The 61,930-nt window shown below is 33.7% G+C and overlaps 1 protein-coding gene, 1 long non-coding RNA gene and 1 pseudogene across 3 annotated transcripts; 1 reads left to right on the forward strand and 2 right to left on the reverse strand.

Moving 5' to 3' along the window:
- Positions 1-111: 111 nt before the first annotated feature.
- LOC127900418 (zinc finger CCCH domain-containing protein 16-like) lies at positions 112-2,043 on the reverse strand. Of its 2 annotated transcripts, XM_052435447.1 has the most exons (3): positions 1,263-2,013; positions 902-1,110; positions 119-397 (listed from the first exon to the last, which is right to left on the reverse strand). In XM_052435447.1, exons 1-3 carry the CDS (start codon positions 1,278-1,280, stop codon positions 211-213), a joined length of 414 nt encoding a protein of 137 aa, XP_052291407.1. In that variant the 5' UTR covers positions 1,281-2,013; the 3' UTR covers positions 119-210. The 2 variants fall into 2 exon arrangements, 1 of the variants encoding a protein (XP_052291407.1); XR_008052521.1 differs by lacking the exon at positions 902-1,110 and having other exon boundaries at positions 112-397; positions 1,263-2,043.
- Positions 2,044-35,243: 33,200 nt separating this feature from the next.
- LOC102624183 (pre-mRNA-splicing factor ATP-dependent RNA helicase DEAH1-like) lies at positions 35,244-50,637 on the forward strand (annotated as a pseudogene).
- Positions 41,993-42,919, reverse strand: LOC127900419 (uncharacterized). The gene is made up of 2 exons (XR_008052523.1): positions 42,650-42,919; positions 41,993-42,526 (listed from the first exon to the last, which is right to left on the reverse strand). It is a non-coding gene; the product is annotated as an uncharacterized LOC127900419 (long non-coding RNA).
- Positions 50,638-61,930: the final 11,293 nt, after the last annotated feature.

Below are 61,930 nucleotides of genomic sequence, written 5' to 3' on the forward strand. Positions count from 1 at the left end.
AAAAATAAAAAATTAAATTGGATCATTGCCTATTGATTTATTTGTAAAATTAAAAGCACCACAAAATAATAAAAAGAAATTGATTTATATCACAAAATCTTTCATTTCACATTTAAATATTATTAGTATATATTACAAATTGAACTTCAATAGCCAAAATATGAGATATCCTACTCTCATAACTAAATAATCCAAATTCAATACATAAAATTAGTCTCTGTCCCTATCTGACCAACTTCCATCAGAATTAGCCTCATCACTTCTGCTTTCACTGTGATAATTGGAGCGCCTCCGACTCCAAGTTGTTTCATGAACTTGACGTTCATCATCATGGCTTCTGCCAGAACCACTTTTCACACGATCAGCCTCCCTTGATCTAGACCTTCTATAATGATGCCTATATAAGAAATTACAAAACCATAAATAACCAGAAGATTTCTAACATCAGCAGTAAATACATTAAATAATGAAAATTTGATCATAGTTTGGATCATCATCCCTTGTACATAAGTTTGCAATGCTACATCACCAAAGGCTTCTTGTTGAATCTAATTATTTTCTTGCCATGCTTGGAACATGGTCATTACGCCACATACTAATCATACATTTTTGCGTTTTAAACTCGAACAATAGACCAAAAAACCAACAGAAGAGCTTTCTTTAAATCTTGCATTGTGAGAACATCTTTTCATTATTCATTGCTTCTAAGAAAACCGAGTTAGGAGACTTGAAGAAAACACAAATGAAGAGAACGATACTATGAAGAAACCTCTCAAAATCATCGGTCAAACATGGAAGTTTAAACTAAAAAATTCAAATAACAGAAAGTGAATTAAATAAACAAGAGTTCATATATACCAAGTACAGTTTTTAGTGTCTATGACTAGTAATAAAAGCATACCTGTCGGCATTAGTTGAATCTATCTTGTTGCTCGTTTGTCCTGAGCGTTCTTGATTCCAGGTCCCAGATTCATCAGAATAACCAAATAAAGCAGCCATCTTTTTCACCCAATATCTCGGAGGTGGTTTATCCCAATCAGCCCATTCATAGTCTCCGCCAGGGTTGCAGAAACAGTGGATAAAATTGCAAGCCATTCCACGAGAGCATGTCTGTTAAAATATGCTCAACGAATATAATAAGAGTGTAAAGAAAAGAAGAAAATAAACAAACTCATTTCATATCAAAAGAAAAATGGCAAAGAAAAAAGCAAGTGTGTAAGCCGCACAATTATAACTCTGAAAAATGAGACAATTGGCTGTACCTTTAGTCTTGACTTCATATATTCGCCACATATGGCAATCTTCCATCTAGTCACATTAATAAATTCACATGTGATCTGTCAAGAAACACACAAATAAATAAACCATCACCATCCAGAAAATGACAAGCTGTAAAATTCAGTAAACAATAATGTGTCGATTACAATTTAAGCATGGAGAAAAATTTCAGATTAGACTATGTCAACAGTGTCCACAGATAGTTAAAAGATGGGAGAATGTGCTGGCGTTCACTAAGCATATAATTTTTCACAGCTTAACCCATTGCAATTTTTCCAGTGTCAAGTCTAAAGGAAACTAGTCAGGAATCTTCTGTAAAGTAAATAAATAGTGAAACAACTATTCTCATAGCAATAAAATGAAATTATTTTAATACTTTTCTTCAACTTTCAGACCAATCAAACAAGTAAAGCAATTTTAGTACAATGCACAGCAATTTAAGCTGAATGGACAATTGGAACAATTGTGGAACTACTAGACCCCAACGAATACTGCAAAAACAACCCTTAAACAATGGCTTAAGAAAGTAGAAGCTTCTCTTAAGAAAGTAGAAGCTTCTCCTAGATCATGCCTTTTCAATCTCCCTTTGCTAAGAAAGCTGCCCTGGTATTTAAGACTATCCAAATCCTATCAACATGTTGGGACATTCAAATACAGCCTCCAAGAAGACATGCTGTAAGCTTTACAACTGAAGTCTATCGGATAAACCAAATCTTATACCAAATGCCAAGAGCTTTAATTCAACCCATTTTAACAGGCACCAATTACCAGGAATTGGTAATCCGACAGGGAAAGGAAGAAAAAGGAACAAAAAATTAAATTTGAGAAGAAAAAGGAACAAAAAATAGGGAAAGGAAGTCAAGACTACGAAATAATTATTCAATAAGCTGAAAAATTATCATATATCATGCACGTTTTATTGAAATTGATGATCATATATACACTCACTCACGCAACACACTCACTACTACACACATGTCCATAAGAGACAACCAATAAAGTTAGAAAAGAACATACAATGCAAGCCAAGACCACCGCAAACAGGACATGCTGTGATGTTTGATAAAAAGCCAAGACAAAAGTAGAGGGCACGACAAACTTTTTTTTCCTTCTTAAATATTGATGTTGATAAATGGCTGGTTGAATTTGACAGACGAGCAAGTACTTCTCAGATCTTTGGAAAAAAAAATGCTTTTGATTATTCCAGCAAACACCATAGTCCATAATCACCCAAAAAAAAAAAAGCATTTGAACCTGATAAGAAAAAGGAACAAAAAAAAAGCATTGTCCTTGCTTTGAGATTCTTTCATCATCTATAAGAAAATTAAGACAGTAAGATGCTGCACGATATTCAATATAGTAAAAAGCAGTTGAAGAATATCCTGTAGAGCATTTTAATGAGCAAACAATCCAAAGGTTCCAGAGGCATACTTTATCATAGTTAGCTTCAAGCTTGATAAGTGATGCAAAAACATTTTGATACTGCATGAAATAAGAGAGAAAACAACAACTACAATTAGCAGCCATAAGACAGACTGTAACTTTCCGCAAAATTCTCATGAAAAAATACCGAATCTAATTTTTGCATCAAACACAGAACCCGATATGCATCTTCATACTTCAAAGCTACAGGCCGAGGCTCATCATCAACACCAGGCTTCTCAAGATCCTCAAGTGTTGCATCAGGATTTGTCTTCCATAGTTCTTCTACCTTGTTTATTTGTTGAGCACTAATCTGGCGTGCTCTCAACTGCTCCTGTTCAGATGGGATCTGTGAAGTGCAATACATCATTAACAGGTTGAAAAAACAAAGCATCACATCCTAAAAAATCAATAATACAACATTTACATACTACATTTATAAAATGACATTACACATATGTTCCCAAAGACAAAATAAAAAATTATACAATTTGTAAGTAATCCCGTTCAAATGGGATCTGTTAAGCACAACATGTTGTTAGCAGGTTGAAAAAACAATGAATCACATCATAACAAAAACAACATCTACCTACTGTACACACAGATCGGACACATAAGTTCTTAGAAAATGAAAATATTCAGCAAATTATAAGTGATGATGCGGTAGCGAATCAACAGTACCATGTCATGTTATATGCAAAAGTTTGTATAGATTGCTCATAAGCTGAGTCTTCTCGTAACAAAAAGAAGAAATACCAACCTTAACAAGCCATTGCAAGAAACATCTATCATCAATTAGAGAACACCACTGACTTAAATCCCAATTCATGTCCTTCAATGCATTAACATTCAGGCAAGGTTCCACACACAGAAGAACAACTACACTTTCTGTCTTGGCTGATATAAAGCCAAGAAGGAACACATTTCGGCATCCGCAGTTGTAGCATTCAAAGAATACGAATAATTTCAACAAGTATAGAATAAACCCATCTATAGAATCAATAGTTCAAGCTCAAAATTGACATCAATTTCAATTTCACCAAATCAAAACCTCATTCAAGTTCGCAAACCCTAGAACACCCAAATCCAAACACACCCTCCCTCAAAACTTCCTGATTACAAAATCACTAAATTCTCTAACAAAATAAAATCTCTAAGATAACCAATAAAACTCAAACAAGCTCAATTCATAACCAAATTACAAAATGAAGAATGAACCAAACGATAACAAACATATCACAAGAAGTGATCTTAGTTTCAAAATCACTCATAATTTTTTTAAAAAAATTCTTGCCTGATTAATTCGACCGAGAACCTCTTCTTTCTTCGCTGCTTCTTCTTTGCTTTCATAAAGCCCAGCTTCAACCAAAAACATCAACCCCAAAGGAAATCAAAATCAGGGTTTCAGATATATATATATATAAAGTAATTATAGATAAAGACGAAACAAAACCTTTTCTAAGTCACAGGTTCTTTGTATATCAGCCTCTGTGGATTCTATAACTGATATTGGTTTCGTCGACGGCGACAAACTCATTCTCTCTGATCTCAACATTAAAAACAATAAAATACCCTCAACAAAAAAAGCCCTAATTTTTTGAATCTGACTTTCGAACCCTAACTTTGGCTAAGCTCTTCACAACACTTTCTATTTTAGCTCAAGGATGGCAACTTTGAAGGTTTACAGCAGCGGCTTGTGAGGTAGATCGTTATTAGAGAGAGAGGTAGAGAGAGGGAGAGGGGGGAAGAGAGAGAGAAGAGAGCTTCGGTTCAAAGAAGAAAATGGCGGTGGGGATAGATTTTTTGCTCGTCAAAATTTTTAGATTTTAGGTTTTCATGTACACCTCATTAAGACATAGTTTCTAGATAATTTAATTTAATTTTTCAAAATTAAATACAACTTGTGGTCTAGTGGCTTACCGTTTAAAATTAAAAATCTAAAGTTTAGAAGTCTGCGGTTCGACTCCTAGTGGAGACAAAATTAAAATTTTATTATTTTAATTACTGATACCTTAATGTCATATATCTCTGATACTTAATTTACGGACGCTATAGTATTAGAAATTTGTGATACTTATCTGTTAAACACGGAAAATGCCCCAATCACATGTAATTACTGATACTTGTTAATAAAGTGTCACAAGACAAGTGTCAGTAAAGACCATTTTTCTAGTAGTGAAGTATTGTAGTATTTTAGCTCACTTTTCAAAACCCCAATACACCCAAACTCTCAAATCACTATAACAAGAGCTTATAATTTCAAGCTCTCTAAACTCTCTCTCAAAAATGCTAAATTGCTCTTTCTCTTAATGTAATGAATTTGCTCATTCTCTTCATTTCTATTTATAGAGAAAGCTTTGGCTACTGTTCATTTAATATTTAATTATTATTTTTTTCTTTTCCTTCTTCGGCCCGGCATCTCTTTTTTTTCCTTCTTTTTTTTTCTCTTCTTTGGGCGGCACAAAATCCTTCTTCTTGTTTCAATAACGGTGGGCACCACCTTCGAGAAAAGGTGGTGTTTGGCTATCATTTTTCCACATTTCTCCCACTTGGAGATTAGATTGAAAAACAATCAATCTCCACACCATCCTTTCTGCTTCGCCATAATCATGTTGCCTACGTTTCTGCTAGGCCATAAAATGATCTACTCCAGATAAACTTGTCAGCATTGATCGGCTTGGTCAAAACATCTGCTAGTTTATCTTTGGTATAGATTTTCTGCAAATCCACACTTCCATCTTCCACTACTTCACGAACGAAGTGATACTGAACTCCTATGTGCTTTGTCCTGGAATAAAAGGTTGGATTCCTTGCAATGTGCAAGGTACTCTGACTGTTACAAAACACAGAAATTTTCTCTTGTTTGTGCCCGAGCTCCTTCAATAACCTTTGTATCCAAATAGCTTTCTTGCAAGCTTGTGTAGCTGCCATGTATTCTGCTTCTGTTGTAGATAAAGCCATAACGGTCTGCAGTTTCGAAACCCAGCTTACAGCTGCTCCCGCAAGTGTAAACACATAGCCAGTAGTAGATTTCCTTTTATCAAGGTCTCCTGCAAAATCTGAATCCACATAGCCCCTGACAGTAAATTCTGATCCTCCATAACATAATGCAACATTTGAGGTTCCTCTGATGTATCTCAGAATCCTCTTCACAGCTATCCAATGCTCTCCACTAGGATTCGTCATGTATCGATTGACTGCTCCCACTGCTTGTGCAATGTTTGGTCTAGTACATATCATGGCGAACATCAAACTTCCCACTGCTGATGCATACGGTACTCGAGACATCTCCTTCCTCTCTGCTTCATTGCTAGGACACATACTTGAGGATAATTTGAAATTAACAGGAAGTGGGGTAGAGATTGACTTGCAATCTTGCATGTTGAAGCGCCGCAAGATTTTCTTCAAGTAATTCTTTTGTGAAAGCCAAATCTTCCTGTTATTTCTGTCTCGGTGAATTTGCATCTCTAGAATCTTGTTTGCTGGTCCCAAGTCCTTCATTTCAAACTCCCTAGCCAACTGTGCCTTCAATTCTTGGATTCGATCTTTGTTGGGGCCTGCTACCAACATGTCATCCACATATAACAGCAAAATAATGAAATCATTATCTTCAAACCTTTTGTAGTATGCACAATGGTCTTAACTGAGTCTGTTGTGACCAAGGCTCATGATGAAGGAATCAAATCTCTTATACCAACACCTCGGCGCCTGTTTGAGACCGTATAGAGATTTGTTCAACCTGCAAACCAAGTTTTCCTTTCCTGTTTCTGCAAAAGCTTCTGGTTGGAGTATATAAATTTCTTCTTCAAGTTCTCCATGAAGAAATGTAGTTTTCACATCCAACTGCTCAAGATGTAAGTCAAATGTAGCACACATCGCCAAGACTACTCCGACTGTCGTGAGTCGAACCACTGGAGAAAATATCTCGTTGAAGTCAATACCTTCTTTCTGAGCATATCCTTTCACCACCAGTCTTGCACGATATCGCTCCACTTGGTCATTACCATCACGTTTGATCTTGTAGACCCATTTGTTTCTAATGGCTTTTCTTCCATGTGGTAGTGGTACAAGTTCCCATGTCTTGTTCTTGTGTAGAGCTTCAATTTCTTCCTGCATTGTTGTCATCCACAAAGCAACATCTGAGCTGTTTAAAGCTTCATGGAAAGTTGAATGCTCTCCATCCTCTGTTAGAAGATAGTATGCAACGTTGATCTCTGTGACATACTCCGAGTGCCACATTGGCGGTCGTCTCTCACGAGTTGACCGACGAACTTCTGGAGCCTCAGACTCGACTGGTTCTTACTCTTCGTGCTCTGGTGCTGCTTCGAAAGAATCTGAATCTTCTGGATTATTTTCCATATATACCGGCACAGTCTCTGACTTTTCTTTTATAGTGCCATCATCTCAATCTTTCCTTTATAGTTGATCTTATATAAAAATAACATCTCTGCTGATGACGATCTTGTGGGCAGTGGGGTCCCACAGATGATACCCTTTTACTCCATCAGCATACCCTAAGAAGATACATATTCTAGATTTTGGATCCAGTTTTGTTCTTTCTTGGGCATTGTACATCACGTACGCAGGACATCCAAATGCATGTAGATAGGAATAATCAGCTGGCTTTCCAGTCCACATCTCTATCGCTGTCTTCAGCCCAATAGCTGTAGATGACGATCAATTTACTATATAACAGGCAGTTTTGGCTGCTTCTGCCCAGAATGAATTGGGTAGACCTGCAGTCTTCAACATAACTCTTATTCTTTCTGTAAGAGTTCTGTTCATCCGCTCCGCCACTCCGTTTTGTTGAGGAGTGTATGCTACCGTGAACTGTCTCTGAATACGTTCTTGCTTACAGAAAGCAAGAAACTCACCGTCTGTATACTCTCCACCGTTATCCGTCCTCAAGCACTTGATTTTTTTACCAGATTCAAGTTCCACCCGCACTTTGTATTCTTTAAACACTGGAAATATATGTGACTTTTTCTTAATTGGATACACCCAACATCTTCTAGAATAATCATCAATGAAAGTCACCATGTACTTTGCACCTCCCATAGATATATCCGATGATTCCCAAACATCAGAATGAATCAAGTCTAAAATGTATTTACTTCTAGCAATAGATCTACTGAATTTTAATCTATATTGCTTACTTGTAACACAATGCTTGTAAAATGGTAAACTTACCAATTTAAGTTGTGGAAGCAATTTTCACTGAGAGAGAATCTTCAAAACTTGTTCTGACATGTGGCCAAGTTTGAGATGCCACATCATCGTTGATTCTTTTCCATTTGATGCGACATACGCATCAGCCTCCTGTAGTATTTCTCCTTTAAGAATAAATAGATTAGCACCGATCTTTTCTGCTTTCAACAATACAAGCGCACCTTTAACAATCTTCATAATTTCATTCTCCACATGAGTTTTATACCCATGACTATCCATTTGTCCCAAAGATAATAGATTTTTCTTCAGACCATTGACATGTCGTACCTCCTCAATTGTGCAAATTATACCATCAAACATTTTTATTTTGATAGTACCAATATCAGCGATCTCCAAGGCATGATCATTACCCATATATACAGATCCTCCTAAGATAGGTTCATATGTGTGGAACCATTCTCTCTGAGAGGTCATGTGCCAGGTAGCTCCTGAGTCTATAAGCCAGACATCAGACAGTCATTTTCTGCCTTCTGAAACAGTTGTTGCCTCGCTGTAAAGAATTTCGCCATCATTCGAGGTACTTGCTACACTACCCTGAGCATTTGATGACTCAGGTTCTTTGCCCTCTCTTCTCTTCTGGTTACTCCAACACTCTTTCTTGACGTGTCCTTTCTTGCCACAGTTGTAGCATTTAACATTCTTCTTACTTCTGGATTTTGATCTACCATGATTGTGACTCCCACTGGGGCCACGTTATTTTGATAGCGCCTCCGCTTGCTGCGAACTTGCTTGTTTCTTTTCCTTATTTTTCCGCCTGCTCTCCTCATTTAATACGGAGGCTGCAACATCATCAAAAACTAGAGTGTCCGCTAGATTATTTTTCATCAGGTTGATGATGAGTTGATCATACGAATTTGGTAGACTTTGAAATAGAAGCTCTGCAAGTTCATTTTCCTCTACATTATGACCCAACGTTGTGAGTTGTGAAAATAGAGTCTTCAATGTGTTGATGTGGTCGGTCACCATTGTAGAATCCGCCATTCGAAGAGTATAAAGTTTCCTCTTCAAGAAGATTTTGTTGTGTAGTGACTTGGCCTCGTACAATTTTGTGAGAGTATCCCATATTTCATTCGTTGTATTTTTCTCTGCCACACTGGATAATACTCCATCTGCAAGTGTCAAGTGTAGATCAGAAATGGCGTTGCCATCTATCTCGTTCCACTTGTCATCAGTTATCTCCATGAGCCTTTCTCCAATTGCTGCCAAGCAATTATTTTTCCTCAATACAGCTTTCATCTTCATTTTCCACAACGAAAAATTATTTCCGTTAAACTTCTCGATTTTATACTTTACCACCATTTTGTTGATAAATACCGCACACAAGCTAGTGTACCACCTTGAATAGTTGTGAGTATGTGTGAGAATGCACACCAAGAAAGTTCCCAGGAAAGACTGGAGGGGTCATAATGGTCCCACTTAAAACCCAGACTCCTTAAGTTTTTATCGCCTTTGTGACAGAACTTCCTTAGACATGTACAAAACCACACAGTTGTTTTACTCACACCACTATTCCCTGCTTTGCACCACAAAATTATTGGATCGCTCCCACCGTTTCACGTGAATAGTACCGTACACGTGAATAGCATGAATAGTACCGTATACGTGAACAGTGCCATATACATGAATAGTACCCCTTATGTGAAAAGTACCCGACTCCAAAAAATACAACCAATAGTTCTGATACCACTGTTAGGAAATTAGTGGGTGAAGCAGACACGCAGCTAAAATAAAATTGGAAGAAAAATAAAGAACAAGCACAAAAGAGAACACAAGAAATTACTTGGTTCGGCTTTTAGCCTACGTCCACGGGCGAAAACAGAATGAAATATTTTACTAGTAAAAAAGAATTACAAGTATTGTAGTATTTTAGCTCACTTCCCAAAACCCCAATACACCCAAACCCTCAAATCACTATAACAAGAGTTTATAATTTCAAGCTCTCTAAACTCTCTCTCAAAAATGCTAAATTGCTATTTCTCTTAATAGAATGAATTTGCTTATTCTCTTCGTTTCTATTTATAGAGAAAGCTTTGGCTACTGTTCATTTAATATTTAATTTTTTTTTTCTTTTCCTTCTTCGGCCCGGCATCTCTTTTTTTTCCTTCTCTCTTTTTTCTCTTCTTTGGGCAGCACCAAATCCTTCGTCTTTTTTCAATAACGGTGGGCACCACCTTCTAGAAAAGGTGGTGCTTGTCTATCATTTTTCCACATAATACAATGAAGACGGAGCTACAAATTCATTTTAAATTTATTATATATAAACTTAATTAAATAACTCTTGATTTTTGTGTTAATTGTTTGAATATTTAATTTCTCGCATATAAATAATCCCGAACCGAGCTACAGTCTTATGATTTCAGCTTTTCTGCCGTTATTGGCTTAATTAAATTACAGGCGTGCACGAAGCGAACTTTGAAAATTTTGATTTCAGCCCAAAACGACCGTCAGGCCAGTCAACAAAAGCAGTCAAAGACAGTGGGATTCGGAATTGATCCACACCACTGGCTCCAGACAACCTAAAAAATTTCCGGAGATGGGGACCGTTCCTAATAAATCATAAATCCGCGAAACGCATCCAGATTGAGCAACTAAATTAACTTTCTTTTGAGAGAACTGAAAGCTCCATTATTATTTTTAATACATACATACATATATAAATACATACACACATAAATCATGCGGTTTAAGCGTTTTAAATTTTAAAGATTTAAAACCCTGCGGTTTTAAAATTTTTTCGGACTTTTCCTGCACTTTATTTCGGACCAGAAAACTACTATATATATCCTAAATTAAATTAAATTAAATTTTTTTGAACTCAGGCGGCGGAACATTTTGCCTGCCTATCCCATTGGTTGTCAGAGGAAAACCTGCTCCAGGAACTTCTCTCATTCGTCTCCGATGGTGTAATCCTTCTTCTTACTTTGATGAACTAAACTTCCTGTCGTATATAATTAGAAATTCGAAGCAAAGACTAATTAATAAATAAAATTACTATACAAATGATTCAATGGTGATTAATATTTACAAGAAATTAATTGAAGTTGTGAAGATTGACTTGCACCTTGGATGGCTGAGAAATTTTGAATTCTGGCTTCTATAAGCAAGGGACATGAACAAACTGACAAAACTATATAGGCAATAAGCAAAGTGGAGACAGCCGCATTTATTCTTCCATGGCACCTCGACATAATTATTATTCCAATAAGAGATGGAGAAAGTATTTGGTTGCAGCTAAAACAATTAAACTACCTATCCTGTTATACAATCACTGAGAAGGAAAGAAAATCAGAAGTCATGCTTCGAATTAATTGTACTCGGAATTGGAAATGTTCAAGCTTTGAAATTGAAGTTGTCAAAGGAGCATTTAGATACTTGGAATAACGAAAACTATTGAATCTACATTGAAAGTGGTAGTCATATTATTTTTTTTCTCTAATATGTAGGTTTATGATAGTTTTATACAATTAATTTATTCATATCATATCATTTTATATACATCTATTTATGTCGTTACTCATCAAACATACACTACTAGTACGGGCACACATAGAGACAAATTAGTATGTATACGAAAAAATCTCAAGTAAAACGATATTCGATAGAATTAATTAAAATAGATACTAAATTAATATTAATTCATTAATTTCAATCATTTCAGTAGAGAAATGATAATATTCAACAAAGAGGAGGTAGAAAAATCATCCTAGTTAATGCGGTAGGTCCTATCTAGTGAGAAGGGTATGATCACTGTAGATACTGATCTTTCGCGGCCATTTCAGATAAATGTTCCCGAAGGCAAGCTTTTTAAAGAAAATAATTAAGGGAATTTGAGGTTTATTTATTTATTTATTTTTAAATCAAGCATCATTTGAGGTTTATTTATTTTTTAAAAGAAAATAATTAAGGAAATTAGGAATTAATTAGATCGAATCTCTTACCAATAATTATAAAAATGTAAAAGGCTCTTGCCGATAACATCAATTTCAGAGCCTAAAACATAAAAGACCAGCAAGTTTGAAAAGGTTGCTTTGCTTCCATGGCCGATTGCTGAAATTGCTTTTTTGATACATTTTGCATGCTTTTAACAAGAGAAAAATAAGAAAAGAAAGTTAGAGAGGTTGAGCAATTAGCAACAGACAAAATGCTGAGCAATTATGCGTTTCCAAATCTAGCAAGATGTTTTCCTTTACAGCTTCACTTGTCTTGGTGAAATAGCTTATCTGAAACTATATTAATATTCAGTTTTGAGCAGGCAGAGAAGATAATATGCCCAGCTTAGACTAGACTTAACGAAAATGAATCGATTCTTGTAGTTTCAAATGATGGGTCATACGCAATGATTCAAGTGAAAATAAGGATAAATTTGGAATTACATGGTGTGTGCTGACAAAGATAAGTTATTTTTACCTTTTTAAAGGTTTTATTAAGAAATAGGGTCTAGTGAGATAAAATAGAGTTAAATATTACCATTCATTAATTATTTCCCAAGATTTTCTTTAAACAAGATCCAAAAGCTTACCTTGGGCCTGCAAAGATAAAATCATGAGAGGTGATATTTGATCTCTTCAACCTATTTATTAATCCTCACTTTCAAATTTATCCATCGCCGTTATTAAACCCCCGGTTGTCAATGATAACAGGTCTATTCCAAGTTTCCCATTTCTTTTGCTAATGCATTCCCAGACCATGCAACTGAAATCAAGGACATAGTTTTGTCAATAGAACCTGCAATGGATTTTATTGTTAGGCAACTTTCTAAAGATGGAAAATTGTCTCTTACTTTGGAAGCTTGTTTTCTGGCTAAATTTTCTTTTCACGTCTGGAAAATTGTTTATCTGGTATTGTATTTCGGACCCCGGGCAATTTGGAATTTCTTCGTGGAGCTGTCCTTTATCCTGCATTATTCCACCATTCTTTACATCTCTGGAGGTTCGCATGCTTTATAGACCTTTATAATATCTAGAAGTGCAAATTTTTATTGTGATCATTTGAGGATACATGTATGTCTTTATCATCCTCAGTGTAAAATATATACTGATTGGTGGTGGTGATAGACTAGGTTTAACCGTTTAATTATGATGCTGAGAGCGCAGATGAGAGAGGGTAAAAATACATTTATCGTTTCCACGTCACTGAATTAGATTTACATATGCATGTTGCATTCAATCAAAGTTTAATTTGCAGAACAATGCTGTTTGGTTACTGAGAAATTTGAAAAGAAAGTGTTGACTTGAAAGAGAGAATTTGATGAGCTTAACGTATATTTCATACTTCTTGAATCTGATTTTACTTGCCGATTTATACATACATCCGGAACTTTCTATACACACAAATGGCATGTGCTTGAATTAAGCTCAAGTAAACAAACTGTCTAACAGAATGAGAAATATAGCTCTGCTTAATTCTAACTAACTTGCTGACTCAGCAGCCACATCATCAAAGTTTGTTATTCTGAGCTAACGTAGAGCTGATGCGAATGCTGAGCTACTGCTGACTCTGAGCTGACGTTGAGCTGATGCTAATGCTGACTCTGCTGACTCTTATATTCTTAACACATTCAATCAACCTGCACTTTGGAATAACACTTTGACACCGCAACTTCTAGGAAATTTCTCGCATTAATTCCAAACTCATCGTTTTTTCCGCAGCTTACTTTTCTTTTTTCTTTTCCCTATGCCTGTCTCCTCAGTAATTTGAAAGAGAAATTCTAAACAAAAACAAACAAAATTCAAGTTGCATGAAAAGCGTTTTGAATGATATATGTATGTGTCCATATCCCGAATTCACACGATTTTGACCCACCAAGAAGAAAACACATGAACCACACATACTTTAATGATACAATAAATTAAAATGGTTGAAACTGCAAAGTGAGGGGTGGTCAGAGCTGGGGCATTTATTCGTCATTTGTTTAATGAACGAAAGGGAGATCGTGAAGAAACAAGAAGACAATGTAGAGATGAAAGCATATACTTCTGACTAAGGTTACAGTTCTTTCACATTCTTGACTTACATGTTGCATTCATTCAAAGTCCCGGTACCAGCTCCATTTAAACGCAATGACCTATGACGTACCATCCAATATTTCAGTATTATGACAATAAACATGTTTTAATAAACCATTTATTAATGTTACCATATATTATGTATGCTCTGCAATTCTTTTTTTTTTGTAAGTTATAATAGTATGGAAACAACAAATCGCATTCCATCAACGCATATATACCAGTAAGTAATGGCTCTTTCAAATCTGCTGAGTATTCTGGTGACTGCGTATGCTGAAACCAGAATTTTCATTCGATGGGGGCGTATGGAAGCAACAAACTTTATTAACGCAGCTGGCAATATGTGCGAACTATGAAACTGAGGGGTAAAGAATAAAATTACCTAGATAAAGGTCATTTTTAAAGTTTGGGGGTCCAGGACTTCCCCTAATTCCACTCCTCTGTACATGTATTGGTCATGGAGCGAGATATTAATTATTAGTATATAATTTAAATTATTCTTATGGATTGGAGTTTAGAATTTATCCTTTAGGGGCTTGATAGTTTCTTTGGCTGGCTAGTTGAGTTTGAATCCTTAAGAGACAGGGGCTGAAAATTTGATTGAGCTTTGCCCAACATCTTACTTACTTGTTTATTTATTTATTTAAAAAAACAAGTACCCAAAGTTATAACAATGAAAATGTGTTCCATCATGATCAAAATCAAATGGTGTTGATGCTCTTTCTGATCATTGAGCAGACAAGTGGACACTTAGTCGTTTAATTGATAAATCCATTTACGCTTACATAAGTAGTTTATGGTTTAAACTGCTCGTGTAAATCAAAATAGTTTATTTTTCATAAAAATAGTTTTTTTTTTCATTTATCTGCTACATTATAAATTATTAAGTAGACATAAAAAAAAATAGAAATACATAAATTCTCAAAGAAAAATGTGAAACTGGGGCATATATACTTCTGAGGAAGGGAAATTGACCAACCAGTTATTCGGCAAAATTAATGATTTTTCCAAAAACTGAAAACCCACTACAACACCCTCATAATTGTAATGTTAATCAGTACACTTTTTGAAGGTCAAGCAATTCGATCTTTTTATGATCAATGATAGTCGAAAATGTTGAAGATATTATCATGTTAGTTACTGGGTTAATAATATAAGTTTTAGACAATGTTTAACTCTTGAACTAGCTTTTAGGTATAAATTAAGTCTAGGAGCTTTATTGAAAAAATGCATACATTTTGATGCTAAATTTGCTGGGAAAGGGAGCTGCAAATTAAGCGGAAATAAAATTCTTTCTCTTTTTGTGTGATTAAAATAAGATGTGCATCATGAATAAATAGGCAGAAAAATAAATCAATAAGTCCAAAATAATAAAATCAAACACAAGAGACAGATTTTTACGTGGAAAACCCAAAGCGGGAAAAACCACGAGATTATTGTCCGATATAATCTTCCACTATATTAATGAGATTATGGCACAATTTCTTCTCTATATAATACTAGAGACTAGTAATATTAAGAATCTCAATATTCTAGACTTACAGTAACAACCTAATAATCGTCTCTCTAATAAGTGGGCATCTCAAATAATAGCCAATAAGAGGATAAAATAAAAATCTAAGACTAGTAGGATTGTAAAGGGCGATACCAAGAACTTACCTTCAAAATTTGAGAGAAAATGAAGTTAATTTTGCCGTTTGATCGTCCAATCAAAAATTAAAAATTTTATCCCCAAATTGTAATAGCCTCTATTTTCCCATCGTCTTTTTGCGATCTGACAAATTACGGCTGCCGCTTGCTTTTAGAAAAATTTTCATCTAACTCCAAAACTTAATATTAATTGCACATTAAGTAAATCTTTTTGGACTTTAGACTTTTAAACCCAAATGAGATGGACCCAACAAAATTGAATATAATGTTGGAAAAAAATTAGTTTTTTAAAATTTTTATAAAAACTTTTAGGACCGATCTCATACAATATATAGGAATTCGAAATCTAGAAAATCATATCTTGACAATCCGATTTTGCTTTTTCGCTGGATTAATTTAGGCTCTTAGATCACGATATGTCACTACCAATCTTATTAGATAACGATCAATCACCAATGATCTTCTAGGTTATGACTCAGGTCTTATCTGCACTTAATGTGTGGGCGCCTTTATCACCACTAGAAGCAACTAGTAAGAGAAAATATTCCTCTCAATATTAGAGAGAAAAAATATTTTTCTCTGATATGTATAATGTGGCTCTCTCTTCTTTTTGAGAAAACAAACCCTCTTATATCTTTTTTTGGTGGAAACCCTAAACTCCATATTTTTATATTTTTTATTAAATCAAATTTGATTTAAATTAAAAATAATAAAACCAAAAGTAACATTGCTTCTTCTTGTTATTAGGGCCCACCTTGTAAAATAACACAATACTCCTTATACACAAACATATTTTATGGAGCCTCCCACTAGATAATATATTTAGACTTTTAACCCAAATATGTAGTTATCTTTTTTATTAATTCAGTAGCGGCGCAGTCAATTAAATGAGCTAACCTGGAGATCATTTGGGTATATACAATAGTGGCTACAATAATTAGGTCTGTAATTAAACTAGCCCAATTATTTAATTTCAAATCTACTCCACTAAAAGATCGGAATCGACCTCTATAATTGTATGCTATCCAGGATAGTATTTTCGAATAATAATTCGACCCATGCCACATTGATTTCTTCACTACATAATTCTTTATACCACATCGTCAATTAAATCGATATCTCAACTGTCCAATCAATTTAATTACATCTTGTTTCTTGATACTTATTTGTTTTCTCTAATGATCATTTTCAACATACTAAATATGTTGGCACACTCTGGCTAGAGAATTCTATGATCAAGTACCGAAAACTCATTAAGAGATGTGTTGTACAAATTATATATTGTTAATCTATAACTCCAATACTCATAATTGCTCCCACCAAGATACCGGGTAATCTTGACTATAAGTGTATGTTGTGCCCATTAGTAACTCAAATGGAATAACAATTACAATCATGAAATCATAACTAACTCGTGCCCATTAGTAACTCAAATGGAATAACAATTACAATCATGAAATCATAACTAACTCAAAATTAAGATTACACTATGCCGATGAGATTTAATAAGTCTGATAATTATTAAATTAATTAAATCTCATATGTGATCATGTTTAATGTAGTCGTAGTATATCAATAAATTCATACATAATTAATACAAATCATTCAATAAATTTATTACAGTTTATACCTAAATAAAGTGCTCAATTTTATTTATTAATTACGAACTTAATTTATTTAATCATAAGATAACTTGTATTTATGTCTTCTGTGAATCCACTTGGTGTTCACATAAATTCATATGATATGATTAAATGGACTTTACTCAAAATATTAATGCAATTAAGATACTTGAATAAAATACCTCATTTATTTTATTAATCAGAAAAATTGTTTATTACAATTAAATAAACACACGCTTTAAAGAGCATATTTTCCGAACATATAATCCTATTAACCTTAGGGGAGTTCTGAATTTTGCCAAGATATAGATTTGGTTGTTGAGAAAAGAGAAATCCTTGCTTAATATCAAGAAAAAGCACCACTTCACGGTAATTAATACAAACGCTGAATATAAAACATAAACTACGCATTCTAAGGAATTTTCCCATTTTGTACCATCAACAATAAAATCAAGCCTCTGTATAGAGATTCATTCTTTATATTTGCTTGAGGAGTCCTATTTCCTCATCGTCAAACAATTAATTTGCACAGGATTTGTGATTACAAACAAACATCCTGTAAAGTCTTTTGGGTCCAGCTTTTTTCGTGTTTTACCATTCAATTAATTAAATGACACCACGATTTTAACTTTGAACTGATAATAAAAATCTTATCATATTGAAAATCTGGTCATATGCAAATTAAATTCACAGGGGGAAAAAAAAAAGCACTTATTGAGAGTCAAAGCCATTGACTATTGGAAGGCAATTGCCGTGACAGTTGGACTATAAACGTAATTAACAGACACTAAGGTGGCTTTTGGTTAGGAGGAGAGAATAGAAGAGAGGAAAATAATTTAAATTTTTTTTTTATTTCTATTATTTAGTTTAACAAAATATAGAAGAATTTAATTTCCACTAGAATTTAATATTTATTATAATGTAGAATTTGAATTTCACACTAAGTAGAGAAGAATTTAAATTTCTCTTATGTTAGAAACTAAAATTTCCAAAATTACCCATAAACTTTTTAACTTGTTTAGTGCCATTAATAATTATTATTTATAATTTTATTTTATTGATTTAATATTATAAATGGACCTCCACTGGAATGTCACGGGACTTCGCCGGATGTCGCCGGACATTCGCCGGAAAGTCGCCGGACCTTTGCCGCCGGCCACCAGACCACCATTTTAATATATATATATATATATATATTACTAATATAAATAGTTTAATATTTTTTTAATATTTTTTAAGGTAAAAGATAAATTTGTCTAAAGAAAAATAATTATAATTCTTTTCCTTATCAAATTTTATATCAAACCAAACAACAAAATCTAATTTCACTACTCTTCTCCATTCATTTCTTCTCTCTGCCTCTCCATTCCACTCTTTTCCTCTCCTCCCTTTTCTTCAAACCAAACATAGCCTAAAAGTTGCTTGACTTAAAATACCTAAACTTCTCATTTCATAAATGTATGTATTGAAACCATTTTAATTAGTTTGATTTTAAGCGTCTACAATCAATCTGAAATATCAAGTCATCGTATGGAAGGAATGGGATCCAGTCATGAGGAGGAGGATGAAGCTAGCTAGAACTTTCTGTGGCAGCCCTGATTATAATTATTGTTATTTTTTTTGCAATAAACTGCACACTCAAAACCTTTTGAGCAAAGTATCCCAATGCACAAACACAAATTAAAGAATCTCTATCTCCATGCTTGGTGTGTAAGCGTGCGCTGCTCCCCATGTAGTATTCTAGGGGAATATTCCCTAGAATATAGGGTCGAGAGCAGCTGTCCCAAACACACCCTAAGTGGAACCGATTCATTGACCTCTTGATTTTACTTTAAGAGTTATAACCAACTGGATTATCCTATTCAAATGACTAAAATGCCATTACTCATATATACATCATAAATGATATATAACGGTTAAAAATTCAATATTATGAAGGTAGAGAAGTCGACGACCTGTGTGATAGAAATGTTAAAGCTAGGATATTGCTAATGTAGAACATTAATTTGGGATTAGGGAACATTTAACAATTGATAATCGGGGAGAAAACTTCACAAGTGCTGATGGAGATGGTTGGGGTCTTGTTCAAAGCCTTCAAATTAAAATTAGAAATTTTCTTTTTTTGTTTTTGTTTTTGAAGAGAATTTACTAGCAATTAATAATTTTGACTTATACAATTCAAAGCTTGAATTTTTGAAGTCTTTCTGATGAGCATAATTTATATACATATTTTACCCTTTATTGTATATTTGCTAGTTAATTTTATTTGTTATTTTTAATTAATTGAATTGTTTTATTGAATAGGGAATTAATTGGAGATTGGAAATAAAAAGTGCAAAAAAAATAATAATTTGGGGAAATATTAGTTGAAGCTGTGATAGAATTAAGAGCTAAGAGCAATTTGCATTGAAAAAGAATTTCAATTCTCCAATTGAGTTGCACGTCCATAGCATTGCAAAAGGGGAAAGCAATTTAAATGGGGCCCACACTTGACTTTCAAAAGTGGAATTAATGGCTGGCGTTATTATGGAAGCTTTGTTTCATAATTGGAAAAGGATTTTAATTAGTAGACAAAGAGGATTCGGTGGCTAAGCATTATAAAAGAGAGTTTTGGCTTTTGAATGAGGGTGGCCACCAGAGGAGGAGAAAAAGGCTGGAAGAGAGCAGTTGCAGCAGCAATATTTCGGCTTCCCATGGCTGATTTTATTTCTTTTATTGCTCCCAATTCAAGTATGTCCAGCTAATTTTCTTATACTGAGGTTAAAGATGAAACCCTATTCAATAAAATAATTATCTTTTTATTTAATTAATTCCCTATATATGTTTTTTGATGATTATGGTTTTTATTTCACATGATTAATTGGATGTTAATAAAATCTTTTCATCAATTCTGTCATGCATTATTGATTGTTAGGATTAATATTCGATTAATTCTATGCTTGGATCTATAAAGTTTATACATGATTATCTTTGATTTTATGTCTTTCATTAAATTGTTTACATGGAGTGCTTAGGAAACTTTGACTCTTTGTTATTCAATATGTTTACATGAGATTCTTAGATGTCATATTATTAAGCAGAAAAAGAACCTACATTAGATTTAATTACTTGGGCTTAATTGTTATATCCATGAGATGACATAGATTGATTTCGAGTTGTCACTCTAAAATTGGGGATTAATTAATAATTAGATAATTACTAGTTGAATAGTGGTAGATTCTGAAACCTTGGTAATTCTTATCTTATTGAATTCTCCTTTATTTTAATTGCTTCCTTAGTTTAATTAGTTTGATTTCTCTTAAAACTCAATTTGCTCAACTAGGTTAGGATTAATATTAATTTTGGATTTAAATTAGACTTTTTCAATTTATAACAATCCCTGTGGGATCGACCTCGTTACCACTATTCTATCTCTAGATTCGTGCGCTTGCGAGTACATTAAAATTTTCACAACACTTTCCTTCAAAGTGATTGTATAAAAGGATTGATAGAATTGAATAATCCCCATTCATTTTTTTTCTTTTTTCAAATAAGTAAAATGTTTGATGGACATAATTTATCGACATATTTTATCCTTAATTATATAATTGCCAGTTATTTTTATTTGTTATTTTTAATTAATTGAGGGCATAAAAAAGTTTAATTTAGGAAGCAATAGAGATTAAATTGAGAATCAATTGAAGGACAAAGAATTAAAAGAATTAATTTATTAAGATTTAATTCAAGTTGAGACGGGATGCATCAAATTTACGTGTGAAGCAATTGCCATTTTAATGCATGGCATTAAAAAGGAATGAAAATCCTAATGTGATTCTAAGTGGAGAGCACGTGCAAGATCAAATCAAAGCTTAGAAAGCCAAGCCTTTTAGCCTTTGGATGAAATAGGTCGATCAGTAACATTATATAAGTCGAAACTTTTGGCTTTTTCAGGAGCAGTAGCCGCAAGACAGAGAAGAAAAGGACGAGAGCCATATCAGAGCTCCAATATTCCCATGGATGGTTTTTATTAATTTTGTTGCTCTCAATTCAAGTATGTCTAGCTAATTTTCTTATATTGAGCTTAAGGATGAAATACTATTCAATGAAATAATTATCTTTTTATTTAATTAATTCCCTACATATGTGTTGTAATGTTTATAGTTCTTATTTCACATAATTAGTTGGATGTTATTAAATTTTTTTCACTAATTCTGTCATGCATTATTGATTGTTAAGATTAATATTTGACTAAATCTATACTTGGATCTATAAAGTTTATACATGATTATCTTTGATTCTGTATCTTTCATTTAATTGTTTACACAGAGTACTTATGAAACTTTGACTCTTTATTATTCAATATGTTTATATAGGATGCTCAAATATCATAATATTAAGCATAAAAATAACCTATACATAAGATTACTTTTGATTAGGCTTAATTATTATATCCATGAGATGACATATATTAATTTTGAGTAGTAACTCTAAAATTGGGGATTAATTAACAATTAGATAATTACTAGTTGAATGCTGGTGCATTCTGAAACCTTAGTAATTTTTGTCTTATTGAATTGTCATTTTTTTAAAAATTATTTTCTTATTCTCTTAAAAACTCAATTTGCTCAACTAGGTTAGGATTAATATCAATATTAGATTTAAATTAGACTTTTCAATTTATAACAATCCATGTGGTTCGACCTCGTTACCACTATTCTAATTTTAGATTCATGCGCTTGCGAGTATATTAAAATTTTTCACAACAATGTCAAAGTGTTATAGGAATAACGTTCCAGTCCGCACTTTGCTTGTTGCCTATATAGTTATTATATCAATGAGTTCATGTCCCTTGGTAATAGAAGCAAGAATTCTGAATTTCTCAACTATCCGAGGTGTGAAACTAATTAAGAACATGAAATTTTTTTATCCAATTAATTGAAGAACATTAATTTTATATATCCTTCCACTATTTTTGTATTTTTGTTTTTGTTTTTATTGCATTTTTAATTTTCTTAACCTTTGTCTTGAACTCTAAATGAAAGAAAGTTTAGTTCATAAAAGTAGGACTGAAGGGTTACTCCATCAGAGGAGTCTGAGGATTGTTCCTGCAGATGGAAATAATCCGGCACAAAATATACTCCCACACAATGAATAAGAATTTGCAAGGAGGGGGTGGTCAGAGATTGGTCATAAAAATAGCTAGTAACAAGCATTTATTTGTAATTTGTTTAATTGAACCAAAATGAGATTGTGAAGAAGCAAGAAGACAAGGTCGAAATGAAAGCATATACTTCATGACTTAATAACATTCACTTGCTGGTTTTTATCCACGTTGATGAGAATTTAAGACATAAAAGCGTACGTATAACTGATTGAAATTTTTAAAATACAAGTAACATATACATCTCATCATTTTATTGATTGTTGTACGAATAAAGTCATTCAACGAAGATAGTCCAAATTTTTTCGAGAAACGAAATGCTACGACATGGGGTAACCTAATTAATTTAATATTGTAAAACTTCAATAGACAAACAATAATGATAGATGAGATTCAATCAAGTAATATATATATGTTTAATTGATCAGATTTTATCAGATTTCGTATGTCTCTAATTAATCAAATTAATATTGTTTACGCTCACTATAGGAGACCAAATGGATTATTGATGACTTCTTCTATTTATTTTAGTTAAACGAATCGGGGTATATATATTCTTTACAATATTACCAAAAACTAACAAATATTGATTTTGTATGTAAAATTGGTGTGACCATGAGTCGGATCTATCGCGATCGAAATTTCTTGTTTATGCTGCAAGAGGCCAAATTAACCCAACTGAGCTCATCCCATTGGAATGACAAATGAAGTGATACACATGATCCCTTGAATTGATTGGAACTACAAATGATGTGACACATATGATCCTATGAATTTATTGGAATAACAGATGATGGGATACACATGATCCCTTGAATATCATTGAATAAGATTAAAATGCAGTGCCAATGCCGTCGACCCGTTACTATTTTGTGTGGACCCTTAGACTACACAAAATTTTTCCTTGGAATTGATGATTCCGCAGTTACATGGAAAATGTAACAATAAGTCAAGGAGACTAAGATGGCAGTTCTTGCACGTTCTTGACTTACATGTTGCATTCATTCCAAGTCCCGGTACCAGCTCCATATTTCGCCTTCTTGACTTGTTTCATTCATTGAATGTCCCGGTACAGCCCCATTTAAACGCAATAACCCATGAAGTACTACCAAATATTTCAGTTTTATGACAAGCACCATGTTTTAATAAACCAATTATTCATGTTACCATATAATATATATGCTCCGCAATTCTTTTTTTTTAGTTATAGTAGTCTGGAAACAACAAATCTCATTCCATCAACGCATGTTATATACTAGTAAGTAATGGCTCTTTCAAATCCGCTGAGTGTTCCGGTGACTGTGTATGGTGAAACCAGAATTTTCATTCGGGGGCATATGGAAACAACAAACTATATTAACGCAGCTGGCAATATGTGAGAACTATGAAACTGAGGGGCTAAAGAATATAGTTTGCCTAAATAAAGGTCACTTACTCATTTTCAAAGCTTGGGGTCCAAGACATCCCATAATTCCGATCTTCTGTACATGTGCATTGCTCATGGAGATATCAATTATCAGCATATAATTTGAATTATTCTTGTGGACTGGAAGCTTGTGTAGACTTTTTGGAGGCAGTTGATTTCTCAATTCGAGCCCGAGCCATTTTCTCTGGATTAGCACCTTTTAGTAGGGATAACTTATAAGATAAGTCAACATTCTGAGATTTTTTTTTCACTGGGTTGGCACCTTTTGATGAGGGCAACTTTTTTGGTGAATCAACAACCCCGAGATTGTGCTTTCTTACTACTTCATGCAACACACCTCAGGCGCATCGACATTGGCTCTATATCAGAATCAGACATTTCATTTCTCAAAGTTCTGGGGTCTACATTCTCTTCTTCTTGCTTTTCTTCCCTCAATTTTTCAGTGTCAGGTATATCCCCTTTCCATAAATTAAGTAAAATATCCACAATATTTTCTTCTCCAACACAATAAAGCTGTGTAAGGCTCTTCTTGCAGTTGGTTTTAAACAATCTTCTCATGTCTACTGTCATCGACATGTCCTAAATCTTCCACTGGTATCATTTCTCCATCTTCTAAAAGTTAAAGCTCATATGTTTCACAGACATTTTCCTCACTGGGCCTTTCTTTACTAGTATAATTCACAAGTGATCCAATCCCAGGTGTTTTATCTCGACTATTATTTATTTTGTCTCCAGGATGAGAATGAACAGCCAGAGGGTCACTCTGACTTTCAAGTGCCCTCTTAAATCTGTCACAAGAATCAGCTGTCTTTGCATTGTCCCCATCATTCTCTAGCTCGAACTCCACTTCCACAATTAGATCCTCAACTTGAACATCATCCATTCGATCCTCACAACCACCATAACCGTAATTTCTCTCTTCATGAAGAGATGATATACTCAGCTCATTTGCTTTATCTGTTCTACAATTCTCCTTCTTTTTATCACCACTAAAACTTTTAGAATCAATAAAACATGCCAACTTTTTCTTTGTTTCCATAGCCTTCTTCCTCAACTCCTTTGTCCTCATCAATTCACATTTATACCAACAATAGGGACGGTAAAAGTTTCCCACATCATCAAATTCAACTCCACAGCTCAGGCAGTTTTCATGTACAGAAATTAGGCATCCAGATTGACTACAAACCAACAGGTTCTCATCACGTCTATTACACTTAATACAAGGCTCTTCCTCCAACAAATCAACATCCATAAAATCTCCACTCCGGCCTGAACCACTATGATTTTCTATGTGAATACCATTCTCATGATCATTATATGCAGAAGCCATGGCTACATCGCCATTCATTTTGCTTAATGTTTCTCCATTTGCTTCATCCTTTGTAAAGCTCCAACTATTTCAGGAGTTGACAATTCAAAAGTTTCTTAATTAAAAGTTAAAATTAACATATAATATCATCGACTAATATTTTCTTTTTTCAAAAAACAATGTAAAATTATAGTAATGATACAACCACAAACTCTTATACAAACTGACGTGACATTAATTCATTAGTTGAATAAAAATATAAAATAATAAAAATAAATCATGTGAGTCAAGAGATATTTAATTCAACTAATGAATTAACGACACATCAGTTTGTACAAAATAAGTTTATACAAGAGTTTGTATCTATATCATTACTCGTAAACTTAATATATAATATCATCAACTAATATTTTATTTTCAAAAAGCAATGTATCACTTCAGACTTCAGAGACTTCCCCTGATCTTTGAAAATCACACACACACATTTTTCAAACTGTAACAAAAGAGAATAATCACGAAAAGAAAATCATCATATTAAATCATTAAAAAAAATCACATTTGCATGAGCAATTGCAAGCGAGCATCTTTACTTAACCATTTTGTTCAAAAAAAAGAAATGGTTAACTAGGCAGAAGGAAAAGCTCTCGAGAAGCAAACAGAGAAAGATGAAGGGACAGAGACAAAATAACAACCAATTTATGTTCGTGATTGAAGAAACGAAGTGACGGACTTGTTGAAATTCAACCTAGTGAAGCAAATTTATGGACTCGGGCCCTGCCACCGCGCATTTTTGTTCTCATTTCCTTCAAAGGTGCTACGATTCTCCGAGTGGCACTGCGGGTTTTATACTTTTATTACAATGAAAACGCTGCATTTTAGTATATACCAGCCGCAGGGACGATTAGGGGCTTGCATGCATTCTACCTCGGCTTCGTGCACATTTACCCGTTTCACTTACTAATTACACCGCAAGTTTAGTCATCATCCAAAACGACACTGCATAGACGGAGAATCGATTCAATTTTCAGCTTCTGATCAAACTGAGAACAGAACAGCAGATCAAGCATGTGTGTTTACTTGAGGGTTTGGGGAATGGAAATGAAGGAATGTAAATAAAACTCATATTTATTTGGTAAACTAGGAAATAGACCCGCGCTTCGTGCAGTTTTAAAAAAAAATTAGTATTATCTTTTTTTTTTTTACTTTGCACTTAATGAAACTGATAAAAAATATAAATTGATTTTTTTTAAAGATGACGCAATCTTATAAAACTAATGTTATTTATGAAAGTTAATTATTTTTTTGTTAACTTTAAAAATATATATTAATGTGTATAATTAAGTGTACACAACCTTTTCATTAATAAAAATTATATTCACACTAATCAATTCTCCATTCTTCTTGATATTCAACTCATGAAAAAAAAATATTTCATGAAGCACACAATACTAAAAATTTAAATAAGTCAAAAAATAAAAACACAAGAACATTTCTAAAGAGTATGTTAGTTAAATAATAATAAAAAACCCAAACATAACAAATCTTAAATACTTAATGTTTATAGAGTTTGAAGAAACCAAAAGATACTAAACAAAAGGTTGCATAATTAAATATGAGATTATGTCATTAAAATTAGGCCCTAGTGGCATTGGTGAGGGAAAATAAAGGAACATTCCTTCCTATATTAATTAGTTTATGTATTTTAAACCATTAAAGTTTAGTTGTTGGCTTAATAAAATAAATGAATGTTTCAAAACTTATAATTAATTATTATTAATGGTTACATATTGTTGAATTTAAATAGAAAGAGGAAGAGATATGTAATCTTTTGTAATCTAATAATTATTTTCTATTTTTAATATTTTGTAATGTAATTATTTTTTAATCTCAACCAATATATTAGATAATAGAGAATATAAAAAGATGAGAAATAATGATGCCACAAATCTTAACTACTTAATATTTATAGAGTTTGAAAAAGCCAAAAGGCACTAAATAAAAGATTGCATAATTAAATATGAGATTATGGCATTAAAATTAGGCCCTAATGACATTGTTGAGGGAAGATGAAAAACCCTTCCTTCCTATATTGATTAATTGATGTATTTAAGCCACTAAAGTTTAATTATTGGCATAATAAAATAAATGAATGTTTCAAGACTTATAATTAATTATTATTAATAGTTACACATTATTAAATTTAAATAGAAAGAGGAAGAGACATGTAATCTTTTGTAATCTAATAATTATTTTTTATTTTTAATATTTTATAATATAATTATTTTTTAATCTCAACCAATATATTAGATAATAGAGAATATAAAAAGATGAGAAATAATGATGCCACAAATCTTAACTACTTAATATTTATAGAGTTTGAAAAAGCCAAAAGGTACTAAATAAAAGGTTGCATAATTAAATATGCGATTATGACATTAAAATTAGGCCCTAATGACATTGTTGAGGGAAGATGAAAAAACCTTCCTTCTTATATTAATTAATTGATGTATTTAAGCCATTAAAGTTTAATTATTGGCATAATAAAATAAATGAATGTTTCAAGACTTATAATTAATTATTATTAATAGTTACACATTATTGAAATTAAATAGAAAGAGGAAGAGATATGTAATCTTTTGTAATCTAATAATTATTTTTTATTTTTTATTTTTAATATTTTATTACCAAAGAACGGTGTCACGTTTAAAGTTAATGGTCAAAGATTAAAGCCATATCTAGAGTACCAACCACATGGAGAGGACATCGAAATAAATTTGAGTGACCCACCAAATTTGAATTAGGTTTTTCTTTCTTTCTTTTCAGTGATTTGATTTTTTTCTTTCTTTTTATTATTCTTTTGCTAATTGAAATTATTTTTGCATAAGTGTGTTTGTTTAACCATTAAGTTTTTTTTCTTATCATTGTTAATTATGAGTACCATACTTAAACCGTTCCTCCTGAACATTCTTAAACCACTTCAACGTGTAAAATCTAATCCCAAAAGGCAGATTCGATTTTGTAAGACACATCGTATTTGGGCTCTGCAACCACCAAAGTTAGTATCCTATATTGAGGGTTTAGAAAGCCAACTTAAAGACATTGAGAGAAGTGTTTACGACATCCAGTTGGAGCTTGAGGTAAATTCAATAAGAGGACGATTTTAATTTTTTTTTGTGTTTTAATTTGTTTTTCTATTTGTGTGCTTTAGTTTGTTACCCCGGTGAAGTGGCGGATAACGGTACTCCGTGACAATCAAGTTGGTTACTTCAGTTTCCCATAATAACTGATATTCTGAGGCGAAGGTATGGACAGAAATGAGATTCTAGCAAAGCTTCACAATCGATTCCCTTCACTTCCTCAGGCCTCCTTACAATCTATAAAGCTCGGTCCGAACGCATGCGTTTACTCATGAGGAATAACATATCTGCTGACATCTGTTGGTTAATCGAAGCTAAAGTACGATTGGCAAGTGAGTTGCCTCCAAAATTTATTGCATACATGCCTGGTTGTGGTAAAGGAAATTATGCAAGAAAACGAAGAGCTCAAAGAATTTTTGTTGCTTGTCATAAGTGTGCTAGAATGAGATGCAATAAAAACCCATGTTCTTTAGGAATGGTGTCTGATAATAGGGAAGATAAGATTCAATTCATTAGGGATGGCTCGAATAAGGAGTCATTGAATGATATTCTTTTGTCTCTTGAAACGCATCCCAGTGGATATGTGCAAGGAGCGATTCTCCAGTTATGGCCACTATTCCAGAAAGAGCATGCATGATATAGTCGCGGGAATCTGACTATAAACGACCATATTTGCCAGTTTAAAAGAAAACTGGATGGGAAGCCTATCCTCGACCCATAGAGGGCGTTCAAGCTGTTTCTGGACGTAAAACCAGAGGAAGATATGAGCCACAGTCGCAACTACCTGTAAATATCCTTTACTTCACTGTTATTTTATTTCACCGTTGTTTTACCATTTGCATTATTGTCTTTAATAATTTTATTTTATCATTGTTTCTTTTTCGTTTTACTATTTCCTTTTTGACTCCCGAGCCATGTGTTTTACGCGTTATTTGACACTGACATGCCACCTCATACATAGTTGTGATCCACTGTCACCAAGATTCTTAAATAAGACTTTTTTTTAAGCACTCACAAATTATTTTTGAGAAATATTCCAATGGCAGCTACTCCCAATAGATAATTCAAGAACATTTGTGTGCTTTCTGGATTTAACTATGGCAAACATAAAGAGTTCGTTGAGGCAGCCGTAGATCTTGGTCGAAGCATAGCAGAGAGAAAATTACACTTGGTGTATGGAGGAGGTAACCGAGGGTTATCAAAATTGGTCTCAGAAGCTGCTTTTGTCAGAGGAAGCCAAGTGTTAGGCATCATCCCAAGAGTCCTAAAACCTTTGGGCAGCTTGTCTGACTCACCAACTGGAGAAGAGTTAGTCGTCTCAGGTATGTAAAAAAGAATAACTGAAATGCTTAATCATGCTGTTGCTTTTATTTTCCTTCCAGGAGATCTTACAACACTAGAGGCACTTATCACACTAGCATCTTGGGCCCATCTGCACATTCACCAGAAACCCATTGGTTTGTTAAATGTCAATAATTTTTATGATGGCTTTATCGCATTTCTTAACCATGCAATAAAAAATTATTTCGTTCCTTCCAATGCCAAAAAGCTTTTTATTCGTGCTCACACTGCTAATGAGCTACTTGATCTGTTACAAGCTTATAGACCGGAGCCAGACCCTTGGACCTTTGTGTTGGAGCGTCCAAATAATGATGGTAACAGTAACTGCAGTAAGAAGTACAAATTAGATTTAACTCTCTGCTTGTAAATATTTTCTTCTGTGTTGCACCACCCAGGTGATGTCTTCTAAACTCTACTTCTTTCCTTTAAAATATTAAGGACAATATTTCGTTCTGGTTGGGGGGAGGGAATAGTCGATAATTGTGGAATCTTGGTTAAGTTTTTACTGATTTTGTTTTGCTGTAAAAACTAACTGTTGCTAACTTTTTGTATTGAAGATGGCTGAATATGGAGTGTAGTGACTCTAGAACGCATCTTCATCCTTTGAAAAAAAAAAAAAATTCAGACATTTTCTTTTTCTTTATTATGTTTTTATGTTCATTTTTCATATTCTTTTTAATTTCTCCTTTATAAATATACATTTTTAATTTTTTTTTTGAGTCGAAGATGGCTGAATATGGAGTGTAGTGCCTCTAGAAACACATCTTCTTAAGTTAAAAAAAAAAACCATTTTTGTTTTCTATCATTCTCTATTTAGTTTTTCGGCATCATTTTCACATCTCTGCCTGTATATTTTCCTTTCATGTTTAGAATAGGTTAGGGGGTAGGATGTTGTTTAAAAAAAAAATTGTGTGATTTGTTTTAACATTGGATGACATGATGAATTTCAAATTTTAGTATTTGTATTATCTTTGGTCTGAAGTGATGTTACGCTATGTTTGCTGCTCTACACGTTGATGTCAGAGACAAATATGAGTTGCTTGAAGGAATAAACATGTCATAATAAGTACCAAGTGAGTTTTTTAGCCTATTATTTTTCTTGGAGAGTAACCCTTTTGCCCATTCTTTATACATCTTAGCAGTTTATTATTTTATACACGATCTTTAGATTTCTTTTGAGTTAACCCTTAAAAAAATTTGTAAAAAAAAAAAAGAGAAAAAATGTGTGTTGCTACATTTGGAGGCCCATCTAACTAGTAGATATGGAAGATTATTTAGACCCCTAAAAGATGGTGGAAAGGCCATCTTTGATCCGTTTGAGCCTTTCTAGCCATCCCTTTTATGAAATATCCATAGTTAACCCTTTTGAGCCTTTAAAAAAAATATTTTCTTTGTCAAACTTATCATCTTAACCCACTCCGATTTGGAGTATTACCCAATATTTTACATGTTTCATCACCTATTTATGTTTGAGAAAAATGTAAATAATTATTTTGTTCAGTGAAGTTGTGCCAAACAAAAAAAAAGAGAAAAAAAATTATTGTTTAAAAAAAACAATAATAGGTGAAACCCACCTTGCAACTTCAAAAAAAAATCTCTATATATTTATCAAATATACACTTTGTTTTCCTTATTTTCCTTCCTTTGTTAGCCATGTCCCTAACCTACGTTACGTCCTAATAAAAGTCCTTCTTGATTTTAGGGAACTATAATATGAAGTAAAAGCTAGTTATATGGGCTAAAAAAATGTAGTGGTGCATAAAAAATAAATAAATAAATAAATTGGGTTGACTAGCATTTTTATTTGACTTGAGATCGTATTATTTCTAAACTGAGGGCATATTTCTTTTATTTTGGTGAGAGCATGTGATATCACTTCTTTATTATTTTCTCTTAATTACCATTCATTGGAGTGACTATTTTTATTGGGTTTAATTTCTTTGTGAGAGTGTCACTATTTCCAGTGAGATTTTGGAGTTTAACATGTCATTCTTAAAAGTAGCTGTGACAAAGTCTACTGGGCTGATTCATGTGGATGGTTGATGTGGGTGTGATGTTTCTTTAGACTGGAGATAATGCTTATACTTTTATTTGATTACTATCATTAGTCTGATTGAATAAACATGATTGTTAAAAAAAAATCATTTTGGATTTGAATTTTGTTTTCGCTTTATTTGCTAGGGACTAGCAATAAGTTGGTTGGGGGGTGTGTTGAGTGTTAGAAAATGCATATTTATAAAGGAGAAAATTATCATTTTACATTTCAAGCCTTACTAACAACCCTTATTTTTATGTATTTAAGTTTCTTGTAATTTAATTATGTGTGTTTTATTTTAATTAAGTATTTTATGTATTTTAGGGGCATCATAGTCATTTCACAATAAACGAGAGATCAGACGGCAAAATAGACATCACTTTTGAACTCAGGACGGTCGAAAACTTTAGGAGGAGCATAAAAGGAAAAATGGCATTGTTCACATGTACGGTACTATTCACATGTACATTACTATCTACGTTACTGTTCACTACACTGTTCACATAGACGGATCGATGACGTGGCATTGACAAATGATGTGGCATTGACTGATGAGGTGTCACGATCCTGTTGGACTAAAATTCTTATACACTGTTGATCGATGACGTGGCAGCATATTAGTGGACCAAAAATCTAGCGTACGGTACATGCATTACACAAGATTATTTTCAACCAAACCGCGTCACAGTTCAACCCGGGTCAAACCGTGTTATTATTCACCCGCGTGGTCAAACCGTGTACTGTTGACTGATGACGTGGCGCAATCCTGAGTGTCCAAACTGTTTTTAATCCGATCGCCACGATTTACTCAATGTATCTATAAAAAGGGGGCCTCCCCCCCTCCCCCTAATTTGATAGCTCTAAATCTATTTTTGGACTCCATTTTCTGTAATTCCTTCTCCATATTGTATTTTCTATATATTTTAATAAATTCCCATTTTACCCCTAGTTCAATCATGAGTAGCTAATTTTCTTTCAAGATTGGGTTGAAGGTGAAATCTCAACATGTGTCATGGGCTTTATTTAGTAAATTTATTTTCTTTTCCCCTCTAATTTTTGTGGATGATTTGACTTTTCGTCGACAAATAATAATAATCTTATCTAGATACCCCCTGGTTACATCGGCTCCCTAGTACAAGGTTATTATTATTTGGCACGATAAGCCCTTAGCATCATATTGATTAGAGTGTGGTTCATGAGGTGTGGATTCCCCCCTCATGATTTAATTGGTATTAATAAGGAGTATTTAGCCCATGGTGCATGTTGATACGGATCCAGATACCCAAGTACGTCAATTTAATAGATTTTCACTTCAATTTACTCTTGCCATCTTAATTCGAATTTTAGGATAATCCAAATCATTTTCACCATAAATCCAACCACCCTCATAGAAAATTAATTCTACATATAATTAAAATCCACCTCCTCGTGGGATCGACACTCGTCTCCATTAATCTATTCTACAATAGATTCGTGCACTTGTGAGTTCAATAAAATTTGCACAACAAACTCTAATCAAAATTTGCATGAAATCCTGCGGACCTGGGAGAAAGTAGGTAAATAGGAAAATATTGAGCTTGCGGCTCAGTGAGTGGATGTAATTATTTATTAAAAATAATAAATATAATAATAAAATAGTGTACTAGTGCATATGTATAATCATGTGATTTAACTCCACACTGAACATCATGCTTTAGTAGACATGGAATTCATAATACATACATCACAAATTGCACCAAATACCCAGGGGGAATAACTCTCAATACTTGTCGGGAACATCATCGCACGAGTGGAGCGGGGCAAAGCCTCTCAATACTTGGCGTAATTAAACTATCTCGCATGGGTAGAGTAACCTAACTCTCAATATGCATGCGCAAAGTCTGTGGGGAATGGTACATATATGGTGTCTAGCAATCACATCACATGACTCAATCAAACATATAATATGCGTACATATAATCATACCATGATATGAATTCATACTATCAAACATAAATGCTTCACGGAACACATAATAGTAATAATAATATCCACTCACATATCATGTTTCACTTCAAGGTTCGTTGGGGTTGTTGTGGGTCTCTAGACTCGTGGATTTCTCCTAGAATATGAGATTAAAAAATTAATAGTTAGAACTGATATAAAAACTTGTACGTATAATGTAAATTAAATCGTAGCTGCTTGGATTTCATAAATCTATTACCCACTAACTCACTTAATATAAATCTAACGTCTAGTTCTAATTGTTACAAAAAACAAACACAGTGAGATAACAATTTATACAGTAGCTAAACAACGAAAACTAGCTACTGGAAATGTCAAATGAAAATAGAGAGCAAAACAGAAGAGAAAGGAAACCAAAACAGAAAAATAAAATGGAACCCGAGGCCTGCACAGGGCAGTATCCTTAAAACAGATTTACCACCTACTGGAGTGCTTTAGGTCTGCTGGTAACTGTTTCTCAGGATACAACAGGTACGAATTTCTGGCTAAGCACAGGCTGGAAATTCCGGCGAACCACAACAGCGAACTCAATCAGAGAAAACAGACAACGAAGAAGGAGGAAGGAAAAACAAGTTTGCTTTGTACTGGTTTTTTTTAGTGTCTAAAAACAGAAGAGGAGGTGCCTTTTTATACTCATGTGAGGATGTAACAGCTGCTTTGTATTGAATTTCCGAATTCAATATGTTTTATTTAATTGTTATAACAGCCAAATCAATTCAATGAATTGATTTCAAAATTGAACTTAAAAAAAAGTTGGATTATATAACAGCTAAGAAATAATTGTTGAAACTGTTACAAATCCTTTGAATTCAAAATGTGAAACTATTACAATTAATTCAAAGTGAAACTATTACAATAAAAAATTCAAAACGTGCCAAGCTTGCATGAATGATTTTAGGCTGACATCACATGAGTTCAACCAAATCGGTCTTGGATTTGCACCCCCCACCCACGCACGCGCGTGTGAAGAGAGCCTCTATCCTTATAATTCTTACTTATGCATGGTTAGGTGTTTATATATAAACACTAATCCCAAGGCTTCGTTTTTCCATGTGGGATAAGTCTCATTTCCTTTTAAATTTCCAACTTCAAGGGTGAACTTTGAGAGATAATTTCTCATTCACCCAAGCACCAATTTGAGAAAATAAGATTATACTTTTGAAGTATCAATGGAGTAGAATCCGAACCTCATAAGATTTTCCACTTTCGTTAAGTGGAGCCCACTCAAAATGTGCCCTCAAAATAGCATGATATGCTATTTTTTCAACACTAATTTCTGTAATATTTCCTCTTAATTCCACTTCATCTCCTATACTCGGCTTCTTTCTATTTGTTTTCTTTTCTTTTTCCTTCTCTTTCATCTTCTCTTTTCTCTCGATTTTTCTTCTTTTCTTCTCTCGGTTTTGCTTTCACTTCGAAAATGGAAGCACAAATGAGAGCTGCTTTCAATTATTTCAAATTATATGTACACGGCCATCGACTCACGAGTGAAGCATGCAGGTGAAATATGCATGTGGCAAGCAAGGAGTGAAGTTGGCATGTGGAGAAGTGGTGAAGTAGGCAGCTGGCTGTTGCTTTTGAAATCAACCACGTTTGGCTCCTTTTTTTTTTTTTCCAAGGGCGCATGACAAAATACTTGCCAAAAATGGCGGGTTTGCAGTGCTGTAGTCATGAGAGTGATAGGGACAAAATGAACCCATTTGATGCCTGGGAGAAACAACAAAGGGAAAAGGCAAACTTGAAATACGGTTCAAAAAATAAAAAAGCAGCAATCTGATGATTATCAGTGTACGTTTGAGATTGAGGACAAGATTGTTGACTTTTTTAGTGAATCTGTGTTTGATGGTGACAATTTTGATGAGTTTGAAAGCGAGTTACCTAACAAGTCCGTGGTGAAATCAACCTTAGAGATGCTTCAGGAGGAGAGAAAAACTTTACCTATCTATCCATTTTGGGAGGAACTGCTTCAAGCTGTTAGTGGATATCCGGTCCTTGCTATAGTTGGAGAAACAGGTTCTGGGAAGACTACACAGATACCTCAATATCTTTATGAGGCTGGTTACACCAAGCAGGGAAAGATTTGATGCACTCAGCCGCGGTGGGTTGCCGCCATGAGTGTTGCTGCTCGAGTTTCTCAGGAAATGGGTGTCAAGCTTGGGCATGAGGTTGGTTATTCCATTCGTTTCGAAGATTGCACTTCAGATAAGACTGTCTTGAAGTACATGACGGATTGTATGCTATTGCGAGAGATTGTAATTGAACCAAGTCTAGAGAGCTACAGTGTGTTGATAGTGGACGAGGCTCAAGAAAGAACCTTGTCAACTGATAATTTGTTTGGACTACTAAAGGATTTAATCAACTACCGACCAGATCTCAAGTTGCTTATCTCAAGTGCAACACTTGATGCAGAGAAGTTTAGCGATTACTTTGGTTCAGCACCAATTTTCAAAATTCCAGGGAGGAGATATCCTGTTGAACTTTTTTATACGAAAGCGCCTGAAGTTGATTATATAGAAGCAGCTATTGTCACCGCGCTACAGATCCATGTAAATGAGCCTACTGGAGATATTCTGGTCTTCCTCACTGGTCAGGATGAAATTGAAAGAGCGGAGGAGATTTTGAAGCAGAGGACGAGGGGCTTGGGAACCAAAATAGCTGAATTGATTATCTGCCCCATTTATGCAAACCTACCAACTGAGCTTCAAGCAAAAATATTTGAACCTACACCAGAGAGGGCTCGGAAAGTTGTTCTTGCGACAAATATTGCTGAAACTTCATTGACAATAGATGGAATTAAGTATGTTATTCATCCAGGTTTTGCCAAGGTGAAATCATATAATCCAAAGACCGGAATGGAGTCATTGTTAGTAAACCCCATCTCTAAAGCTTCAGCTAATCAACGTACAGGTCTCTCCGAAAGAACAGGTCCAGGAAAATGCTTTCGGTTGTACACTCTGCACAATTATCACAGGATATGGATGACAATACTGTGCCAGAAATACAACGAACTAATCTGGAAAATGTTGTCCTTGTTCTCAAATGTCTTGGTAAATTTTGATTTCATAGACCCGCCACTAGAGGAGGCACTACTCAAAGCCTTTGAGCTGCTTTATGCTCTCGGGGCATTAAATAAAGCTGGTCAGCTAACTAGAGTTGGCAGGCAGATGGCTGAGTTTCCTATTGATCCTAAGCTATCTAAAACAATAGTTTCCTTAGATAAATACAAGTGTTCGGATGAGATTATCACCATTGCTGCAATGCTTTTTGTTGGAAATTCAATATTCTATCGTCCAAAGGACAAGCAAATATATGCAGACAATGCAAGAATGAACTTCCACTTGGGAGATGTTGGGGATCGCATTGCTTTGCTAAGGGTTTACAATTGTTGGAGGGAATGTAATTACTCAACAGAGTGGTGTCGTGAGAATTATATTCAGGTCAGCAGTATGAAGCGTGCCAGAGACATACGGGACCAGCTGGAGGGACTCTTTGCCAGGGTTGAGATTGATACATCCATATATAGTAATCTATAATTCCTCATTAAATGGTGACGTTATTTTCAATCTTTATGCGAAGGACTTTTTCGTATATGGTCTGAAACCAATTCATCATACATTTCTTTATCAGTTCTCACAGATGCTGTAATAAATCCTTGATTACATACATAGCTGCGATTTTAATTAGGAAAATGACAATTATGATCCCTTCAATTGATTGGAACCACAAATGATGTGACAGATATAATCCTATGAACTTATTGGAATAACAGACGATGTGATACACAAGATCCCTTGAATATCATTGAATAAGATTAAATTGCAGTGCCAATGCCGTCGACCCCTTACTATTTTGTGTGGACCCTTCAACTACACAAAATTTTTCCTTGGAAATGATGATTACGCAGTTACATGGAAAATGTAACAATAAGTCTAGGAGACTAAGATGGCAGTTCTTGCACGTTCTTGACTTACATGTTGCATTCATTCCAAGTCCCGGTACCAGCTCCATATTTCGCCTTCTTGACTTACTTGTTTCATTCTTTCAATGTCCCGGTACAGCCCCATTTAAATGCAATAACGCATGAAGTACTACCAAATATTTCAGTTTTATGACAATCACCATGATTTAATAAACCAATTATTAATGTTACCATATAATATATATGCTCCGCAATTCTTCTTTTTTTTTTTTAAGTTAACAGTAGTCTAGAAACAAAAAAATCTCATTCCATCAACGCATGTTATATACTAGTAAGTAATGGCCCTTTCAAATCTGCTGATTGTTCTCGTGACTGAGTGTGGTGAAACCAGAATTTTCATTCGGGGCATATGGAAACAACAAACTTTATTAACGCAGCTGGCAATATGTGAGAACTATGAAACTGAGGGGCTAAAGAATATAGTTTACGTAGATAAAGGTCACTTACTCATTTTCAAAGCTTGGGGTCCAGGACCTCCCATAATTCCGATCTTCTGTACAAATGCATTGCTCATGGAGATATCAATTATCAGCAAATAATTTGAATTATTCTTGTGGATTGGAGATAAGTATTCTTGGTGTTAATTACATGGTATATATTCATATACATATTGAGTTTTACTCCAAAACGGGATGAGCTCAGTTGATAGACATCCCAAGTCTTGTAAAACCTGAGGTAAACAATATTTGTGTTTTTGCTGATCAATCAATATTTTAAACACATGTACTTTCTCTTTTTCTTGTTTGTCTATTGAAGTTTTACTAAACTAAATTAACTGTGTTACCCTACGGCTTTATATTTCAATTCCTTAATCACTTTTGTTACCTATGGCTCTAGTTTTTAAATATTCGTTGATGTCTTGCCCATAGCTGTCATTGCTCAATCTCGAAAGGAGAAGATGATGAAGGTACAAAACTAAGGAAAGTGGATTAGCAAAAAAAAAGTAATAGTGAATGAAAAAGAAGAATTTGGTTTGTTCACGAAAGTTTATTATTTTACTTTTCTCATTTAAGAAATTGATTTTTACTTTTCTAATTTAAGAAATTAATTTTTTGGCCATTCAATAATCATATTACCACTTGTCTCAAGATTTTCAAAAAATTAAAAAAATTGATATTAGAAGAGAATCTGAATCCAAATTGAAAAGAAATGGCCATTTTCGCAAGAATTAAAATGCAAAGTAGAGGATTTTCCAACCCCCATCTGTAGAATTGTAGCCAGACTTAAAATCTATTTGGGTAGATTTAATTTACTTGACGAATTTAATTGTCCTCAAATATTTTTATTTAATTTCAGATTTAACATACACATTTAAAATGATCTTGGTGAAGAAAATATAAGAACCTATTTTTTCATTTTATTTAAGGCCAATTTTAAAATCCATCATACGGATCCAGATTGAGCAACTAAATTTTCTTTCAAGAGAATTGAAAGCTCCATCATTATTTTATACATGCATAGTGCTTGTAACTGTCTCTGGGTTACACTGCGACGGATTAAACCTCTTTTTTTTTTGTCTTCAAGTACAACTACAAAAAAACTAAAATGGCAACGAAAAATGAGTGTTTCTCGAGCAAAAGCACCAAATCATGCTTCTTATATTGATTCATTTCTATTTGGATTGAGGCCTTATATTTGTGGCGTTAGAGATGTTGCTGCAGATGGTAATTGGGGATTTCGGGCAGCGGCTGACCTAATAGGTATTGGGGAGGATAACTGGGCACATGTCAGGAAAGACCTAGTTGTTGAGTTACAAAGTCACTTTGATGATTATAAAAGAGTCTTTGAATATGCTGGTAGAGCAGAGGAGGTACTTCATTGAAACGACCTGCCTCGAATTTTCAGGATGAGTCTATCTAATCTCGCTTAATCGAACTAATAATAATTCTTATATCTAAAAATTCTACCAAAAATTCAGCAAAATCTCCCTTATAAATATAACATCTCCAAACCTGCAATTTATGAAATTAACACTCCAAAAAAATAATACAATATTCAATCAACCTCCACAACCAACTTCCTCAAATCAACATACCAAACAACACTCAAATCATTCTAATATTAAAATACAATAGTTATCCTTAATTTCAAAATATAATAAATAATACAATTCGCAATATCCCAAATATCAAAATATTAAATCTACAACTCCTAGCACCATCACGTGGCCACAATTTCAAATCTAACTATCGTTGCTGGGTTGACTGATGTACCTGTAAATCTCCTATGGGGGGAAAAATATAATAAAAACGGGGTGAGTATAAAACTCAGTGAGCTCCGTGAGTGGATAATAGTTTTTGAAAAATAAATTTATTTAAAATGATTTAATCTTTCTCAAATCAATTTCATCAAAATATCATAAGAACTTACATAAACATATTTAATTCAAATCAAATCATGCACTGAAATCACTATATTATAGAAATCTGCATAAAATCAATGAAATCATAACACTTATAACATCAAATATTGAATACTAAAAACTATCATCAAACAAGTACCAAGGGGAATAATCTCATCATATCCAGACCTCAACGGACGAGCAATCAAGGAACCATCATGCCTCGGAGCTACAACGGATAGACGGGGAAATGTCATCTCATATCTCATATATCTCAACATCTGCATCTCTGTGATTATCATACTGCATGCATAAGCCTCCAAAAGGCAAAAGCGCCCGACCACACGGCCCAAAGTCTTTGTGTATGTTTAGACGGGCCCCAAAGGCCTCTCATCTAATATTATCTGTATCACTATATTCATCTCATATAATTTGTATCTCTGTATCTAAAGGAGAAAGGTACTGTCCAATGATTTTCCAAACAACTTTTTATACACATGTACATAAACATATAATCACATTTCCTTTTTATTTAACATATCTCAAATCCACTGAATTCTAATATCATGCATTTACTCAAAAACGACAATAAAATCATTAATCAAACTCATTCTTAATAACAATAAATATCAGCACGGAGATAAAAAAAAATCAATTTTCTAAAAAATCATTAAATCGAAGCATCAAATACTTATTATCAAAATATGTTGTACTGTATGGTAAAATCAGAATATACTATGAAAATAAGTTTTGTATATTCCACTCATAATGACGATGTTCAAACTCGGTATCAACAGTGTCCACGAGTTGATTCTTGTTCGCAGGTCCTTGTAATCAAGTAAACGACATAATTATTTTTCCGTAAATGTGAAATACAACTAATATTACGCATTAGAGCTCGAAACAAATATTCATTCATAATCAACTATTCTTGTATGCCTCAAATTACCAAAATACCCATGCATGCCAAAATTACCAAAATGTCCCCGACATCAATACTTACCCAATTATCCTCGTAATCTTAAATTACCAAGCTAACCTCAATTCAGATTATAAAAATAACCACAATGTAAGAAATTACGAAATTACCCTCGGAGTGTAAATTTACCAAAATGTCCTTAACAACGTAAATTACTGAATTACCCCCAAAATCTTAAATTACCTCACTGCCCTAATATGAAATTACCAATTTATCCATCATTTCTTCAAATTACAAATTTACCCCAAAGTCTTGTAAAATTACCGAATTGACCCTGCCGGTCAACGGTGACCAGACTTAGTCAACGACGACGGGAAGCTTAGGTCTGATATTTCAGACCTCGGTGAGTCCAAAGGTGCCGGCGGTGACCTTACACGCGCGGTGATGGCGGCGGATCATGCTCCCAAATCCGTGAGCTTTCCGGCGGTCGTTCACGGCCAAAACGGAGGTTTCAGGTGGCGGGGTTGGTCGGAAATGAAAGCTAGCGACGTGAGGAGTCGAACCCAACCGGTGGTGCAACCTAATTCCGATGAGATTGACGGTGCCGAAAACGGGTTGAGCCGCGGTCTTTCAAGCTTCGATCGCCGGCGTGCTGGCTACTTTCCGGTGACGATGTCAGCGACCGGAGTCGCTCAAGCTTCAAATCGGTACCAAGCTCGGCCGGTGAGGTGGCCGGAATCAACAGCTGGAGCCGGGTCAAGGATGCGGCTCGGATCCGGCTAAACGGGTCAATTTCTCTCTTACCCCTTCTCTCTCACGTGCCCCTCTCTCTTTCCTCTTTTGGAAATTTGCTTCCCCCTTCCCATTTATAGAAACCAGCTTCTTCTTTTTTTTTTTTTGGCACTTAAGCTTAATACAAATTAAGCTAATACCGGACCCGTGATGGAAATAAAATCTGATTACCCAAATTTTTAATTGTGCTTGATTTGTCACAATTTGATATCGTGATAATTTTAAAATAATCCAAACGCGATATATTTTATAAATATGTAACATTTAACAACTTTCACCCACAATGTCAGAAAAATCGAGCACATCAACTTCGCTGTAAAAATTCCAAAACAAAACCAACGAAATTTAAAATTAATATCGAAGGAGAAAAATTAAATACTACACTTTATTAGAAAAATTAGCGTGCATTTGTTACATTCATTCACTTTTATACTTTGAGAATAACCCAGGGAGAGAGTATTGGATGACCATGCCTGAAACTGGTCATATTATTGCTGTTAAATATAATGTAATATTACTACATATATCAGATGTGCTAAATCTAGCATTCCTTTCACTTAGATCGCTTCCATTATCACGCTCCTAGCATAAAATCATTACTATTAGATTTGTTAATAGAAGTCATTTCATAGAGGCATGTAAAAATTCAGAAATTCAAATTATGTTGCAGTATCTTTATTATTGGACTAATTTTTTATGGCTTTTTTTTTTTTTGCTGGTGTTCATGCTTCCAGCTTCACCTATTCCCCCTATTGCGAATAGTTGAATAAAACGATGGCCCTGCCAGATCGTGGTGGACCCCCAGATTGGCTACCGGAGAAAAATGTTGTTTGGGAGCTTCTCTCATTCGTCTCCGATGGTCTAATCCTTCTTTCTCACTTTGATGAACTGAACTTCCTGTCATATATAATTAGAAATTCGAAGCAAAGACTAATTAATAAATAAAATTACTATATAAATGATTCAACGGTGATTAATATTTACAAGAAATTAATTGAAGTTGTGAAGATTGATTTGCACCTTGGATGGCCGAGAAATTTTGAATTCTGGCTTCTATAAGCAAGGGGCATGAGCAAACTGACAAAACTATATAGGCAATAAGCAAAGTGGAGACAGCCGCATTTATTCTTCCATGGCACCTCGACATAATTGTTATTCCAATAAGGAATGGAGAAAGTGTTTGGTTGCAGCTAAAACAATTAAACTACTTATCCTTTTATACAAGCACTGAGAAGGAAGGAAATCAGAAATCAGAAGTCAGAAGTCAAGCTTCAAATTAATTGTACTCGGAATTGGAAAAGTTCAGGCTTTGAAATTGAAGTTCTCAAAGGAGCATCTAAATACTTGGCAAAAGGAAACTACTGCAGCTACTTCGAAAGAGGTGATTACATATATATATATATATATATATATATATTTTACTTATGTAGGTTTATGATATTTTTATACAAATAATTAATTTATTCATGTCATATCATTTTATATACACTTATTTATATCATTACTCATCAAACATACAGCATCCGTACGTGCACATATATTACAAACAAATTAGCACGTATATGAGAAAATTCCAAGTAAAACGATATTCCATAGAGTTAATTAAAATATATACTAAATTCATGTTAATTCGTTAATTTGTAGTCATTTCATCCTGGTTAATGCAGTGGGTCCTGTTCTAGTGAGAAGGGTATGATCACTGTAGATACTGATCTTTTGCAGCCATTTCAGATAAATGTCCACAAAGGCAAGCTTTTTAAGAGAAAATAATTAAGGGAATTTGAGGTTTATTTATTTATTTTTAAATCAAGCATCATTTGAGATTTTTATTTATGTTCAAAAGAAAATAATTAAGGGAATTTGAAATTAATTAGATCAAATCTCTTGCCAATAATTATTAAAAAAAAGGGCTCTTGCCGATAACATCAATTCCAGAGCCTAAAACATAAATAGGGTAAATTTGGGCATCGTACAAATACATAAGAGTAATAATATAGGCACAAACTCTTGTACAAATTTATGTTGTACAAACTGAGGTGACATGATAAAATTAATTGAATTAAATATCTCTTATCCCACATGATCTATTTTTATTGTTGTGTATTTTCATTCAACCAATAAATTTATGTCAAATCAGTTTGTACAAGAGTTTGTGGTTGTATCATCACTTAATACATGATGAATATCTTCAGTATTTGATTATGTTGATTTTTGTAGTTTGATTATATGTATATGAATAAAGTTTGAATAGAAAATATAACAGTATGTCTAAGAGACTAAGATTGCAGGTCTTGCACGTTCTTGACTTACATGTTGCATTCATTCAAATTCCCGGTACCAGCTCCATACTTCACGTTCTTGACTTACTTGTTTCATTCTTTCAATGTCCCGGTACAGCCCCATTTAAATGCAATAACGCATGAAGTACTACCAAATATTTCAGTTTTATGACAATCACCATGATTTAATAAACCAATTATTAATGTTACCATATAATATATATGCTCCGCAATTCTTTTTTTTTTTTTTTTTAAGTTATAGTAGTCTGGAAACAAAAAATCTCATTCCATCAACGCATGTTATATACTAGTAAGTAATGGCCCTTTCAAATCTGCTGATTGTTCTCGTGACTGAGTATGGTGAAACCAGAATTTTCATTCGGGGGCATATGGAAACAACAAACTTTAATAACGCAGCTGGCAATATGTGAGAACTATGAAACTGAGGGGCTAAAGAATATAGTTTACGTAGATAAAGGTCACTTACTCATTTTCAAAGCTTGGGGTCCAGGACCTCCCATAATTCCGATCTTCTGTACATATGCATTGCTCATGGAGATATCAATTATTAGCATATAATTTCAATTATTCTTCTGGACTGGGGATAAGTATTCTTGGTGTTAATTACATGGTATATATTCATATACATATTGGGTTTTACTCCAAAACGGGATGAGCTCAGTTGATAGACATCCCAAGTCTTGTGAAACCTGAGGTAAACAATAGTTGTGTTTTTGCTGATCAATCAATATGTTAAACACATGTACTTTCTCTTTTTCTTGGTTGTCTATTGAAGTTTTACTAAACTAAATTAACTGTGTTACCCTACGGCTTTATATTTCAATTCCTTAATCACTTTTGTTACCTATGGCTCTAGTTTTTAAATAGTCGTTGATGTCTTGCCCATAGCTGCCATTGCTCAATCTCGAAAGGAGAAAATGATGAAGGTACAAAACTAAGGAAAGTGGATTAGCAAAAAAAAAAGGTAATAGTGAATGAAAAATAAGAATTTGGTTTGTTCATGGAAGTTTATTATTTTACTTTTCTCATTTAAGAAATTGATTTTTACTTTTCTAATTTAAGAAATTGATTTTGTAAAACAAAAGCAATAAAATTTTTGGCCATTCAATAATCATATTACCACTTATCTCAAGATTTTCAAAAAATTAATTAAAAAAATGATATTTGAAGAGAATCTGAATCCAAATTGAAAAGAAATCGCCATTGTCGCACGTATTAAAATGCAAAGTTAAACCATAACGTAGTGTTGAATTATATTTGCAAAGTAGAGGATTTTCCAACCCCCAACTGTAGAAGTGTAGCCAGACTTAAAATCTATTTGGGTAGATTATTTAATTTACTTGACGAATTTAACTGTCCTCAAATATTTTTATTTAATTTCAGATTTAACATACACATTTAAAATGATCTTGGTGAAGAAAATATAAGAACCTATTTTTTTTCATATTATTTAAAGCCAATTTTAAAATCCATGAAACGGATCCAGATTGAGCAACTAAATTTTCTTTCAAGAGAATTGAAAGCTCCATCATTATTTTATACATGCGTAGTGCTTGTAACTGTCTCCCGGTTACACTGCGACGGATTAAACCTCTTTTTTTCAGTTGAAGAAAGAAAAGATTGACTAAATTAACAGCAATCAATTTAGATCATGAATCACAGATACAGCCATATAACATTAATTATATGTTAGGGCTCGGCTACCTCACATAAAAGGCAAGATCCAGCCCCTGTTTAATTTTCTTCTCCATCACTGCCTGCTCTCTGTAAAGCAAACAATTACTCAAGTTCCGACCCCAAATGTACAAACTTTGCCCCCAATCCATCTATTGATTTCCAGCCTTTAATGTTTAATCGACGTATTGCAATCACATAAGATGAATTAAGGAGGAGATTTCGAGTTATTTTATGTGAATGAGTTAAAATTAACTCTTTACATACGTAATTGGTCCTTCTTACCAAGCGTATTTATTGATCATGAAATCTAAATCTCCGTTGCCAGCAATCAGGTTACCAATTATATATATGTGTTAAAATTGATACAATAAATTAAAATGGTTGAAATTGCAAGGTGAGGGGTGGCCAGAGATGGGGCATAATAGCTAGTAAAAAGCATTTATTTGTAATTTGTTTAATTGAACAAAAAATGAGATTGTGAAGAAGCAAGATCGAAATGAAAGCATATACTTCATGACTTAATAACATTCACTTGCTGGTTTTTAACTTTGTTCATTATGCCCAGGATCAGGTACAGGGGAGTTCGCCCTATTAGGAATAGGAATCGGCCTGAGGCTCCGCCGGATTAAACGTTCCGTCATAGTCTGCTGGATTAAACTTTCTGTTATTGAGAGTCCAAAGACAAACAAAATTAATATTGAAAGACTAAAAAAAAAAACATGGAAGCATACTGCATCACATGAATCTGAAAAATGAAGCTGTAAAGATTTGCGCCTTGAATTGCCCCTCAGAGTTTCTTTACATCTCAGAGTTTCTTTTGATCAACCTAGACAACCCAACCATTTCAGAAGCAATAGTTTCCACATAGCTGAGAGAAAGAGAGATGTATTTCTGAATGTACTCGTAAGCACAGCACATATTTGAACTTCTAAGGATTTTAAAAGACTAGCTTCTACATCTTGAGTCATACATGACCAAATTACCTTCTGCTGATTGCTGAGCACTTTTTGGCCGTAATGTTCCTCCGTTTATCCTTGAGATCAGATGGAGTACAAGTAGGATAAAAAACACGACAACCAAATTCCAAAACTTTTTTCCAAGAAAGATTTTTAATTATTTTAGTTGAAAACTTGTCCACCCCTTCCCGCAATATAAGAGTAGATATCAACAAGCCGCAAATTAAATCAACACACTACTCCATCTTGAATATTTAAGACTGAATCACAACAACAATTTAGCTTTTTCGAATCTAGCTCTTACTCTTATTTGCATATAAAAACATGAAAACAATGTACAACATGAGATGCATTACACACACACACACATATTTTCTTTTCTCATAATTCAATTTCAAAGCAGTAGTGAAGGCAAAGTTTCTAAATTCTAGAAATGAGCTCCCGAATTGAAATGTAAGAAAGATTTTAAGGAATCAAACAATATTAGGTAAAGGTGGAACCCTGTCAGAGACAGAATAATTTCACCAATGCGCTAAATGAAATTGAATCAATTGTCAATTTAATACAGATTCAAATATTTCATTAGGTGAAATCAGTATCATTATTTACAGTAGATATCAAAACAAAGGGACATAATTTGGAAACACAAGCACAGTGATTTTGATTGAAAGCAAACAGTTGCAATGACCATGAATCCATACCTTCCGCATATCTCCTTCTTCAGCTGTCCAATGTAATCTCCTATGTTTTTCAGAAGCAAATGTGAAGTTTGTGCTGCAATGTGAAATGGAAAAGTAAATTCCAAATCAGTATAAGAAGCATATACAAACACCACAACTAACTCCTATTTTGCAACCAAATTGGAATATTTCCAACATGAAATCTTATGAGAGAGTATAAACTTTCTAATATACTGCACATGCTGACTCACAATTTTCCAATGGAAGCTTGTGTAAACTTTTTGGAGGCGGTTGATTTCTCATTTTGAGCCCGAGCTATTTTCTCTGGATTAGCACCTTTTAGTAGGGATAACTTTTAAGATAAGTCAACATTCTGAGATTTTGTTTTCTCTGGGATACCTGACACTCATTGATACATCGCCAACTTTTTTGGTGAATTAATAACCCCGAGATTGTGCCTTCTTACTACTTCATGCAACACACCTCAGGCGCATCGACATTGGCTCTATATCACAATCAGACATTTCAGTTCTCAGAGTTCTAGGGTCTGCATTCTCTTCTTCTTTTCACTTTTCTTCCTTCAATTTTTCAGTGTCAGGTATATCCCCTTTCCATAAATTAAGTAAAATATCCACAATATTTTCTTCTCCAACACAACAAGCAGTGTAAAAAGTTCTTGTAAAAAGTTCTTCATCCAGAAGGTTTCTTTGCAACTTTTATTGATTGCAATATACTATGCTTCTGTGTTAGATAAAGCAACACATTGCTGAAGTCTGGACCGCCATGAAACCGTTCCCCCTACAAAGGTAAGCAAATATCCTGATAGGGACTTTCTGAAATTAACATCTCCTACCATATCTGCATCCGTGTACACTTGTAATGCATGTTTGTCACTAACAAAATATAAACAACCTTGGAAGTGCCTTTGAGATATCTGAGAACCCACTTTACTGTTGTCCAGTGTTCTTTGCTCGGATTGGAGAGAAACCGGCTAACTACACCTACTGCATGAGCAATATCTGGTCTTGTACAAACTATGGCGTACATCAAACTACCAACTGCTGAAGCATAAAGAACTCCTTTCATCTTTTACTTCTCTTTCTCACTTGTAGAACAATTCTCAGAACTAAGCTGGAAATGGCCTGCAAGTGAGAACAAACAGATTTTGCCTTGTCCATGTTAAATCTTTCAAAAACCTTTTCAGCATATGCTTCCTGAGATAACTATAACTTTCTAATTTTTCTGTCATGGGAAATCTTCATGCCAAGAATTTGATTTGTCGATTTCAAGTCCTTCATTGCAAAAGACTTGTTAAGCTCTATCTTCAGATTGTTAACCTTATTAGCATCATTGCTAACAATTAACATGTCATCCACATAAAGCAAAAGAATAATAAAATCATTATCACCAAACTTTTTTACAAAAACGCAATGGTCAGACATAGTCTTGCTGAAACCATGATTCTTCATAAAGGAATCAAACTTCTTGTACTACTGCCTTAGTGCCTATTTTAGCCCGTACAAACTTTTCTTCAATTTGCACACAAGTTCTTCTTTGCCTTTGACACTGAACCCTTCAGGTTGCTCTATGTATATTTCCTCTTCTGAGTCACTGTGTAAGAAAGCTGTCTTTACGTCGAGCTGTTCAATCTTTAAATTCAAGCTAGCTATTAATCCCAGAATTACTAGGATAGAAGACATCTTCACTACAGGAGAAAATATTTCTTCAAAATCAATACATTTCTTCTAACCGAAACCCTTCACAACCAATCTAGCATTGTACCGCTGTTGTGAGTTATTTTCAGTCTTCAACCTATAAACCTATTTGTTTGTCAGTGCCCTTTTTGCCTTAGGCAGTTTCATTAAATTATAAGTGTGGTTCTCATTCAGGGATCTTATCTCCTCTTGCATGGCTTTAACCCACTCATTTTTATGTTGATGAGACATAGATTTTTCAAAACATTCTAGCTTTCCTCCATCTGTAAGCATCACATACTCATGTGGAGAATATCTAGTGGAAGGTTGTCGTTCTCTAGTGGATCTTCTCAATTCTGGCTCAAGTGGTGGTATTAGTGGTTCTGGAGATGCATGGTCAATTGATTCTGCTGGACCATCATTATTATCCTCTTCAACTCCCTCGTGATCATCATGAATAGCAGATGGAGAAACTGAAGTTGGAATAATAGGAATCTCTGGAGATGACTGAGACTCATTGCTTTTCTCTTCATCACCAACTATCTGATCTTCAAGAAACACAACATCTCTACTTCTGATTAATTTTCTTGCCATTGGATCCCATAATCTGTACCCAAATTCTTCGTGTACATAGCCTAAGAAAATACATTCGTTGGCTTTATCATCAAGTTTCGATCTCTCATCTTTAACGATGTGAACAAATGCTCTCCACCCAAACACTCTCAAGTATTTATAAGAAACATCTTTCTCAATCCAAACTCTTGTAAGTACATCGCCATCTAATGGAGCTGAAGGAGAAAGGTTAATCAAATTCACTGCCGTACACATAACCTTTGCCCAGAATGATTTAAGAAGCTTGGCATCAGAAAGCATACACCTAATATTTTCTTCAATTGTTTTGTTCATCATTTCTGCAACACCATTCTGATGAGAGATTTTTGGTATAGTCTTCTCAAGTCTGATTCCATGGGATTTGCAATACAGTTCAAATGGTCCTCTGTACTCACTATTATTATCTGCCCTGACACATTTAAACTTTCTTCCTGTCATTCTCTAAACATAAGGATGGAAGAACTTATACATATCAAGCACCCGATTTTTATATTTTAAAGCAAAAGCCCACACTTTCCTTGAATAGTCATAAATAAAAGTCACAGAATAAAGTACACCTCTTATTGATCTACTTTCCATCATGCAAACATCAGTGAGAATCAAATTAAAGATTTACAACTTTGCATCATGCCACATTCACGTCTTCGTTCTTTTGATCCTATGCTATCTAAAACAATAATTGCCTCAGATAAATACAAGTGTTTGGTTGAGATTATCATCATTGCTGCAATGCTTTCTATTGGAAATTCAATATTTTATCGTCTAAAGGACAAGCAAATACATGCAGACAATGCAAGAATGAACTTCCACTTGGGAGATGTTGGGGATCACATTACTTTGCTAAGGGTTTACAATTCTTAGAGGGACTGTAATTACTCAACAGAGTGGTGTTGTGAGAATTATATTCAGGTCAAGAGTATGAAGCGTGCCAGAGACATACAGGACCAGCTGGAGGGACTCCTTACCAGGGTTGAGATTGAAGTTAATTGCAATCTCAATGATTTAGACGCCATAAAATTTTCCAAACTTTATGCGAAGGACTTTTTCGTATATGGTCCGAAACTAATTCATTATATATTTCTTTATTAGTTCTCATAGATGTCGTAACAAATCCTTGATTACATACATAGTTGCGATCTTAATTAGGAAAATGACACTTACACAACATTTAGCATTACGCGCAGCACCAAAAGGTGCGTTTTAAGGCAACTACAGCACACGCTCTCTCCCTCACGCTCTCTATGTTCTTCCTCACAACACACAGCTCTCTCTCTCTCCCCCCTTAAATCCAGCAGCCGTGGGCCACTCTCGCTCTCCTCCCTTTAAATCCAAGATCTATGGATGCATAATAGCGTAAATAGCAATTCCCATCCACTTTAGTAACAAAAAATGGCAACTTTTGTGATTGTGGTGAGACGTTTCCCCTAGTAATGCTAAGTACAACAAAAAACCATAAATTCTCTACACATATCAATGCCAAAAACAACCGTAAACTCAGCTCCTTTAGTTGCTAGTGTATACCAATACCAATAGAGCAATAGGCTCTGGTTAGGGTTGTTAGATATGGAAATAATTGAGGCAAAATTATTTTATGCAATTGTTGGCTTGTGTCAACTTTTGAAAGGAAACTTGTTTTTGGATTGTCAATGTTACTCATTTGTTAGTTTATTCCTTAGGTTTTGTTGTTTGGGATATTATATATTAGATTTTATTTCCTTTTTCCTTTGGTATGGCCCCTAATAGAACTTGATGTAATTCTTTTTGTGATATGTTTAGAAATTTTTATTTCGGTTCAATTCGATTCTAAAACTAAGTAAGAACTCCTATTATCTTTTCCTTTATAGATTTTCTATTTTGTCTTTCCATATTATCTATAAAGGATAAAGCCCACGCGTTGTAGGTAGGTCAAGAAAGAACCCTTGGGTCTAATACAACAACGCGGGCATGACAAATCTAGATTATTAGAATTATTTTAGGCATTTTTCGCGTTCTGTTATTTTTATCGAATCCTATCTCCCGCCGTTACTTGTTTTTGGACAACTAACCAATTCCTTGAAAAAAAAAAAAAAAAAGGAGGATAATTACAACAAAAAATTCTACATCTACGAAAAGGAGATTTGTAGATCTCATATCGAATTGAAATGGGGAAATATGATAATCTTCATCATGAATTATTAGAAAACAATCCGTAGGATTCGCATTTTACTTTATTTTGAATTTCGAGTCCGAAGACAAGCATGGAAATGGAGACAAAAGAACCCGCAGACTACAGAAATTTTAGGAATTTCTATTGAAATTTTCTATTGAATAGTACGAATAGTACATAGTTATACATCGACTAGCAAGAAGAAAAGAAGAAAGAAATTTTCTAGCACTGCCTTTCGATACCAATTGAAATTGCGTTGCTGTGTCAGAAGAAGGATAGCTATACTGATTCGGTATATTCTAAAAATACCCTCGGTACTATATTGACGATCTCACAAAGATTCAAATTCAGTGAATTTCCATTTCATTTACTGATATCTTTTACAGAGATGTCACCATTAGCATCTGGTCTTGTTGGGTCCATCTCATTTGGGTGTCTTAATCCCAAAGTTTAATAAGTGTAGGTAATTAAGTAATTAAAAGAAACTTAAAGGGTGCAAATAAAATTTACCTATAAAAGCAAGCGAAAGCCGCACCTTAGATAATGTGAGCGTGCAGAAGAAACGGTGGGAGAGAGAGAGAGAAGACAATGGATGCTTTTATTTGGGAATAGTAATTTTAATCTTTAATTAGATGATCAGAAGGCAAAATTAATTCCACTTTCTCCCAAATTTTGAGGGTAAGTTCCTGACATCGCCATCTACAATCTTACTAGTCTTGATTTTTATTTTATCTTCTCTTTTGCTATTATTTGAGATACCCATTTGTTAGAAAGACAATGTTATGATACGAAATAAAATGCACTTAATGTTATGATACGAAATAAAATGTTAAATATTTACTAAGATTAAAACATCATCACTTATAATCAATAAGGCAATAATAGTTAGCAAAACACTTAAATCATCTTGCCTCATTATTTTTGCTTAGACCATGATCAAGTGATTATCCTCATAAGCTTCATCAAGGAACTCTCCATCATTCCTTGATTGTGGTACCTACAAAGAAAACATTCACATTGTGCCCTTTGGTACCCAAATACTCTTGGGTCCTTGAGTGTTAGCAATGATTCCTTTTGGAACCCAAATACATTTTGCTCTATAATACACATTTCTTTTAATTGGACATCTATTCTTCATATGACCATTTTGATTGCAATAATGACATACAATTTGATCATTAATGGAGGTAGTTTTAACAAAATAACTCTTATAATATTTTTGTTTCAAATTTGGCTTATAACCGATACCTCCTTTATCAAACACACATTTTTGTGAATTAAGCAAGTTATCTAACATCTTTTGCCCATTTGTGAACTTTAACACAATTTGATTTAGTTCATTGCTCTTTTTCTTAAGCACTTCATTTTCTTTCATTAATTCACCAACATGTGATTTTTCATGCTCATATGAAGTTCTTTGCTTGCAGTTAAATGATGCAATTCTATCATGCAACATTTTATTATCCAACTCTAGTCCTTTAATCTTTTCATTTAATGAATCATTGTATTTCTGTAAAGCATCATTTTCATTTTTCAAGTCATCTACATATGATTCTAGATGCTCATGTGAAGTGCTAAGTTTCTCATTTGATAATGCAACTCTATTATGCAAGGTTTTATTCTCTAATTCTAATCCTTTAATCTTCTCATTCAATGACTCATTGCATTTTTGCATGGCATCCTTTTCATTTGTAGATTCTAGCAATTTCTTTTTAAGGCATGCATTCTTTTTACCAATTTTCATCAACTCATCATGCATTTCTTTAAAAGCATCATACAATTCATCATAGGTTGGATCACTTACCTCATCAAGTTCATCATCCGATTCATCTCCAATTGCCATAAGTGCCAAATTCGACACTTCATGAAATTCCTCCTCGTTTGTAGTCTCCTCATACACAATTTCAAGTTTTCTCCAAAATTTCATAAGCATTAGAACAATTTGAAACTCTATGAAATTCATTTTTATCTAAGGCACAAAATAAAGCATTCATAGCCTTGGAATTTAAAGTCATATTTTTCTTATCCAATTCACTTAAAACATTCTTCCTAGGAATGAATGAACCATCACAAACTATTTCCCATAGTTCATAATCTAAGGCTTGTAAAAACACTCTCATCCTAGTTTTCCAATAAGGATAGTCATTACCATCAAAGAATGGAGGTCTAGTGGTGGATTGGCCTTCCATGAAGATTGAGCTAATTTGGGTTGCTATAGATCTTTAACTCTAGACGGTTAAGTCTACAAAAGAGCACCTCGCTCTGATACCAAATGAAATACTAACTAGGCAACCCAAGAGGGGGGTGAATTGGGATTTTAAAAATTATCCTCGGCAAACCACACAACAATTTAATCTAATGCCTTAATAAATTCGAAAACAATAAATTCAATAAAAGCATAATAGTAAATTGAGTAAGGGAAGAGAAAGCAAACTCAAGGATTTTTACATGGTTCGGCAATCCCCGCCTACATCCATGCCTCCAAGTACACCGGGCTTGAGGATTTCACTAAGCTAGCCTCCCAAGGCTTCAAACGCTTACAATTGACTTCCAAGGTGTCAATGGACCTTTACAACAAGAGATTATCCCCAATCTCTTAACCCAAGTGTATCCCAACACTTACAATCTTTTAACTTGATTTTACAAAAAAGATTACAAATGAATCCCTCTCACACAATGTGTTTGATCTCAAGTGAAAGCTCAATGTGTGAATGAATGAGATGAATACAAAGATTTAAAGCTCAATGAAAGTTGTATTCTCAATATTTTGCTCAATGATGATCGTTGGAATTCTTCTTGTTTAAATTGGATTGAGCATATTTATAGTTGGAGCTGAAAAACTAGCCGTTATAGATTGTCTGCACAAAAATGGTTCGCCGTTAACCATTAACGGTTAACCGTTTAGACTGGTCAAAATTACCATTGGACCAATTTTCAAATAAACGGTTAGCCGTTTAGGCTTACCCTTTCGCCGTTAATTTCCAGAGACCTGCAAAACAAATTTGGTTTAACCGTTCTTACTAAACGGTTCAAGGTTAGCAATCTGGAAATAATCGGTTAACCGTTTTCAGTAAACGGTTCACCGTTAGTTTCCAGAATCATCATTTTAACAATACTTTGCAGAACATGCTTTCTAGAAATTATCGGTTAGCCGTTTTTAAATAAACGGTTAGCCGTTTGCTACAGTGATTGCTACAGTAACCTGGACATTGCACTATTTTTCAAAATTACAGTTTGACCCAAAAACTTTACAAAACTGTACTATAGCCCAAAATATCATGAAACTATGCAAATAGGTCCAATTTCAGAATTTCTAAGTAATGCTTTGTTAATCCCAAAACTTTCTGAAATTATGTTATAGCCCAAAATGCTATGACACTTTTTAAATAAGTCCTTCACCAAAATTTCAAGCAATACTTGTTTATTTCAAAGTTTTGAAAATGCTTTCAATTAAACCATAAACTTTGAAAAACAACCAATTTCATAAAATCATTTTTCCATTAAATATGAAACATTTATAATGTGAAAATAATGATTTATTTAAAAAGAATAAAAACAATCAATTTCATAAAATCATTTTTCCATTAAATACAAAACATTTATAATGTGAAAATAATGATTTATTTAAAAAGAATATTAAATAATTTGAGCTTAAAAGATTAATCATTATTAATCTTGTTTGTTATCATCAAAATCAATATTATGGAAACATATATGTTAACATCTATGACATCTGCTTCTGTGTAAGGCTGCTCAAGCTGTGCATTCATCTCATTTGAGATTTTACGGGGCATGTCTTTAAGGGCTGACTCCATCTGGTGCCGAGTTAGGTTATTAGAAGCAAATAAGTTATCAAAATATTCACAAAACATCTTCTCAATTTCATCAGCTTCTTCTGTCCACTGATTGTTGTCATCAATAATTCCTCTGATCATGTTTTTTCTCTTTCTCGAAGTAGCCTTAGAGTGGAAAACTTTGTATTGCAATCTCCATCCCATAACCAAACAGCCCTTGACCTCTGCCTCCAATAGATTTCTTCATCAATTAGTAGATCATCAATTTGTCCCTCTAGTGATTGAATTTCAATGCCATTGACATATTGATTATTGCTCTCTCTGTAAGCCTTTAACTTCTCTATCAGCTTCTGCACTTTGTTCTCTCTACCTCGAAATTCCTCTTTGCTCCATAATTGTAGTTCTGCCAGTGAGTCTTTAGCTGCCTTTTTAAACCGAGAAATAGGATCTTCACAGCTCCAATTGCTTTTCACATGCCACTCATGTTGGACAATCTCTTTACATTTCTCGTAGGGGCTCTACATATCTTCATAATGGACCCTTGAGAAAGTTCTTTTGTTGTACCTTATACTTATGCCTCTTTCTTCTATCAACATCAGAATAGGATTATGGTCAGACGTCTATGTCTCGAGGTGTTCTGCTGCTATTTCGTGAAACATATTTCCCCACTCTTTGCAGCAAAGAAACTGATCTAACCTTTCCTCTACCAATTGGAGACCAAACCTCCTATTGGACCATGTACTTTCTCTTTTTCTTGTTTGTCTATTGAAGTCTTACAAAACTAAATTAACTATTTTATCTTAAGGCTTTATATTTCAATTCTTATAAATTTTTTTTACCCCATGGCTTTAGTTTAAATATTTGTCGAGGTCTTGCCTATAGCTGCCATAGCTCAATCTTGAAAGGAGAAGATGCTGAAGGTGTTGAAAAATTCTAAATTGGAATTCAAATACATGCATTCAAAATTGGAATTGAAATACATGCATTTAAAATTGAAATTCAAATACATGCATTCAAATTTGGCTAATGCATTAATTGACCAACTTGTATACACATGCATGCATTCAACATTGGAGAGGCATATTTGAAGACAAACTGCTAAGGTAGGCAGCTAATTTTTGTTGACAAAATTGTTGGGGTTGGTGCAATAGTACATCCAATTTTTGCTATAAATAGAAGGCAAGTCTTCATTTGTTTGTGCATCCAAATTTGTGAGATTTCCAAGTGAGTTTTGGTAGAGAATTTCCTTAGGTGTTATGGGACTTTGGGTATATTGGGTATTGGTTTTTTTTAGAGTCTTTTCACTTTTGTAAAGTCCCATTATTAGTGAAATTATCTTTCAATTTTGCTCATAGACATAGACTTTACGTTGAACCACGTAAAATTTATTGTCTTTTTCTTTGCATTTGTTTACACCACATTTATATTTTTCCGGAAGTTACAGTCACTGTAATATTGGTAATTGCTTAACCCGTGCTTCCCCAATAGAAGGTAGAAAACTATTTTACTTTTCTAATTTAAGAAATTGATTTTGTAAAACAATTTTCATTTGTAAAACAATTTTGAGTATTGGGGAAGATGAGGTTTTATTACTCAAATTTGTACTCTATTAATTGTTAGTAAAACAATTGTTCTCTCTTGCCTCCGTGGACATATGCTTTATTGTCGAACCATTTTCATTTCTATCTAGCTCGACTCTAGTGACGGGTAAAGAAAAAAATTGAAAAAAGAAAAAAGAAAAAGGATCCCACGGTGTTGCGGAAGTGTGGGTTCAGCAATTACCAATATTACGGTGACTACAATTTTTGGAGAAATATAAATGTGATGTAAACAAATGCAAAGAAAATGACACAATAATTTACGTGGTCCGGCGTAAAGCCTACGTCCACGGACAAAAACTGAAAGATAATTTTACTAATAATGAGACTTTACAAAAGTGGAAAAACTCTCAAAACCCAATACCTAATACACCCAAATTCCCTTAGCACCTAAGGAATTTCTCTACCAAAACTCAATTGGATCTCACAAATTTTGGATGCACTAACAAATGAGGATTGCCTTCTATTTATAAGGAAAAATGGGGTGCACTATTGCACCAACCCCAACAAAATTGTCGACAAAAATTAGGTGCTTACCTTAGCAATTTGTCTTCAAATTTGCCTCTCCAATGCTGAATGCATGCATGTGTATGCAAGATGGCCAATTGATGGATTAGCCAAATTTGAATGCTTGTATTTGAATTCCAATCTTGAATTTTTCAACACACGGGTCTCGTATCGAGTTCTCTCAAATATTGGGAGTTAATACATATTTGTCCCTCCTCCACGTTACAGTGGAAATGGAATGTAGCGATATGCATCTTTAATAGTTGCAAATTCAGGAATTTTTGCTTTTTATTTACGTCCGCCATGAACTCGATGACTTGATAGCGGTAATTAAAAAGGTTACAAGCAAAGCATAAATAGGAATAACGCTCTTCGTTTATGATAATACAATGAAGATAGAGCTACAAATTCATATAAATTTATTATATAAACTGAATTAAATAACTCTTGATTTTTGCGTTAGTTGTTTGAATATTTTATTTCTCGCATACAAATAATACCGAACTGAGCTGAAGTCTTCTGATTTCCGCTTTTCCGCCGTTATCGGCTCAATTAAATTACAGGCGTGCACGAAACGATTTTGAATTTTTTGACAGTGGCATTCGGAGTTGTTCCATATCATTGGATCCAAACAATCTAAAAATTTCCGGCACGGGGCCCACGATTGCCTGCCGGAGGAAAAGGTCGTTTAGGAGCTTCTCTCATTCGTCTCCGATGGTCTAATCCTTCTTTCTTACTTTGATGAACTAAACTTCCTGTCGCATGTAATTAGAAGTTCGAAGCAAAGACTAATTAATAAATAAAACTACTATATAAATGATTAAATGGTGATTAATATTTACAAGAAATTAATTGAAGTTGCGAAGATTGATCTGCACCTTGGATAGCTGAGAACTTTTGAATTCTGGCTTCTATAAGCAAGGGACATGAACAGACTGACAAAACTATATAGGCAATAAGCAAAGTGAAGACAGCCGCATTTATTCTTCCGTGGCACCTCGACATAATTATTATTCCAATAAGAAATGGAGAAAGTATTTGGTTGCAGCTAAAACAATTGAACTACCTATCCTTTTATACAATCACTGAGAAGGAAGGAAAATCAGAAGTCAAGCTTCGAATTAATTGTGCTTGGAAATGGAAATGTTCAAGCTTTGAAATTGAAGTTGTCAAAGGAGAAAATGGCATGTGAACTAGGAGAAAATGGTTTAATTCTCTAGAAAATTGAAATGCATCCAATTTTCTTATGTTTAAGCAGAGAATGCTAGGTGTAGATTAAATTGCATGTGAACGTTGAAAAATATATTTCTGCGTGCATGTTGTGATGGAAAAGTTCCTTTTTAACGTAAGACATGCAATGCATTGTTTAATGCCGAGTCATTTTGTTCAGTGAAAACAACTAAAAATGTAGAATTATATAGAGCTTAGATAAAGAGCTTTCTGAGAGTGCAAAGAGATTTCTTTGTGAAAGAGTCCAAAGAAAGGGAGTATATGCTAGTGAGCTGGGAGAGCATTTCTTTGGGTGTTCAGTTTGGGTCTGCACTATTTGTAGAGATATGAGAGAATATGTGTCTTGGGAAAACTGTTTTCCTCGAGATGTATAAGAGTATTGGGTGTGTTTGAGTATTGGAGAAGATGAGGTTTTGTTATTCAAATTTGTACTCTATTAATTATTAGTAAAACAATTGTTCTCTTTTACCTCCATGGACATATGCTTTATTGTTGAACCATATTAAATTCTTGTGTCTATTATTTTCCTATGAAAATTTGGTGCTTATTGATTCCGGTTTGCGCTCAAGTGGTATCAAACCACAAGAAATGACGCTTCTAGAGCACAACATCCCTTCTAGCAATTTGTCACCAACTTTTGATCACATTATGTTATGGTTTAGAAATCAATAAATTCAGCTATATAAATTCTAGATTTACATATAATTCATTAATTTTGAAAGCACCTCTTGCCAGTAATAGCGTCTCCTATTAGGATCTTACCCAGTTTTCGTAGCCGGAACAAGGATTTTAGTTTTGCTGGCCCAGTCTTGCTGTGGGGCGAGCGAAAATCAAGAAGTCACAAATTTAAGTTTGCTATGACATGAAATAAGTACCCTAATGCAGAAATATTAAGTTAGAGTCCAGAAAAACTATTAAATCATAGGGATTATAAAATTGATTGTATATAAATATCAACCACGATATTTATAGCTGAGAAGTTCGCAAATACTGGCTAGAGCTGCTTTCATAATCAACCATCCATTTCTCAGCTATTCTCATCAAGTCACACGGCTTAGACCCACCAAGAAGAAAACACATGCATGATCGCACACATTCTTTCGTGAGACAATAAATTAAAATGGTAGAAATTGCATGGTGGATGGTGATCAGAGATGGGCATAATATCTAGTAACAAGCATATATTCATAATTTGTTTAATTGAACCAAAATGAGATTGTGAAGAAGCAATAAGACAATCTCATGACTAAGATTACAGTTCTTCCACGTTCTGGACTTACATGTTGCATTCATTCAGAGTCCCGATAGCAGCTCTATATATATTTCACCTTCTTAACTTACATGTTGCATTCATTCAAAGGACGCATTTTGGGATTGCTTTTAAGAGGTTCAAAAGTTATTTGGAAAAGTTAGAAATTAATTGTAATATTTATTAAATTTTTTTAGAAATCACTTTTGATAAAATCAACACATCCTATAAAATATTTGAAAAAAAAGGGAAGGAGTGCTTTTCAAAATCTAAATTTGAGAATTAGCTTTGTACTTAATACAGTTGGGTAAAAGCTCATTTAGTCACTATATTTTAAGATTAGTATCCATTTAGTCCATATATTTTTAAAAATGTCTCGAAATATCCCTGCCGTTAAAGTATTGATACCCGGCCCTACCGTTACTTTTTATTTCTTTTGACTTACTTTTACAATATTACCCTTTTATAATAATTTTTTTATTTGAACATTAATAAAAAGAAAATAATTAAATTACCAATTTAACCCTAAAAATAAAAAAATTATATTAATTTTTAATTGTCAAAAATTGTATGCAAACTACCAAGTGTGCAAATGGTGCTTGTAAAAAAATTAATATAATTTTTTTATTTTCTAGAGTTAAATTAGTAATTTAATTATTTTCTTTTTATTAATGTCTAAACAAAAAAAATTATTATAAAAGGGTGATATTGTAAAAATAAGCCAAAAGAAATAAAAATTAATGGCATGGGTATCAATACTTTAACGGCAAGGATGTTTCGAGGTATTTTTAAAAATACAAGAACTAAGTGGATACTAATCTTAAAATACAAGGACTAAATGGACTTTTGCCCAATACAGTTCATGTATTTCCCCATATATATTATAAAAGTCTAAAATTAACCTCATCAATTAGAAAATAAAATCGTTAACTTTAAAAAGATTATCATCATATCATCAATTATATTGAGATAACAAAATAAAAATGAATTTAATAAAATAAATATTTATTTGAGTTATTAATTATTGTATATACACAACAAAATATATTATATATATGTTTATAAATGTGTAAAAAAATTTATTCAACGTTAAGCCCAATTTATTTTTCTATATTCTTGTAGTAATTTAACAATAAGATTTACCAAACACATTTGACTGTTTTTAAAACTCTCAGAACTTTTAAACATATTTTACAAAATATTTAATTGGTTCTCTTAATAGTTGATTATTTCTATGGCATAGCTAACAACAATTATTTTAAAAGTTACAATATTACCAAACTAGCCCAAAGTCCTAGTATCAACTCGATTTAAACACACTAACCCATGAAGGACTACCTAATATTTCAGTTTTATGACAATAAACATGTTTTAATGAACCAATTATTTATGTTTCTATGTAATATAGATGCTCTGCAATTCCTTTTTTGTTTTTCATGTTATAATAATATGGAAGCAACTAACTTAATGAACCAATTATTTATGAACCAATTCGTTTAATGAACCAATTATTTATGTTACTATGTAATATATATGCTCTGCAATTCGTGTTTTTTTTTTTCATGTATAATAATGTGGAAACAACAAACTTTATTAACGCAGCTGGCAATACGTGAGAACTATGAAACTGAGGGGGTAAAGAATAAAATTTACCTAGATAAAGGTCATTTTTAAAGTTTGGCGTCCTAGACCTCCCATAATTCCGCTCCTCCGTACACGTATTGCTCATGAAGATATTAATTATCAGCCACAATTTGTTTTATTCTTGTGGATTGGAGATAAGAATTATTCTTGTCAATTACATGGTACATATTCATATTCATTTTGGGTTTTACCCCAAAACGGGACAAGCTCAGTT

This window comes from Citrus sinensis, chromosome 2 (assembly GCF_022201045.2).
Source record: "Citrus sinensis cultivar Valencia sweet orange chromosome 2, DVS_A1.0, whole genome shotgun sequence".
NCBI classification, from domain to species: Eukaryota; Viridiplantae; Streptophyta; class Magnoliopsida; order Sapindales; family Rutaceae; genus Citrus; species Citrus sinensis.

Coding starts and splice junctions, on each gene's coding strand:
- LOC127900418 (XM_052435447.1), bottom strand. Junction 398..901: donor GATTCAACTAATGCCGACAG/GTATGCTTTTAT, acceptor TTTCTTATATAG/GCATCATTATAGAAGGTCTA.